A 71,397-nucleotide genomic window follows, 5' to 3' on the forward strand; every position below is an offset into this window, starting at 1 on the left:
AATGAGAACATACGAAGTGGTACTGCCTTGGCCTACCACAAGTGCACTTGAAATCTCGGAGAACTACCACATGTATCCTCGACTCTCAGATCTCACCGTCGGACATTGTACCGCCCCTATGCTCGACCTGATAAGTCCCTGAGCCGAGATCAAAACATTGCACCTCATGTGTGGAAGCCCTTTCATTTGCAATGATGAGATGTCTCTTTGGTTTTTCAGCCCATCTCTCCCCAGCAATCTGCAACGCTTCTGCTTTTGCGTGTCTTTCATTGAACCACGCAACAAGCCTATAGAAGGTGAATTCAACGATTGCGTTCACAGGCATACCACGTATCCCCAATAACAACTTATTGAATGACTCGGCCATGTTACTGCACTGAAACTCGTACCTCCAACCACCGGCGTCGTGAGATCTAGTCCACTTATCTAAATCTCTCATCAAACCAGCGAGCCATTGTCTACCTTCTGCATTTGTTGTGGTCCTTACCTGCTCCAATTTGCGCTGAAAGTAATAGTCCTCAAGCTAACATGCTGCAACTTGAAACAGATCAAAATTATCCTTCACACCATCCTTCCGAAGAAGGTTCTCCGCAAGGTGCCGAGTGCACCAACGATGATGCAAAGGTGCATAACCCTCTATCTGTTCTTGCACAGCATGAAGTATGCCCTGATGCCTATCGGATATGACGCCAACCTCCCTACCAGGACCAACCACATGTATCCGGACTAGTCTTAAGAACCACCCCCAACTGTCATTGTTCTCCCTCTCAACCAATGCAAATGCCAAAGGAACCAACATATTGTTCGCGTCACAAGATATGGCTATAAGAAGTGTGCCTCTATATTTGCCAATCAAAAACGTACCATCAATAGAGAAAACAGGACGACAGTGCCTAAAGGCTTCCACAGACTGAGGGAAGCACCAGAACGCACGCCCGAATATCTGCCTCCCGTCCTTCCAAGCATTTGGCTTTGGGATGTACTCATAATGCATGCCTGGATTCACCGCTTTAATTGCATTAAAAAGCACTGGCAGCTGCTCATACCCAGACTCCCAATCCCCATATATCATGCTCCACGCTCGCTGCTTAGCCCTCCAAGCTTTACCATAAGTTATCACATATCCTCCATAAATCTCCTCAACAGTTCTTATAATTGTTCTCACTTTCATGTTGGGTTGTTCCTTCAATATTCCCATCAACCGCTTCGCAATGAGGGTAGATGTTAGCTGCGGATGTCTCACTGTAAGCTCATGGTCAGCACAATTGTGTGGACCGACAACTTTTGTGATCTTCCACTTCCCGGTGATATTTTGCTTTCTTGCACAAACCCTCCATGGACACCGTTCCTTGTCACACACAACTGTGTAACGGCGCTCCGCATATGAATGCAACACTTTGTACGGTCTCTTCCGTATCATCGCAAAAGATTGCAACCATCTCTTCAATGCGGGAAGGTCCTTAAATACCCTACCCTCCTCAATAACCATACTAGGACCAGCTTCAAGAGCTTCTAGGAGCTCATCATCACGTCCTTCTGCAAACGCCTGATCGGAAAGAGTCAAGTCGCTAAACTCGTGAACTATCGGATCACGACGTCCAGGGAATATACGCCTGAACATCTCAATATCACTCTCTGTCATCTCTCCAACAGGACGATCATCATCAGAATCAAGATCCACTCCCATCTCGTATGCATCTTCATCATTCAAAATTTCAACACTATTAGAGCCACGCAATCCATCTCCACATTGCACTCGCGCATCAACTAGAGGCATATCCACATTTTCTAGAATATCTCCTGCGCCATCAAGTACAAATATGAGTAAAGAATAAGTGGATGGAACGAATGGATTATCTCTCATCAATAGAAACCGGTGAGACACTTACTCGGATCATTCTGAGTGAAAAGGAACTCATTAGGAGAGTCCGCCACATCATCAACAATCCGACAACCATGTCCAACTACTTCATTAGGGGCAGATTCAGCATCGGGAATAGTAGGTGCAACATCCACGTCCATAACAGGTTCTGGGACGAGAGGATCGAAATGTGCCCGTTGACCCATTGGTCGGGAAAACCGACGAGGATTTCGATCAACTCCCACCGGACGAACAACCACTTCAACACTTGGGGAATGACCATTCATAACCGTCCTCACATATTTCTCCCACTGACCTGCACACCGAATTGGGACCATCTTCCTTTGAATGTTGAGAGGGGAACCTAGGTGAAGTATGCCCTCGACTGTGATTTCATCATTTTCATGACAATGTAACTCCTCCCGAGCCCTTGCAACCAACTCACTAAACGATGGTTTCTCATCGAATATGACAACCTCGCACTGCATGCCAACAAACTTAACACATCCATATTCATCCCTTTCCACAGTGCCTCCGTAATATATGCTCACTACATTCTCCATCTAGTATATCAATATAACGACGCACAATTCATTTAGTCCATAATAAATGAAACATTCTAACTACAACATCTCCAGTACGAAATGAGATATTATCAATTGCCTACTAACTACCAAATACATCTAACTAACTATGTCAGACAACCAACTTACTATGCAACCTAATAGTTAGTTAGGTACGTACCTATACAACTGCTTAACTAAATAACTAGTTTACTATGTAACTAACTGTACATCTAACTACGTAAAGAAAATTGGACATGCATCTAGTTAAATAGTGTCACGAGTATCCTCTAATCTTTCTATCGTTACAATTCATAAAGATTAATTTTCATATCTAACAAATCTATCTACCTATTCTAATTTACGTATCTAACTATTTCATCTACCAATTCTACCTACCTATCTAAATTCTACCTAACAATATAATTCTAATTCATCTATCTAACTATTTTATCTAGTTAACTATAACTCTTCTTAGAGTTTTACCTCTCACTGGTGAACACTGGCGGCAAGGCGTGGAGGCGGGCACCGAGCGGGGGTCAGACGACCTCCGGTCGTGGATGACGCGGGCGACGGGCCGTGGGCCACCGGCAGGGGCAGCCGCGGGCAATGACGGGAGCGGCGCGGCCTTGAGAGCCCAGGCGGGGGACGCCGGGCCGGCTGGCTCCGGGCGCCGGCGGCCGCAGGCAAGGTCCCACCAGACGGGGGGGGGGGGGGGCCGCGGGGGTCCGCGCGGGGGGCGCCGGCCGGGGCGGCTCTGGCCGGCAGCGGGCGCAGGGCCTTCGGGAGCTGGCCGGGCGGGCAGCGGCCGGGCGCGGCCGCGGGGCCTTCGGGCGGGCAGCCACCAGACCGGGGGGCGCGGCTACGGGAAGCTTCGGGCTAGCCGGGCGCGGATGCGGGGAGCTTCGGGCGGACGGGCGCCAGCCGACGGGGCACGCGCCTTCGGGCGGCCGGGCGTTGGGCGGGGCCGGCCGGCCTCTGGGCGGCGGCGGCGGCAGTTTTCCTCGGGCGGCGGTGGCGCGACTCGAAACAATGGAAACGAACGCGCAAAAGGAAAGGGATCCGGGTATAGTATTAAGAGGCTTGGCGCCAGGGAGGCTGGCGCCAAGCCTCGGCGCCAAGATCTACGGCGCCAAGGCTTGGCGCCAGTGACGGTGGCGCCGAGCCTTGGTGCCACAGATCTTGGCGCCGAGCCTTGGCGCCACAGATCTGGGCGCCCCACGTCAGCGGGCCGGCGCCACGTCGGTGGCGCGGTGGGGGGACCTTGGCGCCAGGATGGCTGGCGCCAAGACATTATACCTTGGCGCCAGCCATCCTGGCGCCAAGCTAAGGTGTGGCGGATCCACTTCGGGTCTACTGGGTTAAACATGATTTAGCCGCCTGATATGCGACGTTCATGCCTAAGCCGAGTAAACACGAAGTGCCGTCGGATTCTCCTCCGATTTAACCACTTTGAACAGGACCGATTTAGCAGACTCACACGAAGGTGAGTGGTTCCAGAGAGTACAACGAGTCCACCAATGTTAACAAATTAACAACTGAATTAATTAGTTTCGAAAAGAACATCAGAGTTTTACAAGATTTCGGAAAACAACCGAAGATAAAACGCTAGCGGAAGCAATCGTCGGGGTCGGATGTCCTAGTGGGGCCAGCTGGGACATCACTGATCCCTCTCCTCACCGTCCGAGGAGGGATCCCACACGACCGTCCAGCCCGGCGGGAGCTGGGACGGCTAAGCGCCAGCCAGAGAAGGGTTGGAGCAGCAACTTCACCTGAAAAACAGGAGCCGCAACAAGGCTGAGCTACTAAGCTCAACAAAACTTAACCGATAGGAGTAAAACTACTCCTCCTTCTAAACATGCAGGGCTTTTTTAGCTGAGGGGTTTGTTTGCCAAAAGCACTAAGTGAACCCTATTTTCAAGTTTTAGCTTCAATTCTAAGTTCCTTAACCAATCTAGGTTTTGCTTCCTATTCTAAGCAATCATAGAACCAACCAAAGGTATATATATATCATCAACAAAACCATGTCATCATCAGATTCCTTATTTACTCAGGGTGACATAGCGATCAAGCAATCTCAAACTGTGAGAGGCAGACGAATCGATTCGAGTTCTTTAACCATGCATGGTGAACCTAGCCTCACGACATCCGCGCACTCGGAGGTCGCTTCCTGTGTCGGCCTTCCCCATCAATCCCCTAACCCGTGTCGGGCCCATTTCCTTTGGTGCAAGGTTCCACAGACCCAGCCTCTGCCGTCCTGTGACCACGCTTGCCACCACGTGCGACAACCAGCAGGGGAACTCCGTTCCAAGAACAATGGGGCGACCGCTCACGTCTAGGTTCAATCCGGTACTAGGCTTCCTTATCCCATACTAAGTATGAGGCTAGTACTTTCAAACACTTGATCACGAACACCACCACTGTCGGGCCTTAGCAAGTTTTCAGAGACAGACGGGGCAACCATCCGTCCACCAAAGAGTTACCAAAACCCTGCCCTGCCCATCGTCCTTATAGTTGTAACAGAAGGTAGACATCCAACTCCTATAACTCGCGAGTGACAGGGAATCACTCGACTTTTACTGCTTCCTTTTTAAGCAAGCAGCTACTCGGTCCAACAGTTAGTGTTCAGATCATGGGAACTAAGATATGCATCTAGGGTTCCAACAACTCCTATACGTAAATGCACAAGCATGTTACAGAAAGAATGCGCAAGTTTGGTAAAACACACAGGGTTTTCATGCAACCGGGGCTTGCCTTCGAGCAAGGAGGAAGAGAACTGCTCGACTTCTGGGGCGGCTTCGGCTTCGGAGGGCAGGAGCTCGGCTACACCGTCGTCTTCTGGCGCTGGGTGCAGCTCGTAGAAGCCGTCGGCGAGGCGCAGCTCTACACGAATGCAATGCAAGAGTTAGCATTTAGATGGTTATTTCAACAGCAACACTTGCAAGTCTGAGCCCAGAAACTTGCGACAAGTGACAAGAGGGTGGGGAGGTTCAAGGGAGTTTGATGGAGATCAAGAGGTAAGGGTCGGAGGAAGGAACTTAGGATCGGATCCTTAGACTAGAGAAACAGCTGTGCTAGGGGTCCTCAGACTCAACGCTGAAGGGTCCCCAAGATTTACAGATACACCCTCGGTTCAAAGAAAAGGATACGGCCGAATCCTCGGGCGAGGCGGAGAAGGGTCGGCGGAACAGACAGGGTCGGGCGAGACGGAACTGGGGTCGGGCGGATAAGAGGGGTCGGGCGAAGCGGACAAGGGTCGGACGAGGCGGAAAGGGGTCGGACCAACAAAAGGGTCGGACGAGGCGGAAAAGGGGGCGGCAGCTTACCTTCTTCTCACGAGGAAAGCTTGGGGTCGGCAAGGAGCAGGTTCGGGCGGAGGAACTGGAACACTAAGACTTGCGGCGGAGATGTCCGGCGGTGCTCCGGCGGCGGCGGTGCTTCTTGTGGATCACAAGTAAGCTCCTACGCAGCACGGAGGGGCAAGCGGCAGGGTGGATCAGGGAAAGCGGTGTGGAGCGGAGAGGAGAGTTCCTCAGGGACTTAGGCTGTAGCGCTTTGAGCACGAAGTAGAGGAGCAAGGGAGATGGCAGCTAGGGCAAGGGGAAACTCCGGCGGGGCTTGCGCATTCCCTTTTATAGCTGCTGGAATGGGGAAGGGAAGCGACGCGGGAGAGAGAAGGGGAGCGGCGCGAAGGCCGGGGAGAAGCAATGGAGTGCTCTGCCGGGGCGGCGATTGAGCGACGAGGGCGGTGGTGCAGGACTCGGGGATGACGCCAGTGGTCATTGGGTTCTGTCGGCAGGGCGGCGCAGGAGCGGGTATGCCGGTGGTTGAGATTTGGCGGAGGCGGGCGTCGCCGTGCGGAAGATTTGATAGAAGCGACCGGCTTAACGGCGCTAGAATCGAGGGCGCACACGTGAGAAGACAGGCGGGCTGCTGCTGCGCGGGCGAGCGCGAAACAACACTCTGTCGGGGCGGCTTCTGACGGGGCGGGAAAAGGAGCTGTCGCTGCCGTGGTCGGGGTTGGCGGAGGAGGAATCGTCTTGTAGCGAAGACCGGGAGGCGCTACTGTGGCGAGGTGACGGAAAAGACGGGCGACATTGGGCTCTGCGACCGGGATCTGGCGATGTGATGATGGGCGCGGGAGACGAGGCGCTGTAGAAAGGTTGCAGAGGGGCTTCCGCCGCCATTGAGGAAGGGGGCGCGAGGATCCATTCGGTCGCGAGCCAGAGACAAAACTGAGCAGCGGCGTCGGAGAAGATGAGCCACGCGGCGGGGAGACTCTGAAGCGGGCATGCAACTCGAGTGCACCTGTCGCGGAAGATCTGGGGGAAAAAGATCTCGCGGGTCCACCGGGCGGATAGAACGGGCGTTTGAGGAAGACTTAGAAGGATCCGACGGTGAGCTGAGCTTTGCCGGGGTCGGGATCGAAGCGAAGCGGGGAGGGGTCGGGTCTCAGGGGTCGGGACCGGTTGGAAGGTTGAACACTTAGGCCTGGAAAACTAAGACATGGGATCAGGGCTTCGATTAAGATTAACTTGGGAGATTAGGGGGCCGGTCATCACATAAGGGTCCATTTTCGGAATTGGTTTCGCCAGGAGCCTATTTGTGAGATTTTTTCACGAAAAGGGCTAAAATACAAAAAAGTCGGCCCCTATGTACTCCCTCTATCTCAGAATATAGCTACGTTTAGGTTTTTCCAAAGTTAAACCTTTTTAAGTTTGGCCAACAATATCTTTAAAAGTAAATTGTTTCAAATAGAAATGATTATATATTATGATAGTTTGTTTCACGATTAATCTAGTAACATCATTTTTATGTTATTAGTCTCCATCATTATTTCACTATTTTTAGTCAAAATTGAGAAGGTTTGACTTTGCAAAAGTCCAAACTTAGTTATATTCTTGGACAGAGGGAGTACGATGCAACAGACTGTAAACAACGTACCGCACAACAAAGCGACATCTTTCTGATGTTGCACCAGAAGACTGCACTGGCTGATTGAGAACTTCTGGTCTGATGAAAAATCTAACCATTGCTTCCCAGAGGAAAAAATATGACACCCTAAAATTTCCCTGGTGAGAACCGATAGAATGATTTCCATATGCTTGCAGGGCGGGTGAGCTCCCACGGGTCCTCCTCGATGGCTGCGTGCAGCCTAGTAGTAGAACCGGTGGCGTGGAACGGGTGAGCTGCCGCGGGTCATTGGTGGTGGCAGGGTCAGCCGCCCACCGCTCCAACGCGGCAAAAATAAGCCTTCACAGGCCGCTGGTACCCGTCAGCGAGAGGCGAGATGAGCGGGAGAGCATGGGAGAGAGAGTGATGTGAGCGAGCGAGAGACAATGAGATTTTATTTGAGTAAGACAACGAGAAAAGTCCCACTACCATGGGCACCTCGTGCGGCCATGGACGGCTACCTCCGGCCATCCATGTTATTGGTTGCCCCGTAGCTTTCAGCTCGAGCTGAATTGGCACCGATCCCGGGAGGACACGAGTGACTCCCCGCTGATCTCGTTTGCTCATGACATATGCACAAGATCAGTGCTGCTTCCTAATGCCTACCCTACCCAATACATGCCCGTGGTCCAAGGGAAGGATCGGAAGCGACAATGGATGCATGCCACAGCCAATGGCAGGGTCACACACAGTGTAGGCAAATGGTTGAACACCGATCCTTGGATACGGCAAGGGCAAAACAGGAATCTTTTATGGGCTGGAATAGAAAAAGGAAATAGAAAAGAAGAAATTGAAAAATTAGGTGGAAACACCTAAAATGAAGAATTTGCGTACTCGTCAAATTTTATAAAGCATATGAATTTGATGTCAAATTAAAGGTCTGCGAATTGAGATCCACGTACTGAAATTTCTCGCCAGCAGCGGTGCGTGGGAGAGATGCAGCAGAGGCGCTATGGGCAGGTGCGGACGGACTGGCAAGAACGAGTTGCTGGCGGAGCAGAAGTGCGGTGACTGGCAATGGTGAGCTGCAAGCCAGCTCAATGGCGAGGTCCGGCTACTTTCACTACTAGGGAAAGGACTTTTCGTCCAGCACCTTAGTATCGGTGGCAATTGGACCCGGTACTAATGTGAGCATTAGTATCGGACCTAACGGCTAGTGCCCCAGGGCGGACCCGTGACCCCCTTTAGTACCAGTTGGTGCCCTCAACCGGTACTAAATTTCCTCCTATAAATCTTTCTCTTTCTTCCTCCTGCCCGAGCCATTCACCACAGCTCGAGCTTCATCCTATCCATGGCACCATAGGGGAGGTGTTTTTGGATTGAAGACCATTTCGTGAGGATTTCACTCATTCAAGGGTTCTAAACTTCATCCTCCCTTGATCCATGGTTAGTGTACTAAGTTTTACGGTTTAGAGCTAGAGTAATTTGTGATTTTTAGAATAAGGTACAATGGAGAAATTTTTCATTAATATGCATGTGTTATTTAGAGCTCATATTTGTGATTTTTAGAATAAGCTACAAATTTTTGGATGCTATGTTTCGTATTAGTCAAAGAAATTGATATGAGGCTAGAGGAATAATTTCAAAGTTTAGTATTTTTCAAATATGACCTAAATAAATTATGGCAAATGTGAGCAAGATAAATTGTGGTACATAGAGATAATAAGATGAAATAGAGTTACATAATTAGTCATTTTTAGAATAAGCTACAATGGAGAAATTTTTCATTTATATGTTATATTTGAGCTAAGTAAATTGTGGGAAAAATATATAATTCGTTTATAGTTTAGTCATTTGCAAATATGAGCTAAATAAATTGTGGTACATAGAGATAGCTTCTAATGCTGGAGGTAGTGGCGATGGTGGGGACGATCGTCGTTTCTCTCGCGGCAAGGGGAAAACCATAGTTGGCCCTCATGATAAGCCGAAGAAAATGAGCACGTGGGAAAAAAAATAATGTTTCGTTATTTGCAAAGATGTCATGAAGATACATTTGTGGCGGGTCAGGAATCTCCTTTTGGTGGTCATTATGCTCCACCGTCAGTCCCGGGTATTTCATGACCACTTAGTACTACCATTGCAGGAGGCACAGATAAATCACAAGATGAGGCTGGGTCAATGATACCTTCATCTTCGCCGTCCAAGGATGGTTAAAGTTCTCCTAGATAGTACTCAGTGGATGGTTTGTCGTAGTGTATCATGTTATTTGGGTCTGAAATTTAAATTTGTGTATTTCTATCTAAACTTTCAGCAACATTTGAGTTTGTCGTAGTGTATCATGTTGTTTGGATCTGAAATTTAAATTTTTGTATTTCTATCTAAACTTTCAGCAACATGTGAGTTTAATGGTATTTGTATCATGTTTGTTATGTTTCATTTATAATTGTATGGATAATTAGAATATCTTTGGTTCGGTAATACTTTGTAGATGAATCGGCAATGGATGTATAACGTAGACAAACACTCCATGAAGTACATTAATGGCTTGTGTGGTTTTCTCAATTAGGAAGAATCCAAGAAACTGCTGTCCAATTTCATTTGTTGTCCATGCAGAAATTGCAAAAATGAGAAGGATTACTCATCTAGAAAGACTATTCACGCTCACATATACAATTCTAGATTCATGCCTAACTATTTTGTTTGGACTAAGCATGGGAAAAGAGGAGTTATGATGGAAGATGATAATGAAGAAGAAGATGACAACATTCCTGACTGAATTTAAGGAGGTGCCTTTGCAGATGCTCTAATGGGCGACGCCGAAGAAGAGATGGGCGAGGCTGAAGGTCCTATCAATGATCTAAGTTAGGTGTTGCGAGATGCAAAGGAAAACTACGAGAATGTGAAGAAGTCAAAAAAGCTCGAGCGTATGTTAAGGTGATCATAAGAAATTGTTGTACCCAGATTGCAAACAGGGGCGCAAAAAGTTAGGTATTACACTGGAAATGTTGCAATGGAAGGCAAAAAATGGAGTTTCTGACAAAGATTTTGATGAGTTAATGAAAATCATAAAGAACATGCTTCCCATGGGGAACGAATTGCCATCCTCAACATACGAAGCAAAAAAGGTTGTTTGCCCTCTAGATTTGGAGGTACAAAAGATACATGCATGTCCTAATGATTGTATTCTATATCACGGTGAGGATTACGAGAAATTGGAGGCTTGTCCTGTGTGTGAAGTGCTGCGTTATAAGATCAGTCAAGATGACCCCGGTGATGTTGAAGGGTAGCCCAGCAAGAAGAAAGTTCTTGCGAAGGTAATGTGGTATTCCGTGTAATACCATGGTTGAAGCATTTGTTCAGAAACAAGGCACATGCAAAGTTGATACGTTGGCATAAAGAAGAACGTAAGCAAGATGAAATGATCAAACACACCGCTGATTAGTCCCAGTGGAGAACAGTTGATAGAGAATTTCCCGAGTTTGAAAAGGATGCAAGGAACATACAGTTTGGTTTAAGTACGGATGGATTCGAGGAGGAACTTGATTTAAAGACTGAATTCCCGATATGTGTTGAATTTTCATATCTCGTGTACTTTCTTGAACACAAGAAATATGTGTTGAATTTTCATATCTCGTGATACTTTCTTGAACACAAGAAATATTTCATAACTTCTTTTGCTATATATATAGTGTTTGAGACAAGAGTCGGGGAATAATTTATGCGGATGCTACATATGTGAGTTCATCATGCCTTTGTAGGTCCGAAGCGTATGACCGACCACGACTTCAGCATAAGTATACAAAATTCTTAATAATAAATTAATTCTAATTGTGTAGACCCATTAATCTACTATGTAATAACCTTTGCCAATTACACGAAGGAAAGACTCTTCAACACGAAAAAAATTAGGATAATTTAAGAACAACTCTCTGGATTTTTTCTAGATGAGGTAGAAAATCCAGCGGGGGAGTTTCATAATAATGGATCAAATCTGCATCACCGTCAGAACTCAGGTTAGAATAGTTGATCTGAAATGTTGAACTTGAAAAGTTGATGCAATGTAATATTATTCATATATTTATATGCATAATATGTATATATATATAATAGTATCTCAAATGTAATATTATAGATAAATACAACTTGATATATATTAGCGTATTAGAACTACTAAAAGAAACAAATAGGAAATACTAGTATAGAATAAAGAAACAGAAAAGAAAATAAGAAAAGAAATAGAAAAAAATAAATTAGAACCAGTTGGGAAGACCAACCGGTACTAATTTGCCGCCACGGCCACGCGCGACGTTGCAGGCAAATTAGTACCGATTGCGGAGCGGTTGGTCTCCCCAACCAGTACTAAAGGAAGGTACTAAAGGATTTCCTTTAGTACCGGTTATTCAACCGTACTAAAGGCTAGCAATACCGGTACTTTCGTACCCTCAGCTCTACTCAAGTTAGCTTCGGCATATAATTCAGTCCAATGATTCTGCCAAAGAAGAAATTAGAAAAACTAGAAAACCTATAGGCTGACGCCAAAGATTCCATCCAAAAACCATATTTGGACTGTGCTTCAACTATATCAACTGTACTTGAACTGTTAGATAACATCACAGTTCCCACCGCTATTCCAAAACCGTACATGAAACCTTAGCTTCATACGGCTCCTCTATGATCAGAAAAAAAAAAGAAAAGATTGTTTCATTTCGGTATTATTCCCTGGCCTAGATAGAATTAGGTAAGAAAAAATTGATTGGAAAGCCCCAAATTAGACCAAAGCAATTATGTCTGCTAGGATAACAAAAAAAGCCAGAGGCAGAGATAGTCAGGAAAATTCCGGTGAAAAAACAGGAAATTCTCGATCAAACCGACAATACGGTTGGAAAAACGTCAACATCGATTTTGACCCCGTTTCCGACTGCCTTCGAACCGATCCCGTGTAAGCAACGAAAAATCGGGATATGCCGCGCGCTTTCATCCCTAAGTCTACACGTGCAATATATTACGAGTGTATCCAACTATTGATACATACATATGTGGCTGTAATAAGCCTTGTGGTTACAAGCACGGCGAAATCCAGGTATAAAGAAAGCCACACTGCCAACAAGCTAGAATGTGGATTTTTCAGAACGAACCTGTGGGACTGTGGGAAAGGTCGAAACGAAACGATGGAGGGGAACGGCGGCGCCGGCGCGACGAGATGGAATATCTCCCGGCCGTCCAAGGTGGTGGACGCCGGGTGCATTAGCATCCTCGCGGTGCTCCGCCGCGTCTACTCCTCGGTAGACGCCTCGGGCCCGCGGCCCGTGCTGACGCTCGGCACCGGTGACCCGACCGCCTGCGCCTCCTTCAGGCCTCCGCCCGAGGCTGAGGACGCCATAGTGGATGCGCTCCGATCCAGGAAGCACAATGGGTACTCTCCGACCGTGGGCATCCTCCCCGCGCGCTGGTGAGTGGCCATGCCTCGCACCCACCTCCACCTCTGACGGAAATTAACATCTTCATGTATTTGTTATTTTGTTAATCGACTAAATAATATAATCAAGCAATTCACTCAACTTAACCACTTCAAATAAAATTTGAGCACCATTGGCCAAAATCGCTTATCCACTGACCACTAGTTTTCTTATATATCCAAGAAAATCAACTACTTTTGTGAAAAGGCCAAAACTAAAGGCGGCTTTCAGATGCAGGGTTTTGAGGGAAGATGCAGAGTTTCTTATGGAACTACTTTGTTGTAGTTGCTATCCACATGCCATCTGCTAATTCACTTAAAGAGTTAAAGTCTTTATCAATCTGCATCTTTTACGCTTTGTTGTCTGTAACATTCAGTTTCTTATACCTCTATGCAACTTGCATGACCTTTTTCTTCCCCTAAAGTTTCTGTTCTTGAACCTGAATTCCTGACCAAATCTCATATACCTTTTCCTTGAACTGGCAGTGCTATTGCGGAGTACCTATCTCAGGATCTTCCTTACCAGCTTTTACCAAATGATATTTACCTCACTGCTGGATGCTGGCAAGCTATTGACGTCATGATGTCCATCCTCGCCAAGCCTGGGTCCAACATCTTGCTTCCCAAACCTGGGTTTCCGTTGTATGAGTCATGGACCATGTTCAGAAATCTAGAGACCCGGCATTTCAACCTTATTCCTGACCGAGGCTGGGAGGCTGACTTAGAGTCCGTGGAGGCTCTTGCTGATGAGAACACGGTTGCAATGGTCATTATAAATCCCGGTAACCCTTGTGGGAGTGTGTACTCACATGATCATTTGGCCAAAGTAAGTATATATATATATATTCTATGGCAAATATTTCCTAGGTTGTGTCGCGATGAGAATTTCTAGTAATGGAAATGAACAGATTGCAGAGACTGCAAGGAAACTTGGAATAATAATCATTGCTGACGAGGTGTATTATCATTTGGCTTTTGGGAATAAGCCTTTTATACCAATGGGTGTCTTTGCGGATATAGTTCCTGTGATCACCTTGGGATCTTTATCTAAAAGATGGCTTGTGCCTGGTTGGCGTCTTGGTTGGATCGCAACGTGCGACCCGAATGGCATCTTAAAGGAAGCCAAGGTAAACATTGATCTGTCTCCGTATGCATTTCCCTGTCAATTAATTCTGTCTATACAACACTTTGACTGTCGGAGATGCGCCATGCGCTCTGGGCAGAGGTGAATGGTAGACCCATTCTAAATAACACGTGAGCCCCTCTGTAGACAGAATAATGTGGATAGTTGATAGCGAATCAGTTTCTTCTGAAAGTTTTCTCGCTGGGAAAATTTCTGCAGACAAATAGTAGATGGATTCAGTGTTTCTTTCTGGTTATATTGATAATGTTTGGAAAATAGAGAAATGCGTATATGTGTTTTGACAGAACTAAGAAGTCAAAGGGGCATCTCCACCCATGGTTGAGTCCTTTTTGTAGATAAAACAAAGAAGCACTAATGTATCATGACACAGATGCTGAAGCAGTGAAGTAATTCTCTTAGTGACGTTTTTGGATTCAAGGACTTCTAAATAATGGAATAGGACCTCCAGTCTCCATTGTAGATATATGAGCATGAGCACTTCGATATTCAGCGGGTTTACCTACTCCCTCCATCATAAATTACAATTCATTTTGCCTTTTCTAGGCACGTAACTTTTGCTATGTATAGAGACATAACGCATATCTAACGCATATCTAGATACATAGCAAAGATTATGAATCTAAAAAAATCAAAACGAATAGTAATTTGGGACGTGGGGAGTACGATAGAAGCAACGTGATGTCTTGTTTTCTTTTTGAAAGTTGTCCTTAGTTTTTTTTAATCAGTACAAACGCAGACACTCACATACATGTACGCACACTCGCCCCTACGAACACACGCACGCAACCATGCTCGTATGAGCACCTCCGAAAGATTGAGCCGGCAAATCCTCGAGATTGACAAAGTCACCACTGGTGCCTTGTTGTCGACGGGCATGTCGCCTACCACTAAAAGGATAGCGCCGGTAAAATCCTAGAATAAATCTAGAAAAATATGAGCACCAGTGCTGAGTCAAGGACTCGAACCCTGATGGTCAGGTTTCACCACAAGGAACCTTACTAGCTGAGCTACACAAAATTCGCTTGTCCTTAGTTTTTTTTATCAGGGAATACAATAGCCACTAGGTGGTGTGATAAATTTGAGGTGATGCAACAAACCAAACTCTTTGATGAGCCTGACTGCTTGACGGTGACTTTCAGAAAACAAATGAGGTTTCTACGATGCCCTTTATCCAAAGTGCCATAAGGAGTAGTGGAAATTGGAAAATAAATATTATTCTGACATGTTAATTTTGTGAAGAAATCATATGTTAATAACAAAACACACTTTTTAATGGATCTAGAAAAATATGAAGCATCGTTGTGGATAGGATTATGTCAACAATCAAAACTCTCAAACCAAGCAAAAACTGTTGAAGTTAATTTTGCCATCTACAACTCTACGTTGTTTGCCAAATAATCAAATAATCACAAATGCTATGTCCTTGTAGTTTATTTGTCCTATTCATTATTGGCAAAATAGCTATTTCGGTCCTCAACTTTGTACCGAGGGTCAGGTTCATTCCTTAACTTCCAGAATGGCCAATCTAGTCCCTTAACTTTTATTTTTGGATCAAACATGTCCTTATGCTGATATAGGGCTCCATATAAGCATAAAACTAATGCGAAAATTTATTTTTGCCATTGGCTCCTCCTCCTCCTCCTCAATTTCCACTGAACATTGACAATATTATCCAAAATATATAAGTATGAACATAAATATGTTTACTGAGAGAGTATGAATACATACGTGGAGCATGTATACCGTACGACGAGTATATAAGCACATGTCAAGTTTAGAGTATGTGTACATACATTAAGTTGTGTATATCATGAAAGAATATGTGTACATATATATTTTGCATATTAAAATTTAATTCCTATAGCACATGCATGATTTTAAAGAGTACGAGTACATATATTTTTTAGAAATTATATTTTATGTTATTTATAAAAAAATATATTGTTGTGTGTATGTATCAAGGGAGTATGAGCATATACATGGCCCGATCTAAAAGTTGAGGGATGAACTTGACCCTTGGTGTAAAGTTCAGGGACCAAAATGCCTATTTTGCCTTTGTTATTCTAACATTAATTCAACTGTTGGAACCTGGAAGATGGAATTGCCAATGATGTGTAGGCTGGATATTTTTTGATCCGTATTTGCCAAATCATATTAATCAAACTCCTGTTTTTGAGCCTCCTATTTTATTGACTGGTTTTAAATTATGTACCATTGAATTCTCTTACAGGTTAACATATCGATTGAAAGCTATATTAATATCACAAATGATCCTGCAACATTTGTTCAGGTATATCTATATATAATATATCGAACAATATTTATTAGAACAGCAGTTTATATTTCAGAAGATGTCAAACTTTCTACTACTTATGTCATACAGGGTGCAGTCCCTCAAATAATAGCCAGCACCAAGCAAGATTACTTCAACAAAATACTTGATCTTTTGCGGAACTCGGCTGATTTATGCTATGGTAAAATAAAGGAGATTAGGGGCATTACATGCCCTCACAAGCCAGAGGGGTCGATGTTTGTCATGGTAGAGATTCAGTAACAAATATGCTTTAGATAAAAATTCTCAGTGTATCATAATTTCAATCATAACACAATATGGACTTTGTTGTACAGGTACAGTTGGACCTTTCTTGCTTGGATGGCATCCTGGACGATTTGGACTTTTGCTGCAGGTTGGCAAAAGAGGAGTCTGTAATAGTGTTACCAGGTACATTTAACATCCCGACAAGACTCCTCTGTGGTAGATGTAATTGCAGTTGAGTCACCGACATGTGGGCCCGGATCCACATGTGCACAGAATAGTATTGCAGTTTTTCGCAGTCTTCAAAACAAACGTTATCTACTTTAGTATAGGGCATCCATGCTTAAAACAAACGTTACAACTCAAAATATCAAATTATATCCATGATATATTTTTTCTCTTATATGTTGATATTCCTTTTATAGCGTTGTTACTTGTCGTCATGAGTGAAATTATCCTATAGACAGTAAAATATAAGTAGGTATAATATGCAGCGCAATAAATTATTGAAGAACTCAGTAAGGTAATTTCACCAGTCACCAGTACACGGAAGGTTGTGAGTAGGTATAATATAAGTTAAATATCCACATTTTCGATATTCATTTTCTAGTTGGCTGAGAACATGTAGAGGCTGGGATACTTGATTTATTCCATTATCTGGAAATTTATGCTGGGAATAACTATAATTTGGAAAAAGTAGTACGTACCGATTTATATAACTGTTCTGGTATCCTGTTACCAAAAAGCCAATGTTGAGGTTCATGACTATTGTTTCAGGAAGTGCATTAGGAATGAAAGACTGGCTTCGTATCACTTTTGCTTCGGATGTACCAACTCTTGAGAATGCCCTTGAAAGGATCAAGTCCTTCTGCCAGAGGCATGCTAAACTGGAAGCATAAGCACAGTGATGGTTGAGCTATTACTCCGTACATTGTTGTGCTGAATAACTTTTATCAGGGCTATTGCACCATTATGGTTAATGAGCAACTACACTCTGCATGACTAGAAGGTTGTCAATAAATAATTATCTTGTTGCAAATAAATGATGAAAATTATTTGCTTTGCCATACATTCACATTTGTGTACTATTATTCCTACTTGGCTCATATTATAGTGGAATATCAAATATGTGCAGAAAATATTGTAGTTTGCCAACTTATTTGCTTGGTTACAGTTGATTTGAATACAAAAGATGTTGGGAAAGGAGCATCTTTGTTGAGCCTCTGCCTTGATTTGTTCTTAGATTTGCCTGGCTATATTGAAGATTACCTATTTGGGTGTCATGCCCCCATTTTATAAATAAAATTGAAAGCACATCACATGTATACCAGGATTTGTTTATTCATACATGTGACAGTTACAAAAGTGAATCATAGCAATGTTATTACATAACAATAAAATTTATTACTGCAAAATGACCCAAGGTCTGAAACAAAAATACACAGATATATCGAAGGCTTCAGTAGAACGGGACTCCATCTCCACAAGTAGCCGACCGGAAGTACACCAGCCTAGAATGGAGCATCTCTCTATCAAAGCCACCGTCTTTATGGGCCATATCATCTCTAAGGTGATAGCAGGGGGGACAAATGAGGGGTGAGTATAACAAATTATACTCCACAAGTGTGAGGAAAAATTATGATACAAGGCTAAATAGGAGGATTTTCTATGTCGACACGCGCTTAAGCAACACATCCTAAGTTTTATCCTAAGTCCTTAGCACCTATTTACAGGACGTAAAACCACCAGCTCAACCAGAACCAAGCAATCAAAAATCCATCCGAGACCTCAGAAATCCATCCGAGCAAACCACCACCAAACCAACCATCCATCTTGAGCACCACTAATCACAAAGAAGTCCAGACTGCTCTTGATCATGGGCACAACTGATATATCAGTGTTACACTCTGAAGAGGTTGCACAGCGTTATCCACGAGTCGCGATTCTCATTACGCTTCACAGTACCAAGGTGATCAGTCAAGGTCACACTACAAGGCATTTACAAAGCTAGTGCTCGTGTCCCTTCAGCATGCACTAAGGTTTCACCGCTAATAGGGAGTCTATTTTCCTCCAATGCAGAAGCCCCATCTTGTGGCACTCAAACTACCATGCTTTAGGAATAGGCAGATAATTAAATGGCCAGGTCCAGAGCCATATAGACCTCGTGACTGCACGGTTAAGCCGGGTAAAACTAAATCAAAACCATCGAATCATCATACCACTCTTTTCGTCCTGCTCACATTCCCCACACCAACATGATCATGAGGTTTCCAACCTCCTCAACTTTAATCACCCGAACATAAGTTCAATTACTTTTAATTAATCCAAACCAACTCTAACAACAAGATTAAGCAAATTCTACTAACCAATCCAGGCTTCAAGGAAGATGTTGGAAATTTAAGTAAACCTTGAATTTCAAAATTTCAAGAACTCTCGTTGGCCACCTTAAATGTGTTACTTGTCTATTTTTAGTCTTCCATTTGGTGCTATGTTTGGCTGGATAATTATTAGATGGACATTGCCTTAAAGAAAAAACAAATTATTTTAGGGCAATTCTAAACCTAGAAACTAACGAATGAAGTTCATCACACGGGTGTCATAAATCATGGTCTATGATGCAAAAAAACGTGTTTGTGATGCATTTCGGTTCATCACTAATAAGCAAATCCAGTGTAGTGCCTTCTTTCTCTTGTTCTTCTTCTTTTTCCTTTTTCTCCTCATCTTCCTCCTTTGATTCTAATGGAGGTCTTGGGTAGTAGGGAGGCAACCTTGTAGATCTGCCCCTACTTGAAGGGGCTAGCTAGCAATGGTGGTGGTAGCCGGAGCATTGCGTATTTCATTGGAGGGTAAAATGGATATTTCCTACCCTATCTCTCTCTACAAATATGAGAAATTCTTATTTAAATGGTTGCGGTGTGAATGAGCATTTCATAATGGTACCAAGCATATTTGAGCATTTCCGGTGTGTAATGGCATATTCACTGTTACTGCGGTGTCTTGTAGCAAATTTTGCCAAAAAGTTATATCTAAAAATCTATACTTAAAAGTCGTATTGTGAACTTTGTGCATATAAGTTGTTTGAGAAGTCTTTCTGCTATAGCATTGACGCGGCGCCTTGCTCTGTGCGGCCTTGCCACGTCCCCGTCTGATGGGGAGAGCTAGCTGCTCCACCCTAGCCCCTGCAAAGATGGTTTTCCTCTACCCTTGCAAAGATGGTGGAGCGACGGTCGTCGTCCCTGCCTTGGCTCCGCACTACTGCGCATTGCACGGACCTGGCGCCATGTCTTTCATGCGAGAGAGAATAGTAAGAGCAGCAAACGGGAGGAAGTTATGAGGCCCCACGATCTATGTATGGGTGCAGGTACACGCTTCGTGGCTTCCTTTGTCAATCACTGAAAATACTTGCCTAGAGGGTGGGAGAGGGTGGGCGGGTAGTGAAAATTTCATGTGGAAATTGCTTGTTATACTTAACGGTGGGTATGATGGGCGGGCAATAAATTCCACGGTGAAAAAAGTTGGGAGAATAGTGTGGAATCACTTTAGAAAGAGTAAAATGCATGGGAGGCCCTTTAACTTGTAGGGCTGTGTCAAATAGGTCCACCAACTCTGAAAATGCATTTTTGGTCCCTAATCTTGTTTAGCCATGCGCTATAGGTCCAAAACACCACGGGATGGCCTTTTTGCCAATGTGGCATCGCTAACATGGAATCCACACAGCTGCAGCACACGTGAGGGGGTGGGCTAGTGTGGAAATATGCACGTTAGCCCCTGGCTTTCCATTTTCTTCACATAACTCAACCAATCCCCTCATTGAGTTCTTCGACTACTAGGGTGGAGGGGAGATGAAGGACAGCAGCGATGATTGGTGCGAGTCGGCGGGGAAGTAGGGAGGAAGAAGGGTCAAGGAGCATCCGCGGAGCCAGGGAACCACGGTGAACGTCGCCCGCGGTGAGAAATTTGTGATGGTGCAGCCAGGGAACAGCTGCAGCACACGTGAGGGGGTGGGCCAGTGTGGAAATATGCACGTTAGCCCCTGGCTTTCCATTTTCTTCACATAACTCAACCAATCCCCTCATTGAGCTCTTCAACTACTAGGGTGGAGGGGAGATGAAGGACAGCAGCGATGATTGGTGCGAGTCGGCGGGGAAGTAGGGAGGAAGAAGGGTCAAGGAGCATCCGCAGAGCCAGGGAACCACGGTGAACGTCGCCCGCGGTGAGAAATTTGTGATGGTGCCCTCCTTGCTTGCAAAGGAGAACCGCCGCCCATGTATGGTGAGTCGATCGGAGCCCTCTCAATCAGTGAAACTGGTTCATGTGTGGTTTGGTTGTGTGAATTTTGTTGTTAGGTAGAAGAAATCTTCGATTTTGGTTGAGCTAGAGTTTTGATTTTGCACTGGACAAGTACTATTTCTTAGAAATTGTGTGGCGGAACCGCCCAACTTAAGCTGGTTTAAGTGCGCCTAATCGCCGTTAGAACGGCAATTATCCGAAACGCACCTAAAACAGCGTAAGTCCGGTAGTCCGTCGAGTGTCCCTAGGACTCCTCGAAGGATCCACGGCGTGTCTCATAACCATACATCAGGATAAAATCCGCGATGGGATAATATCAACAAACATTACATTTTTACATACATAATTAAGAGGTACGAGTTATTACAAGACATAAGTTGAGGCAAACTTAGTAATGCAGTGTTAGACAAGCTCTAAGATTAAACATAAATAGTTCAGGAGAAGATGCGTCGATAAACTGTTTTCTAGGGTATTGTGAGACTCAGGTCAATACCCTAGGGCTTCGGGGTCTCCTCGGTAGCTTCCTGTGGAGCTTCTGAAAGATAACCACAAGGGGAAAACCCTGAGTACGGGGTACTCAGCAAGTCTTACCCGACTAACCAATATAATAGTTTTTCTTTGGAATGCATGTCAGCCTTTGGGTGTGCTTGGTTGACACAATTTTGCCGAAAAAGCTTACTACGAGTGAGCCTTAGTTTTATCTTTTATTTTAGTTAAGTCATTACCTAACCCTTCTAGATGATAACAGAAGTAAAACAATCATAGCTGTTAAATCATACAGTACTTGGCAACAGGAGATTTTATATCGCATGAGTTTATACTACGATGCTCAACAGTGATCAAGTGCATTCATAATCGAGAATTGCGGCGATCCGGATCTAATTACATCCTGCAGGAGAGTACCCCGATCACCAGCATTATACGACTGTACAGGTCGTACTAACAACCTCTCGATTAGCAAAGTCAATGATTAGGAATACCACTACCCGGACCCAGGGATGCACCCCCACATGGGACCCCACGTCTGGCCTGATCTCCATGTGAGTTTCAGGCTACACCCCTGCCAATCTCCAGCACGTCAAATGCGGGTACAAAGCATTCCTGGTCATAGAATTTACTAACCTACTGGGCTTTACTGGTCCCATACCTAGTAAGTGATCAGATGTTTATCACTTGATCAACGGTTAAGACACGAATCGGGCCTTAACCAGATTAATCTAGCAGACAGAACTACATCTCTAGCTTCTGTCCGTTTTCATATTCCAGACTATCCTTCATAAGCAACATGTATGACTTAAGAGTTTTCCTTAAGGTTGGTAAACCAATCATGTAAGCAAGTAAGCAATTCTAGACTTGGGTAGTTTCTAGGATTTGAACAAGTGGCAAAGATGTCCTTAAATCAAGGCATGATCATACACAAGAATAGGTTTCAATCAATTCCTAGACTTAGTGCATACAATAAGCAAATAACCTATGACTAGCCACATAAAATAACGACTCCAAAATAGATAGGTGTAAATGCACCGGGGCTTGCCTTGATCGTTAAAAAGATTAGTAGAAGCCGACGGATTTGCTTCACAGGGAACAAATTCAAACACTTCGTTGGACTCCAAGGGTCCTTCTGAAAATTCCCAGTAATCTTCTTCCGGTGCTTCTGGATCTACGGCAGATATACATGCAGGGGTTAGAATGCAAACTTTTTGAATAACAGACTATACAACTTTCCTTCATGATAAAGTTGCAAGTCAACAAGGACTATACGACTTATCATGATAAAGTTGTAAGCCAAACACATCAAAAATCTAAAAAGATTAACCTATATTTTTATTTTTCTTAATTAACCCTTCCTATAGCTTTTCTTTTAATTTTAGAAAAAGCGGTAAATATTTTCTAACTTGAAAATCTAATTTCCTATGGGTTAAGAATTATTTGTGATTGATAAAGTATTATTCATATTTTTATACATTTTATAAATAATAAGTATTTATTTAATTACCTTAAAAGGAAGGCATTAAATAAATACCCGAATTTTTATTATTTTCCTAGGGTGTAAAAATTTTAATGCATAAAGGAAAATAAAACAAGCCTAAGAAAATTGGTTTCACTAATTTTGGACACTCCTACAAATTTCTGTGATTAAAATGGTGTAAAACGAATTTAAACGGATTAAATTACTAAAGGAAATCTAATTTTTCCCGAAAATCGCCCGAAAAACTTTTCTTACTCACCCACGCTCTACCCTCTCTCACGCACGCTGGGCCCCACGGCGCGGACCCCACCTTCCTATTCATCTATACCCGCCGGCCCTATTCCTCCTTCCGACGGGCCTCGCGAGCCGTTTTTCTTTTATTTCTCCTTTGGCAGCCCAGCACCGGCCCACGGCCTCTTTTCCTTTTTCTTCCTTTACTTCGTGACGCCGGCCTGCGCTGCTCGCGCGCGTGACTCCCTGGGCCTCCGCGACGTCAGCCCAAGAACCGCGCCGGCCTCTTTTCTTTTTCCCAGCCGAACCGCGCGAGCGTGTTACTGGGCCTCTGCTGCGCCGGCCCATCAGCTGGCCGCACCGCTTCGGCCTGCTCCTTCTCCCTCTCTTCTCTCTGACGCGCGGGCCCGAGCGCCCAGCGCTTTCTTCTACCTCCCGCCAAAACGCGTCCGCGACAGGGGGCGGCGCGGCTCGCCGGCCGGCGCCCTCCCGGCGGCGGGACTAGGTCGCGACACCAACCCTAGACCTACACGACCTCGTGCGCGGCAACAGCTCCCCGGGAGATGGCCGGAGCCATCCCCTCCACGGCGACAGGCGGCGACTCCCTCGGCCGGCCGTGGCTCCTTGCGACAACAGCTTAACCGACTCAAACGACTGCTTCTACTCCATCCTCGGACCCTAAAGACTCGACTACGACTACTCAAGAAGGAAGAAAGGCAGCGCAAGGTGGTTCTCACCGTGAGCGGGCGGCGCGACGGCGGCGGACAGAAGCAGCGGCGAACACGGTTACTCTGGTATGGATGTGGGACAACAACTAGTCTGGGGTGTAGCTGGGGTGTTTGTGGGGGAGTGGGCGAGAGGAATCGACGGGAGATAAGTTGTGGCGGCGGAATTTTGCTTGGCGGTGAAGCTTGACAGAGGGGAGCGGGCGGCGGTAAAAAGGGGAGGCAGTGAAACGGTGGCGCGGGAACAGTAAACATTCAAGCGTTTAACCCCGCGCATGGACGACACCGTGGCCTACCCGTAGGCTTGCGTGGTGAGGAGGTGGCCTAGCTAGTTGCCCTGGCGGTCGACCGACGACGGCGGCGGCGACACGTCTGGAGCTCCGTCACCGCCCGTGATCTTCAGAGCCGCGTCGTGGTTGATCTTTGATCCAACGGCACACCGATGCTTAAAGAAAGTTACAGATAAACTCAAATTCTCCATCTTTTGTTTTGGCTCCATCTCGAGATAATCATCAAACCAGTGGAAATTTGGAGATGTTGCTCGAGTTGGTTCTGAAATCGACTGAATCAGAGATTCAGTTCGTCAGTTATCGACAGTGTCATGAAGCTCACTTGATGACTTGATTTCGTGGTCTAATTCTTCTGCCCTCAGTCCAACTTCTCCTCAAACATGTTCTATATTGTCCCAATGTTCCATTTTGCTCATGAACAAGTATCTCTTTTGATCTAAATAGCTCTGAATTCGAGCTCCAAGTCGTTGCCTTGCTGCTGTTCAGACTTAGGCAAAAATTCAGAGTTTTCAGACAACCGTGACATTGTGCTGACTTTGGGCTTGAGTTTGACTTCCTTCCCTTCACTGTTCCTGGCCAACAACACATGAATGTTGTAGTCCAAAGTTCATATTTCAATGTAGTGTAGTTGTCCTGGTGCACTTAGTTGCAAAATTCTCCAGAATTAAATTTTGAAAACAGACTCTGCTGCTGTTTAATGGACTTGCTATTTTCGGACGGTGAACAGTAGACATCATTCTTCTTTTCCCTTTTTCTGATTCTTTGAAATAATTAGCACTGATTTGGTTCCAACTTTTTGGTCCCTTAATTCTAAAGGCTCTTACACTTGTATCCCCTATGTTTGTCACATTTTTCTGAATTTCAAAATTGAAATTCAAATTTCGGTCAAAATTCGGCCGAATTTGGAATTTTTGTCAATTTCCTTCCTTTTTCTTTTGGATTTCTTTCTAAATTCTCATAGTTATTGTAATAACTCAGATGGCACTTCTTACAAATTGTTTCTGTGTTGATAATGCAGGTGCTGACAGTGATATGTTCACAATTGAGTTGCATCACGGGGTTTCTTTGTTAGTCATGGGTCGAATTGGGCTTATGTTGATGATAAAGTCTCCTACTTTGATCATTGTGAGGTAGATAGTTGGTCTACTCTATGGATAGATGATTTTCTTGAGTAGCTAAATTACCTCAAGAGTACAGCTTTGAAGGTGTATTGGTTGCTACCAGGGAAGGACCTTTTAGATGGGCTTAGAATTGTCTGTTCAGATGCTGACACACTGGTGATGATGTCTGTGGTTGACAAGGTGAAGCAATATGTGCTATATGTAGACCATGATGACAATATTGTAGAATTAAGTTGGGATGATACTATAGCAAACCTAGTGGCTTCTTTACCAAAAGTATTAAGCCCCAGGAAGGTTAAAATTATTGAGAAGAACCATGAAGAGAAGCTACCTGTGTTTTATTCCAACTTGAAGATTGTGGTATATGATGAAGCAACAGGATAAGGTCAAGCTAACTATGATAGTGGCACTGAAGGAAATGACAGTGAGGATGACCAAGAATTTCTTAATAGTGACTATGATATAGAAGATGATGATAATCTTTTTGTTGACAATGTTGATGAGGATGTGGTGGATGAAGGAATTGGCAGAGGGAAGAAAATAGGGATATGAAAGAAGGCTTTAAGCAAGAAGGGTAAAGGGTCAGTTCTTGTGGACCAAGATGGTGAGGAATTGTCAATAGATTAAGATGACTTGCAGGCACTAGACTCAGATAGTGAAGGTCAGATCAAATGGGGTTCAAGGCATTTAGATCAGGGGATTTGCACAATCATTCAAGGTGGGTATGTTATTTGAGTCAGTTCAGCTGCTGAGGAAGGCAATCACAAAATACAGATTGAAGGAGAGGGTGGAAATCAAGTTGTCAAGAAATGAGAAGAAAAGGCTAAGGGCACATTGTGCAAATGGATGTCCTTGGGGCCTTTATGCTTCACATGATGGCAGGGCTAAAGGGTTGGTGGTGAATACATATTGTGGTAAGCATAACTATCAAAAGCACCGGGTGTTGAAGAGGTGTACATCAAAATGGCTTGCTGATAAGTATCTGGAATCCTTTAGAGCAGACTAAATGATGTCTCTCAGTAACTTTGCTAGAATTGTTCAAAAGGAGTGGAACATGACACCATCAAGATCCAAACTTGCAAGAGCTAGAAGACTTGCCATGAAAGAAGTACTAGGTGACGAGGTAGACCAATACAAATTGCTTTGGGACTATGGCCATGAGTTGAGGAGAAGCAACCATGGCAGTACTTTCTTTCTCAATCTGAATGGTAATAGGTTCAGCACTATGTACATGTCACTTGATGCTTGCAAAAGAGGTTTCTTGAGTGCTTGTAGGCCTATTATTTGTTTGGATGGATGGCATATTAAGACAAAATTTGGAGGACAGATTCTGACTGCAGTTGGTATAGATCCAAATGATTGTATCTACCCAATAGCAATAGGCATTGTTGAGGTGGAGTCACTAGCCTCATGAAATGCTTTCTCCAGGCCTTGAAAGACAACCTTGGCATTGATAACACTTATCCATGGACAATTATGACATATAAACAGAAGGTAAGATCATTTTACTGTCATGTGATGATTTTTCTGCAAACTGAATCATGTGATACTTTTTCTGATGCTTTTTGTGTTGCTGTTGTACTGCAGGGGCTAATTCCAGCTATCCAACAACTTTTCCCTGATTCAGAACATAGATTCTATGCTAGGTATCTCTACTCCAACTTCCAGATGCACTTCAAAGGGGAGAACTTGAAAAATCAACTTTGGGCATGTGCTAGGTCTAGTAATATAGTTCAATGGAACCAGGATATGGATATGATGAGAGAACTGAATCCTGATGCTCATAAGTGGTTAGAGGAGATGCCACCACAAACATGGGTTAGAACTTTCTTTAGTACTTATCCCAAGTGTGATATGCTATTGAACAACACATGTGAGGTCTTCAATAATCTAGACGCTAGAGAAGTGCATGTGCTTAGCATGTTACAATAGATCAAGACTCAACTGATTACAAGGCATTACAACAAGGAGAAAGAGGTGGGAGATGTATGGCAAGGTCCAATCTGTTCAAAGATTAGAAAGAAGTTGCAAAAGAACATAGAGCTAGCTAACATATGTTATGCTCTACCTGCTAGCAAGGGGGTTTTTGAGGTGCGGGGCAAAACCAACAAATACATTGTGGACATTAGCTTGAAAAACTGTGACTGCAGAAGGTGGGATCTCACTGGAATCCCTTGCTCTCATGCTATCTCATGCTTGAGGCATGAAAGAATCCCTCAAGAGTTAGTTCTCCCTTATTGCTACTCCACAATAAGTTTCCTGCTTGCTTATGGTAACAGCATTTAGCCATGCAAAGATAAGAGTTCGTGGGAGAAGATTCTTGCATAAGAAGTGTTTCCACATGTTTATGAGAAGAAGGTTGGTAGGCCACCCAAATCAAGGAGGAGGCAGCCATATGAAATTGAAGGCCCAAATGGTCTAAAATTGACAAAGCATGGGGTCATCATCAACTGTAGGTATTGTGGATCATCAAGTCACAACAGAGCTGGATGCCCATTGAGAAAGCAGGGTCAAGCTCCAACACAAGTGCCTACACAAGTGCCTGTAGAAGAATATCAAGCTTCGGCACAATCAGAATCGACACATCAAGTTGGAGAAACAATGGATGATGACCCATTCACTTCTCAGGTATGTAGACTACATCCTTTACAATCTAAATTATTATCTGAACTAGACATTGATGCATTTGTTGCCTGTAGGTGACCATGTTTTATGATAAAGATAGTGTGCCACTAATGTCACAGCTAAATTCTACAATGCTTTCTAAAATGGTGGTTGAGGTACTAAAGTTTGCTAGCTGTCTTCTTGCCATCTAACTCAATATGCCAATCTCTTCCTGCCATCTAACTGCAAAATTATCTTTGCTAGTCATCACAAAGTAGAACAATTGAGAAGCAACATTTGCTAGATTCAACTTTTATTATTTACAATCTCTTAGCAGCGAGACTAGTTCCACCTACAGCAGCAACAAAGGTCGGAAGATCCAAAGCAACTAAGCGTGAGGAAGCTCCTGTAGCAGCTCCAAAGAAAGAAAAAGCTCCAAAGAGGCTAAACCAACAAAGAATGGTGCCCCAGGGCACACTTGATGGTTGCCTGGTGATTTGGTACAGCAGCAACACTAAACAATATGGGACTTGTCTATGGTGCTTTTGTGTAGCACAAACACTTATTACTCTTTTGATGTCTTCGACCTGGTTTAGGGAAGATAAATGTATAGTTCAAGGAAGATTAGCTATAGTTCAAAACTTATCTATTACTCTTTTGGTTTGATAGAATTATATGTACTCATCCCATGCAAACATGCCATGACTAGATGGTTTATGCAATGCAGTAGACAGTTACTACTTTGATGATAACATGTGCTTTCATTCCAGAATATGTGCTTCATTACATAGATGATACACATTGTTTCACTTGATGAGATGAGCACAAATATCCAGCACCATCAGGATTACCATACAGACACAAAGAAAGCATATTGCCTTCAATATACTAATACCTTCTTTACAGATAGCTAATAGTTCTTCTTTCCTCGAAGATACAACACCACTGAAACCAACTTCTTCCTTCATCTTCGATTAAATCCCCTGCAGACTTGATTCAACTACCATCACCACCCCAGCTCCGTTGTATTCACCTACAGATGCACCACATACACTTATGTTGCTAAGAATCTGGATGTACTCATTTTTTCAGTACCAAAATGGATAGTCATTGCCGTCGCGCTACAAAAGATGCAGAATGCAGCATGGATTTGATAGATCTATCGAATCCATGCTTCCCCGCCTCGAAGCAAGACTCTATCCAGATCTCAAAGAATAATGAGCTAGGTGACCGGCGGGGAAAGAAAGGGGGCGGGTCGGCCGGTCGGGGCCTTGGCGATACGTTCTTCTTTCGAAGAATTTTGCCAATAGAGTGAGGGCGTCCTTCTAGGGTCAGGCATTTACTTGAAAATGACAACCACCTGTTCCATCAGCAAGGGCCTTGCACGAAAGCAAACCATCCGATTAAGTAGCAGTTGCTTCACTGATGGGCCTAATGAGGTATATTATCTTGTATAATAGTGTGCACGAACTCTACTTGTCTACAGATTAAGAGCCATAACAACTATATTGGGCCTAGTAATCCAGTATTTCATCAACCATATATGTTAATTCTCATGTGGGTAGCGCCTCCTTCCCATGGAACTCGAATTGGCTGAAGCAATGGAACAACTTCAAAACAAGAAAAACAAACTCGATTTGGATTGGATCCTCACCTTGTGTAGCAGACAATAGTAGAAGATTTGACCTAGGCTCCATGATGGCTGAGATGTGCACCTCACCACCCTCCTTAATCTGCATTTAGTGCACATAATGAGCGGGAGCCCATCAGCATTGAGTGGATCTGAGGGTGACGGGTTCGATCCTCAAACCATGGCGCGGATCTAAGCCGAGGCGGCAGGAGGAAGAAGAGAGCCGTAGGGGAATGACAGAGAGAGAAAGAAAGAGATTAGAGAGAACAAGGAGAAGATGCAGATTTGTGATGCTCTCAGGGGACAAATCGCAAAGTTATATCTCCAGTTTGGGCACTACAGCTGCATCGATTCCACATCAGCGACGCCACATCGGCAAAAAGGCCATCCCGTGGCATTTTGGACCTACAGCACATGGCTAAACAAGATTAGGGATCCAAAATGCATCTTCAGAGTTGTTGGGCCTATTTAACGCAACGCTACAAGTTAAAGGGCCTCCCATGCATTTTACTCTTTTAGAAATTCTGTTTTTGGGCTAGGACATTGAAACTTTTGTCATCCCAAGTTGGCAAGTGGATCCAATGTGAATGGAGGGATTTATCCGAGTCAATTGTTTTCCATCTTTACGGGGAAAGAGTATCGACTTGGAAAGGGTGTTTTTTTATCAAGACATTCTAACTTTTGCCACCCCGAGCTAGCAAGTGGGTCCAATGTGAAGGATAGAGTAATTAATCTAGGTAAAAAGTGTTTCCGCTTGTTTCCATTATAATATGGAATTATTATAAGGGATTGTTTTATTTTTATGAGAAAAGGAATTTTAGCTATGCACTTAGACAACATGTTCAGAGCACCATGAGAACACCTTAAATTTTAGGATGGAGATATTGCCTACCAACAAAAATAAATTGTCTCCATAGCCAAATCATATATTTCTATCAAAAAAGCAATGAAACTTTAGGTGCAGCTCGGGAGAGATTGTATGGTTTTACATGGATAAGATCTTAAAATCTGACTGCCCACGTAGAGGTGTCCAAAGAATTGAGTGTATGTACGTGTAAATGAGTATTATATTTATATTATTTTCAACGAAATATGAGTGAACAGTTTTGGCCAAAGGTAGTGGCGGCATGGCCCATGATGCTAGAAGTTTTCTTTGGTAAGCATTAAATTTTAGTTTGCACTATATGCTAATGCTAGTAATTAGGCTCCCGTTTGGAACACAGTTTTTTCATAGCAATTTCAAAGGAAGATCGATCCTATAGTTTGCTTAAGTCATGTGGCGTTTGGAATGAAGGAACACTTTTGCCTGTTCTAGAGGAAAGGAATCGTTTCCTTCACAAAACAGGGGAAATAAAACATCCACTCCGATCTAAAGTTTTTGCAGATGCTTGAGGAAAAGGCATGCTCGCATGTGAGTGGTGAGACCGCGCAATAGAGGGGAAGAGCACAGACGGTTGAATCAACCAGCAGGTGTCAGAGAAGCCTCAACACCATCATCCGCTGAGTACTTGCATCTTCCCTTTCAGCCCCGACCAAGCCCCGAGGTGCTAAGCCTATAGCTTGCCCTCGTGGCCTCATCATCTTCCGCATGCTCCTAAGGCCTTGTTCGGTTAATCCCCTGATATGGAAGGAGTTGATCCTGATTTTTCGATGAGAGGATGTGGTAACTTTGATTTGAGGAAGGATTCGATGTTGGTTGTCCGACTACAACATCCAGAAGGGTTGTTGCGCCTTAGCAATAGGTGCACCCACTCCGATTTGTTGTTGTTCTTACCGTGCCAAGAACAACCTTGAACCTGCAAGAAATCGAGAACAAGCAAGAATAAGATAAATAAGGCACAACTCACAGATCTGAATCAGAACACGAATTTGGGGTTCTGAATCAAGTAAATTGGATGGTCTAGCCGACACACGCGTTTGCAAGGAAGTAGCTGAAGCTAAACTTGCATTTGAACAAAACCCACCCTCAAATGGTGGCTGCTACAGGTCTTTTATAGTGGGAAATAGCCAGGAGGGATGGGAGGGTGGAAACCCTAATTTAGAATGGGCCCCTAGTGGGCTTAACTTGATAAGAGGTCCTCAGCCCGTGACTGGAGGTCCGAAAGTCCTTTTGTTGATTCTGCTTGTCTCCGGTGGCGTTTGGCCATAAGGTTGGAACCATCTGAAAATAGACATCGAGATCTTTCCAATGAGTACTCATGGGCCTTCAACAACATCCGGAGTCAAGAGTTATGATCAAATTATTCTGGTGCTGCCACGATGTCCAAACGTGCACTCTAAACGTTTGGTATGATCTTTTTGTTGTTTACACCAGCATCCACTTGATGGTTATCTTGATGACCTTGCACCTAGCTGGTGCCTTCCATCTTCCTAAGCATAAGAAAATCATCATAAGGATTTAGTAGTACCCCATCTGGAGAAGAAATTGTTTGGACAGTGAGGAACGACTTTACCTGATAATTAAGTTCTCATGATTTAGCTCGAGTCATTAGTCCTTGCTGTGCAATAGGCGTGGTTGTATCCAAGGAAGAGATATCCTCATCATCCTCCCCTTGTTGCATTTGAGTCATCCTCGACTCAAATTCATTCTCTTCTCCCAAGTACAGCTTCAAATCTGCAATGTTAAAGGTGGGGCTAACCCCGAAATCTATAGGTAGCTCAAGTTTGTATGCATTATCATTAACTGTTCTAACACTTTGAAAGGACCATCTGCTCTAGGCAGCAACTTAGACTTCCTCAAATTAGGGAACCTATCTTTTCTCAAATGTAACCAACTAGATCACCAGGTTCAAAAGTGACTTGTTTCTTTCCTTTATTTCCAGCAAGTTTATACTTTGCATTCATGCACTCTATATTCTCCTTAGTGGTCTCATGCAGTTTTAAAATTAGTTCAGCATGTTTATTTGCATCAACATTGACCCTCTTCGAGGTTGGAAGAGGTAAAATATCAATAGGAGCACGAGGCACAAACCCATAAACAATCTCAAAAGGGCATTTCTTAGTAGTAGAATGTTGTGAACAATTATAAGCAAACTCAACATGAGGTAAGCACTCTTCCCACAATTTTATGTTCTTCAAAACAGCCCTAAGCATGGTAGATAAAATTCTATTTACAACCTCGGTTTGCCCATCCGTTTGGGGATGACAAGTAGTGGAAAATAAAAGCTTAGTCCCTAACTTAGCCCACAAAGTCCTCCAAAAATGGCTAAGAAACTTTGCATCATGATAAAAAACAATGGTATTTGGTACACCATGCAAGCGAACGATCTCATGAAAGAACAAGTCAGCAACATGTGTAGCATCATCACTCTTATGGCATGGTATGAAATGAGCCATCTTAGAAAATCTATCCACCACAAGAAAGACACTATCTCTCCCCTTCTTTGTTCTAGGTAGCCCTAAAACAAAGTCCATAGAAATATCCTCCCAAGGCGCACTAGGAACAGGTAGAGGCATATACAAACCATGAGGATTAAGGCATGACTTAGCTTTTTGGCATGTTGTGCAGCGAGCAATGAACCATTCCACGTCTCTCCTCATTTTGGGCCAAAAGAAATGATCAGCAAGGATGTCCTCCATTTTCTTCACACCAATACCCCATCAGCCCACCTCCATGTGCTTCCTGCAATAATAACAAACGCACAGAGCTAGCTGGAATGCATAGCTTGTTAGCTCTAAAGACAAACCCATCGGTGAGGACGAATTTACTCCATGTTTTCCCCTCTTGGCAATTCAGCAAAACATCTTTGAAATCATTATCATGTGCATATTGTTCCTTAATAGTTTCCAAACCAAAGATTTTAAAGTCAAGTTGTGAAAGTGTGGTGTAACGTTTAGACAAAGCATCAGCAATTATATTTTCCTTCCCCTTTTTGTGTTTGATGACATAAGGGAAGGACTCGATGAATTTAACCCACTTGGCATGTCTATGGTTTAGTTTTGCTTGACTACGGATGTGTTTCAAAGATTCATGATCTGAATGTATGACAAACTCTTTGGGCCATAAATAATGCTACCATGTTTCCAAAGTTTGAACTAAAGCAAGTAATTCCTTATCATAAGTAGAATAGTTCAAACTAGGGCCACTCAACTAATCATTGAAATATGCCACAGGTTTTCCCTCTAGTAACAGCACACCACCCAATCCAATCTCACTAGCATTACATTCAAGCTCAAAGGTTTTATTGAAATTAGGAAGTTGGAGTAAACGTGCGTGTGTTAACTTATCTTTTAGCGTGTCGAATGCATTCCTGTGTGCTGCAGCCCAAGTGAATGCCACACCCTTCTTGGTGAGCTCATGTAGCGGGGCTGCAATGGTGCTAAAGCCCCTCACAAAGCGACGATAGAACCCAGCAAGTTCTAAAAAACTTCTTATTTGTGTGATCATAGTGGGAACCGGCCAGCTGTGAATTGCCTCGACCTTGGCTTGATCAACTTCAATACCCTGCAGGGTCACAACATAGCCAAGGAAAAGAGCCTCGATCTGTGCAAAAGGTGCACTTCTCAAGATTACCAAATAATTGAGCATTACATAAAGCATCAAAAAACAACACGTAAATGATCAAGATGTTCCTCTAATGTTTTGCTATATATTAGAATGTCATCAAAGTATACCACCACAAATATGCCAATGAAAGCACGTAAAACTTCATTCATTAATCTCATGAAAGTGCTGGGTGCATTAGTGAGGCCAAAAGGCATGACTAACCACTCATATGGACTGAACTTGATTTTAAATGTTGTTTTCCATTCATCTCCTAACTTTATGTGAATCTAGTGGTAACCACTACGCAAATCAATTTAGAGAACATAATTGAGCTGCTCAATTCATCAAGCATATCATCTAGTCTAGGAATTGGATGACGATATCTAATTGTAATATTATTAATCGCTCTACAATCCACACACATGCGCCAGGATCCATCTTTCTTAGGAACTAAAAGCACGGGAACAGCGCAAGGGCTAAGAGACTCACGCACATAACCTTTGTCAAGCAGTTCTTGTACTTGGCGCTGTATCTCTTCAGTTTCCTCCGGATTGGTCCTATAAGGAGCACAGTTTGGCAGGGAGTCCCTAGGAATAAGGTCAATCTGGTGCTCAATTTCTCGAATTGGTGGCAGTCCCAGTGGCACCTCCCTTAGAAAAATATCAGCGTACTCCTGCAAAAGGTTAGTGATAGCAGGAGGCAAAGAAATAGGAGTATCCTCATGTGAAAACAAAGTTTCTTTGCAAACCAAAGCATAGCAAATTGTAGTGCAAGTATCAATCTCTTCCAAATCAGATTTGTTAGCAACAAAACAAGAACCTTTCAACTTAATCTCATTTTGCTTATCATGAACAGATTTAGTGTTTCTCTTTTTGTGTTGCTCAAGTTCCTTAGCCACAATCTGATTTCACTCTTAACATGCTCCTTAGTGTTCAACTTCCTAGCTCTAGCAATTGCATCTTTCATAATATCCTGAGGAGACATAGGATGTAACACAAGCTTCTTTCCATTATGCACAAAAGAATATTGATTGGTTCTACCATGATGCATAGAGTCTTTATCAAACTGCCATGGTCTACCTAACAACATAGAATATGCTTGCATAGGTACAACATCGCAGTTAATGGAATCATGATAGAGCTGATTGCAAAATTGACTCATACCGACCGTGTTACCTTCACATTGCCGTTGTTGTTGAACCACTAAATGTTGTAAGGTTAGGGGTACGGTCGGGTGTCCAAAGCGAACTTTTCCACTATCTCTAAGCTTGCCAAGTTGTTGCAGCCCCCTCCATCAATAATCACACGACATGAACGCTCCTATATCACACACTTTGTTTGGAACAAGGTGTGGCGCTGATTTTGTTCAGCCTTCTCCATTTGTGCACTCAACACTCGTCGCACAATGAGGCACTCATAACGATCTACATGTTCAGCTCCAATGTGTTCTTCAACTGGATCCTCATCTCCACCTGCATGGTCAGCGGCAAGCAAAGCATATGTTTCTTCATCCATATCACTAGCAGAGGAATATTCACCATCATGTCACACGATCAGAACGCGCTTGCTTGGGCAGTCCCGCCTCATATGTCCATAACCCTTGCATTGCAAGCACTGAATATCTCTTGTTCTTCTCGTAGATGTAATGGAAGAAGAACTCTTGGCTGTTGGAGCTGCCGTTCCATTTGTTGGTTCAGCCGGGCACGCTGATGAATTTGATGGAGAAGGGTGCAGTTTGTTGTTTGAAGAAGATGGAGCAACTACTCGTGTCGACGGTGCAATAGCGGGTTTTGGTGTCCAAGAGTTAGCACGACCTGTAGAAAAGTTACTCCTCATGCTAGCTCGACGTCCCTGCACTTCCCGTTCAGCCTTACAAGCAAGATGAAATAAGCGATCGATTGAATTATATTCCTTGTAAGCTAAAATATTCTAAATTTCTCGGTTCAAACCACCCACAAATCTAGCCATTGTTGCATCCTCAGTTTCTACCAAACCACAATGAAGCATATCAGTTTGCAATTCCTGATAATATTCCTTTACAGATTTATTCCCTTGCCTAAATTGCTGCAACCTATGTAACAAATCACGTGCATAATATGAAGGAACAAATCTTGCTCTCATGACCCTTTTCAAAGCATCCTAGGTCTATGGAGTATTGTTTGGATTAGTGCAGCAATACTCACTCCACTAAATAGAAGCAAAATCAGTAAACTCACTAGTTGTAGCCCTAACCCGTTTATTTCCAAGGAAATCATGACAAGCAAACTTCTGATCAACAGCTAGTTCCCATGTAAGGTATGCATCAGGATCATATTTCCCATCAAAAGATGGCATGACGAACTTAATTTTACATAAAGAATCATCAATGTCACGTACCTCTCAGCGTGGTGGCCTAGCGCCCATTCCACGGTGATTACGATGTAGTTGACGATGGGGTTGAGCATCCACCTCATCATCAAGCTCGGTGTCTCCTGCATAGACATCATCATTCTCGGCTACAGCACTGCCCACACTACCACCATTGAGGTGGTGTTGATGTGCACGGTTACGTCCTCCATCTTGCATTCTCTCAAGTCTGGCCAAAATAGCAGCAAGAGAAGTATTCACTTCTCCAATGGAAACCTCCATCACTGCAAGCCTTTGGTTGGTGCCAATTTGAGTTGCCTCCAATTGCCCAAAGCGCTCATTGGTAACACGAACATCCTCTTCGAGGCCTCCAGCGCGTAACCTCATACGGCGCTTGAAGTCATGTATGATGCCCCTTGTGTGTGGTGAGTGTGTATGCCGCTCCTGCTCATCCTCACTGTCTCCTGACATGGTTAGTGAACAGTAGCAATAACACAAGAAAGTGCTCGTATAACAAAAGAAAACTAAGTAATGGCTGATTCCATTCCTCTCAAACCTTCTTAACCAAGCTCTTACTTGTTCTTACCACACTTGCAGGAGGTGTTGTCAGCCAAAAAGAACAACAACAATTGTGGCAGCGAGTGTAAACCTGTGATGTTGTAGATACATTTGTGGGGCTATAGGTGGCTGGAAACAAATTCAAGGGATAGCTGGAACCACGTTAGCCAAAACAAATTGATTAATCATTCAACGATGATATTGTGCTGGTCCTAGGTTAAAATGTTCTAGAGACGCGAGCCTAGACACAAACGTAGCCACCAGACACCAACAACACAACACAAGCAAAGTGGAAAATAACAGCTGCCGAAACCCTTTCTTCTATCTTTCTTGCTTCTTTTCTTTTTCTGATTCTTTTACCCCCTTTTTTGTTTTTTCTCTTTTTTTTCACCTGCAGTACAACTCTCAAGTTTTGCAACAAGAAATTAAGACCAAACAATTCACAGCATATATTTTATTTTTTGACCAGGGGTACAGAAATTGAACTTGCACAAGAGAACAAGCACAAACACTTTTTTTTCTTTGAATCGAGAAACTCAGATATGCTAATCAAAGCACAATGCATGGAAACCTTTGGGGAGCTCCACGTCTGAACAAGGGGATATTTGGAATGCAACATAGATGGTATGAAGGTGATGGTGGTGGAGGATCTGGTGGTTGTTGTGGAGGAAAAATGGTGGGACTGGTGGTGATAGCAGCGGTGGATCTGGTGGTGACAAAAATGTGAATATAACTCAAAACTCTAATGGATTAAACACTAGAACCAGCAACTCAACCAATTGATGCAACGGAAAACTCAACAAGTAAGGACTATGCAGAACAGCAAGGCACAAATTTGTTTTAGGGATTTCAGTTCTATCCTTTTTCTTGGGGGGAGGAGGGTTTGGACTGTAGGTAGATAAAAGGGATGGGTAGATACTCTCACCAATTAACCTTGCTCTGATTACTACATGATATGGTAGGAGCTGATCCCGATCTTTCAATGAGAGGATGGGGTAACTTCGATTTGGGGAAGGATTTGACGTTGGCTGTCCAACTACAACATCCAGCAGGGTTGCTGCGCCTTAGCAACAGGTACACCGACTCCGATTTGTTGCTGTTCTTGCTGTGCCAAGAACAACCTTGAACCTACAAGCAATCAAGAACAATCAAAAACAAGATAAACAAGGCACAACTCACGGATCTGAATCAGGACACGAACTTGAGGTTCTGAATCAAGTAAATTGAATGGTCTAGCCGACACACGCGTTTACAAGGAAGTAGCTGAAGCTAAACTTGCATCTGAACAAAACCCACCCTCAAATCGTGGCTGCTACAGGTCTTTTATAGTGGGAAACAACCAGGAGGCGTGGGAGGGTGGAAACCCTAATTTAGAATGGGCCCCTAGTGGGCTTAACTTGATAAGAGGTCCTAAGCCCATGACTGGATGTCTGAATATCTATTTGTTGATTCTGCTCATCTCCGGTGGAGTTTGGCCATGAGGTTGGATCAATCTGAGAATAGACATCGAGATCTTTCCAATGAGTACTCATGGGCCTTCAACAACATCCGGAGTCAAGAGTTATGATCAAATTAATCTGATGCTTCCACGATGTCCAAACGTGCACTGTGAACATTTGGTATGATCTTTTTGTTGTTTACACCAGCATCCGCTTGATGGTTATCTTGATGACCTTGCACCCAGCCAGTTCCTTCCATCTTTCTAAGCATAAGAAAATCATCACAATGATTTAGTAGTACCCCATCCGGAGAAAGAAATGGTTTGGACAGTGAGGAACAACTTTACCTGATAATTAAGCTCTCGTGCTTTAGCTCGAGTCATTGGTCCTTGCTGTGCAATAGGCGTGGTTGTATCCAAGGAAGAGATGTCCTCATCATCCCCTTCCCAAGGGGATTGAGGGGGATTTTGACTTGTAGGGGATTTAATCCCTCCCAATCCCCTCCAACCATCTCTAATTCCCTTCAAACCGAACAAAACCTAATGGGGATTACATATGAAGAGAAATCAAATCAATTGATTGGTTTGGCGAGAGGTGAGGAAGGGAGTAAAGCACCTGGAGAAGAATGAAGGAGAAGAGACAGAAGGATGAGCGGATAAGGCCAACGGAGAAGGATAAATAACCTTGGGTGATATGGGTCACTTGATTTGGTTTCATGAGTGAGCATACTTTTATCTAAACAAATAGTTAAAGGGAAAAAATCATGCATAATTTATATTCCCTCATTCCAATTCCTCCATTCCAAACACTCTCTTATACAAATTTTCTATGTTTTTTCAATCCTCTGTTTTGTCCATACCTTCATATCCTATTCCTATGTTTTTCCTCATTCCTCTATTATCAATTCCTTCATTCCAAACAAGCCATTAGGCCCCGTTTGGAATGTTGGCTTTTCAAGGAGGAATCCAATTCCTCCATTCTAATGATGTCACGAGGTGTTTGGAATGGAGGGTTGCAACTTCCCTTTCTGTGGAAAGGTTTGCCTTCCTTCACAAAATGTGGGAAAAGAAACATCCCGTTCGAGCCAAAGTTTCCCAATGAAACCCGATGCAAGTGAGAGAAAACCCAAAGTTTTCCACCAAAGCTCAATGCAAGTGAGAGAAATTAGAGAGAATGGAGTCGTAGCCATGATCCCAGAAGCAGGACCAAGCTGAAGAAATGGATTGATGAGGTTGGTCGCACCGGCCGGTGGTCGCCAATGTTGCCTCGCCCAGGCCCTGCTCTAACAACGTTGCCGCTGCCTTCCAACTCTCCAGCAGCCTACAACACTCCCTAACTCCCTGCGCCTGCTTGGATGAGAGAAACAAAGGGCAATGGATGCATGGAGATTGGAAAGTGGAGACTTGGAGATGATCAGGCATTGGACGAAGAAGCCACAGGACGAGGACGAATCGTAGGACAGGATAAGGATGTAGCGCTGGTTGACTGGATTGAGCCTATGGACCATGATGGGTCTCATATGTAATAGTGCTATGGATATCTGTTAAGTTGTTTAAACAGTGACACTATATCCTATTAAAATTTTCATATATTTATGCCATGTTTTATGGATTCCAGTGTTCCAAACACCACTTCCCATATAAATCCTGTGTTTTTCTCCAATCCTCTATTTTTCCTATCCATCATAATCCCCTTCCTGCGTTTTGAGCCTTTCCTATGTTTTCAGGTCCTTTGTTCCAAACAAGTCCTTACTAGACGAAATCTCTGAGCTTGCCCGTGGAATTGCATCCAAAGCTCGACTATTGCTAATGCCATCTGTTCAAATCCCCTCCTCACCAGCCCAATTATGGAATCTTTAGACTTTATTAGGGCACCAGCAATGTGTGCCAAAAGTGGCCTTTATAGCCTACGTGGCTTTGCTATGGGCCGCCCATACCATTGCCTAAGCGGTCCTTATGAAAAAGATTCCTTGAGCCACCCATAACGCTATTGCCCACCCATAAGCAATAAACAAATATTTTATTGTGGCTTTCTCTGTCGTTGTACAACATGCACTCCAACACCAGCATGTGGAGCCCATCTTGTAGACCGCACATTGTGATAGACGAAATAGCTAAGGACCACTCTTGTGGGACCCGCATGTAAAGATCCCTTTGGCAATATACATTACCCCTCGTTTCAGAACAAAAAGGAGAAAGTCCAATTTTCACCCTCCAACTATATTAGAAGTCTGATTTTTAATCCACAACTATAAAACCGGATAGAGAGGGCTATCCAACTGTCACAACCGGGCATTCGGCCCTTTGAGTGGTTTCGAGGGTGGTTTTGCATTTTTTATAAATTTAAAACTTTAGATTTAATTTAAAAAATTCATAACTAATTCATTTTAAATCAATAAAATATCAAATTGGTGCCAAAAAAATTTCTGAAAATGTTACCTATCTGTTGGTGTTCTATTTGGCATTATTTGAATCTTAGTTGTTCATGTTCCTTGTGTTTTAATAAGAGCAATATAATACTAGGAATGGTAACAAATATGATGTAAATAACTCAAAATAGAGTACCAACAAATAGCCTACATTTTTTTAAAAAAACTTTTGGTACTAACTTCATGTTTTTTGAATTTGAAATGAATTAGTTATGAATATTTTTTATTAAACCAAAACTTTTTAAATTTTTAGAAAATGTAAAACCACCCAAAAGGTCAAATTTGCCTGGTTTCGACAGTTGTATGGTTCTACTTATCCGGTTTTATAGTCGTGGGATGAAAATTATAGTTGGAGGTTGAATATCGAACTTTTCCAGGGAAAAAAGGGAACTTAACTGCCTGCACCTCCAGTCCTCCAACAGAATTCAAATTTCCATCCCGCTGACACCCCGACCCCGCATCACTGCCTCACTGGGTCAAGTCGATATGCCGCCACCACGAACTCGAAAAGCCACCACGTTCTCGCTCGCAACGGCTATATTCCGTACGCGCACCAACTGACGTGTGGGCCTCGAAATCGGCACCCTCCCGCTCGCGCTTTCCCATCTCCAAAACAAAGCGAAGCATATCCCAAACGGCAGGCAGACCCAAACCCACCCCGCCGACCAAATCGAGCGAAGCAAATCGTCGAGCACATGGAGGTCATGGCCGCGGACCCCTCCTCGCCGGCGCCCCCGGCAGCGGCGACTGCGCTCCCGGAGCCCCCGTACCACCACCCTCCTGCGGATCACCCGGCGACGCCGCCGCCTAAGCCGGCAGCGGCGGCGGGTGCGGGGCTGAGGACCCCGTCGCCGTCGCCGTCGGTGCAGGTGTCCGGGTACTCGCTGCACGACCTACTCCTGCTGTCCCCGCCGCCGCCGAGCTCGCGCCGGCACCGGTCGCGGACGCGCGGGGCCGCCGGGACGGGCGTGGACGAGAGCATGGAGATGGTCGCGGTGGCGGGGACGCCAACGCCGCCCAGGCGGAGGCGGCGCGGGGCCGCGGAGCAGTGCGCGGCGCCCGCGCTGGCGTCTCCCAGGAACACGCGCCGGGCGAGGCGGAGGCTCGAGAAGGACGTTGAGGCCGAGGAGGACGCCGCTAGGAGGGCCCGCAGGAGGAAATCCACCAGGGCGGCGCCGAAAGCTGCAGTGGCTGTGGACAAGGCGGCGGCGGTGAACGAGGAGGATACAAGCTTGGCTTTGGTCCCGGCTTGCCCAGATGCTACTCGCGGTGAGCGAAAAGATCTCTCAACCCCTTCGCTTCTCATACAGGATTGCTGCTCTAGGCGAAATTATTGCTCTGAATTTTCGCTAGTGTTTACTGTTCTGAATATTCTCCTGCTCTTGATGATTATAGGGTGTCTATTTCAAATTGCTGAGAATCCCACAGTAAATGTTCCTCTTTTGACACACAGGAACTGACTTCGTGGAGCAATCAGGGTGGGAAGGTCTCTGTGAAAGGATTGCTGAGCTGGTGATGTGGAGGAACGTGGCTAAATCGGCACTGTGGTTCGGGTTTGGATCTATGTTCTTTTTCTCATGCTCATTTTCGAGAGAGATCACCTTCAGGCATGTGAAATTTTCATACTCTTTTAACTGAAATTCCTGGCATTATGTATGTTTCATTGCTGTAATCTCGTAATGAACTTTGGGTGATGATTTGCAGCCCAATCTCGGCTCTCTGTCACCTCGGCGTTATGATCTTGGGCTTGGCATTCTTCAAAGATTCTGTTCCTCAGAGGTATGATTGATCAGTGATTTGATATTGGTTTTGCCCATCTTGATGATTGAAACAGACAATTTTATGAGGTTGCAACTGGGAAACAGGCCGCAGGTGGAGAGGGGGAGAAGCTTCCAGTTGACTGAAGAAGATGTGCTTCGTGCTTCACGAGCTGTGCTTCCCATTGCAAACTCCATGATATCTACGGCACAAGTGATCTTCTCTGGTGAACCCTCAATGACTCTCAAAGTAAGCCTCAAATTTTGTTCAAGATCTGGCAGTACTGCAAAATATATTGTTTTCCCTGAATAATTTAGGACTCTGTTGGCTGGAATGTTAGGTGCTGCCTGTACTTCTGTTTGGTGCTAAATATGGGAGTCTGGTTACAGTGTGGAGGCTTCTAGCTGCAGGTACAAACAAATCCACAAGGAAATAGACAGCAACCAATTTGGCATGACTGCACTGTAATATAATGTTCTGTTTGATGAAAACTGCAGGATTTTTCACTAGTTTTACAGTCCCAAAGTTATATAGCAGCTATTCAAGTCAAATTCATAGAAGAGGTGTGTTTCAGCTGCCCCTAGTGAACCTTATCTATTTTCTGTGAATATCCTTGATGGCATATGACTGAATTTCTCCTTGTTTGATTTCAGTTGAGATTTTGAGAGATCGGGCTCAAGAATCATGGAAGTCTTGTCCACGCAAGAAACTTGTCGCAGCCACGGCAGTGACGATGTGCTGGAACTTGTTTAGTGTGAAGACACGTGTCATGGCAGGTATATATAACTGAAATGGATGGGGCAGCTGAGATAAACCTCTTTCGTCAATTTCATTAACTGAAAAATCATAAGATTTATTTATTACGAGTAGTTTGTTAAGAAAAATTTTAAACTGCACAATAATTAAGCTGTATTATTGAAAATATCAAAGTTTCCAAGTTCACACAGAACCAGTTTCTGCTTACTTCAGGCTAAACTGGTGGATTCAGATATTGATGCATGAAACATTTAAAATTCAGATAATTTAGCCTGTTTCAAAAGGCAGCTCACTACCCTTTAGTGAGTGATTGATGTTGATTGTCTCTTTTGACTAATGGTTTATTGCAGAAATTCACACATGGTACTAAGTGGAAATAGGGAATGGAGTGCCATTCTGGTATTTAGGGAACATGATATGAAAGTCATACAATTCAATTGTGATGGAAAATGAATATTCTTGTCGAAGTTAATAATCTAACAGTAGGCACTTTTGCATCATTAGGTCATTTGCTAATTATTTATTCCAAAATCTCTGACTGAAATGTTATTAGTGGCTTTACTGTTCTGTGAATAAAGATTATGACATTATCAGCACACCAATGATTATTGAACCGGCAGAGTTTGTAACAAAAATATATTCTTAATTCCTAAAATATGGTTGCTTCTACTTGTATCCATTCTGTTTTCTTACATTTCCCACACTCGAGGGATAAAAAATCAGGAGGGGTGACTTCAAAATTCAAGTTTAACTGATGCAAAGGTTGCTTTTCAATGGCAATAATTTAACATGGAGATACATACTTCTCTTTTGCAGCTTTTGTTTCACTTGTAATACTGCGTTACAATCAGAAGTACCGCAAGGTGGACATCAACACTGATGTTGAAATTTGTCAAGACAATGAAGGGCAGCAAATGGAGACGGACGAGTAGATTTTGCAGCACACTTGTACCAATCTCAGGCACAGCTCATGGCTCATCAGAGGGACGGCAGCAGTGTCTTCTTAACCTGCTACGATTACTACTACTTCTGTACAATAATATTCAGTTCCACGCCTAGTGGTTCTGTTAGCTGCTATGTATTTATGAACGCATCAGGGGAGCTTCTACTATGCCGTAATTATGAGCACTCGTAGAGTGCGTTCTGCATGCTGATAAATAAAATAGAAAAGCGTGTCGTGTGTATTCTCGAGTTTGCAGATCCCTCTGGTTAGCATTTAAATATTTGTGTGATAATTAAAATATGACTCGCTCAATGTTCATACACCAATTAAACTTGTGTCATCTTTTTACGTCTATGGTTGAAACCACCACGTGAAACCGTGCTTGCCCATATTTGGGAAGAAATCTGCTCTTATATTTGCAAGGTCCCACGAATTTCTTTACGTTCTTCTCCTATATTTGTTTGATAATTAACTATTCTAGTTTAATCTTACAGACTACAATGCACTTAAGTGGAACGCAACTGCGAGCTATAGAAATCTTCAGATGCGAAGTGTGGATGGAAAGGAATAGTGGCTGTACCTACTATACCGAAATCAGAGTGAGATTATTCGCAAAAAAAAAAAAGAAATCAGAGTGAGATGACGTGTGAAGCTTTTGTTTGACTTGGTCTGAGCCTAACTTATTGGACAGGATTAGAGCTGTCTGTCTGTACCGGGTCCAGTTCGTCGTCGTTGGCCGGCTGCAGTGTCATGCGTGGTGTGCGGCTTCCTGCTTGTACCATGCAAAGATGAGAGAGACACAACTCGTGCCACTGGCATGCTGAAGACGCTTGATTCCGTGTCTGTATCTGTGGATCAACCTGGTCAGCGACTTCGTGCTTGACCTTGTTGGCATGGACAATTAATTGGTCATGTGTGGCGCCTGCCGCCGTGCCAATACGGCCAGGACCCTTGACTTTGTTCTTCACGGGCATCTGCATTCTAGCTAACATAGCACAGGAATATGGTCTACGTCAATCTATATAAAGTGCTCCCCGCATCTCATCTTCCAACACAAGAAGCCCAAACCATTTTACACACACCACTTTGGCACTCCCGCAAATCAAACACTGTAGCTTGTGGGAAACCATAGTCCAATGGCATCGCAAATTGAGAGCCACCGCGCCGGCGCAGAGGTCGTCAATGGAGACGCCATCTGCAGGAAGAAGTCCATCGAGCTCCTCGAGGAGCTTGGCCTCCCAAAGGGCCTGCTGCCCCTTGAGGACATCGAGGAGTTCGGGTACAACCGTGAGGATGGGTTCATGTGGCTGGTGCAGAGGAAGAAGAAGGTGGAGCACACCTTCAAGAAGATCAAGCAGATCGTGTCGTACGCCGGCGAGGTCACGGCCTTTGTCGAGAAGGGGAAGCTGAAGAATATCTCCGGGGTCAAGACCAAAGAGTTGTTCCTATGGCTCAGCGTGGTGGAGGTGTATGTTCCAGAATCCTCGCCGGAGAAGGTCACCTTCAAGACCGGCACTGGACTCTCCGATACCTTTGATGCCACTGCCTTCGCACTCGGAGAGTGATGGATTCAATTCTCAACTGCCCATTCGACGTGGATGAGTGCATAACTAGAATATGTGGCCACATCTATATCCATCTTTCGCATTATAAACATGTACTTGTCTTTGCTCATTTGGTTCTCTTCATCATATTTGCTAGCATAAACTCAGCACATAAGTAAGCTTACCCGCCTATAAGATGTCATGTACAAATTTCATGTACTCGTACTATATGATAGGAATAAAAAAAAAGAAGGAACTGTGTTCTTTTTCCCATTTCCAACTCTAAATGTGAACTAGTGATTGGCGCGCGCACGTATTGCTGCACGGTTGTATGTTTATTTGTTACAGTAGAAATGAAAGGAATTGATGAAAGCATTCTAGATAAGCACAATGAGCCAGACAATGACACAGTACACATAACATTGTTTCAGATAACTTGGGACTAATAAGTTTGACAGTAATTAAGTACGAACAAGCACATATATTTTACAAGATTACTGAGTCCGACAGTGGTTGAGTCCGAACATGCATTTAATAAGATCATTAAGTTTGACAGAAGTTGTATCTGAACAAGCGCACTTAAATAAAAGGTAGTCTTCAGGTTTATGGAGGAAATCAGCATTGCCATCAGAGTGCTTGTCGATGTGGTGTTGGTTTCATCACTCCAGAAAGGTGGAAGGTACTTCTAAGATGATTTGTTAGTAGATGTGATGAAATAAGAAAAGTGAGTATGTAAATAGAAGAGATGTCAAGGAGAGAAGCAACATTGTGTGTACCTTGATACTGCCTTGAATTGTTTAGTTGTTGAATGATAATATGGGTGAATTCACCATCACTTTAACATAGTGATGGAAACAGTTATTCTGAAGTATATAAAATATGCTATGCTACAAGAAGGAACAGTGCTGGGAATCTGATTAAATTCATAATAAAAGGCTTACCTGCTAAACGTCGGTTCTTTGTTTGAGACTCCATGGTAGCACGCATAATGAAGGTATGAGTTTATATTCATATAATTACTTCAAAGTAACATCTTTGCAAAATCGTATTCTCAGTCCACAAAATTGGTATTTCTTAAAATATTTTAGTATACACCTTTTAGTTGTAGCTGATCTATTTTTCAGAAACGAATTGGAGGAACATATAGGTACATCAAAGTAATCATGATATGCGCAAAAAAGGGGATCCTAATTCATCATATCACTGGCTGGGAATGAGTGAATGGGGAATAAAAGGCTTACCTGCCAGAGGTCAGTTCTTGTATCCTAGTTCATCATATCGCTACGATCAATAATGAGCATTCCATAGTTGTGGACCGCAGTAGTGTCTCATTAGACTTTTCCGAAGTCACACCGTCATTATTTTTTTTTAGCAAAGAATGGTCCAGAAAACAGAATATCATGTGAGAAGCATCATATAATTGAAATATACCTGAAGCTAATGGTATCTTTCTCCATCAGGGTGCACCTGCAACTACAGGTTTCTCTTCGTAATGCTTATTGACAAACATGCTCTGCATATAACCACACTTAGATTAGTTCCTGACCAATTCTGTAATGGAAAAGATAGACACATGTGTGCAAAATGGAAAAAAGATTTGCTTGAATAGAGCGTCTTATAAATTAATTTTTGATCCAAATTTAAATTGTTGGCATGATAAGCATTGGCAAGCCATGCTGTGCATTTTTATTTTTCAAATTAAAGTACTGTATACATTTATGACTTCAGGGGGAAAATATCAATATTTTGTATTAGAAGCAAAACTTTAAAATTCAATATATGCAGGCTTAGTAGGATCTCGAAGCTGGACCAGTTCAATAAACAGATAAAAAATTGGAAAGAAACAATTTCACGCCTCAACTTGAACTCAGAGGTAAATTGATTCTATACCTTGCAGTCTAGTCGAATTGTGTGTGCATCATGGAAGAAACCTGCAAATGTATAATGATTATTGAAATATGGGAGACAATTCAGTCAAAGATATGATTTTCTCTATAAGTTAGAAATTGAAAACAGAGCAAGATGAACAGAGCAAAGTCATGGGATATCTTCTGAGAACCACAAAAATTATTCTTGCTGAAAAATAAGGCACAGTGAAAACAGAGAAAAATCGAGAAGAAAGATCAATAGCTAACATGAGCTTGAATTCAACCAAAGATGAACACAATGAGATTTAAGAAATATGACAAAGTCAGGAGATATCTTCTCCCGATCTCTCAATGGTCAAGTCTTTATTTAAGAAATTTGATATCATGGATTACAAAAAAATCACATATGGTTCCGAGAACTCAGGAGGTGTTATATTAAAAGTATGCAAGCTTTTTACAAATATGCAGAGGGAATGGTAAAAGTATTCGGAAGTAAAAGCCTGTTCCAACTTATAAAGGCAGCATGTGATCCTGTGTTCATAAGTTTAGTTTTTACTTGATGACGCTTCTATTTTTTGAAGTATGAAAGTTGCGAACCTGATTTGCACGCGCCCATGCGCGCGGCTGAATCTATAGTTGCATGAGATAAGTTAATGTCTAAGTGGTTATATGATAATGAAGCTTGATATATTTATTACAGATATAGATGTACATATATTACAGAGTAACGTTTGGCATGCGCCCTTGTGCAAGTAATGCTGCATGGTTACATGTTGTGCTGTGTGGAATAGTAAAAACAGATAGAAAATTGATAGAAAGCTATATTAGATAAGCACAGGATGACATATAATACATATAACTTTGTTTTAGATAATTTCATATTAGTTGAATACGGACTGGCACAAATAATTTACAACATAGGGCGGGTAGGGAGAGAGAGTACACAACTTAATTAATTGAGACAGTATGGAAGTTTATTACTTTAAGGGTAGAGTTGATAGCATGGATGAAATAAGTGTTGGCATCAGAGTGACTGTAGATGTAGTGTTTGTTGCTTCAGTGCAAAAAGGTTGGAACATGTTCGTAAGATGATTTGTCAGTACACTACATAAAATAAGAAAAGTGTGCATGAAAATATATCACAGTCTTTTGTTTCATGCTAGGCACCGAGACTGTGGCTGAAAATATGATGTACAAAAAATGGCTGCGAATATAGGAAGTACATTGTTGAGGATATCATATCACATATAATATATTTTTTCACATACTATCTTTTAAGCAACTAAATTAAAATCCAAGATAGGTAAATATCATCCTAAAAAATGCTAGGTTATGGTCGTATTGTGTACCTGAGGATAGAAAATCTTGAAGGCAGGATGTCAAGACCAACAAAACTTGTCAAGATATTGCATCATCATAACTGAAATCAAACCATTGGTATTAATGAGCAGACCTGCGGTTTAAAAAAAGATGATATGCAATCTATACTTTGATTCAATGCATGCATCCATCTTATTATCATATAGTGAGCGAAATATGATAACACAGATATTGCGATAAGGTAGTGTAAATTTTTGAAGTGAAACGGTTCAAAAGAGCTGCATGCAGCACCATCATCAGCCGACTAACCTTAAGCAGCCCCAAATGATTTAAGGCAAGTTGCAATCTAATAGTTTTGTAACAGACCATTTTAGAAACTAAGATTATCGACAAATTGCAGCCATGATAAGCACCAGCATGCCATGCTGTGCATAGCCATTTGTCAAATAAAATATCTTTAGACAAAAAAGAACCCATATTTGGCATTAGAAGCTCTTAAATTCAATATGTAAAGGTACAGTAGAGCCTCAAAGCAGACCCAATTCGTCAAGCTGATAGAAACAAGAAAGTAAGGGTTTCGCGTACCCTAACCTGAACTTAATGGTAATCTGATCCTCTACCTCACAAGCGTCCATGATTTTGTTGGTGTGGACGCAGCCATAGTAGGAACCTGCAAATGTACAAAGATGAAAGTAAATGTGGGGACCAATTACAGTAAATGGTGGACCTTTCTCTGCAAATAAAAAAGAACAAACATATCATGCACTTTATGTTTATAGCAAAGTTAATTAGATAACTCAGTATGATGCCCTCCAAAAAAAGATTAACGTAGTCTGATCTTAGTTAAGCATTTGACAGTACATGACAGTATGCTAATGTATAAACTTTCAGGCAATATAAGGTTTATTCTTGAGGGGAATGGCGTAATGAGTATAGGGTATGATCAAAAGAAAAAAAAGAGAAAAGACCAATAGTCAACATGAATTCAAGCAAAGAATGCATTAAAATTTAAGCAGTATGTCCAAGCCCTCTCCACGGTTAAGTTTGTATTTAGGGAGGATGGCCTTATGCTCTGATGGTCTATCTATCATAGTATGCATATGGCGAAAAAAAATTTGGTGTGTGACATTTTCAGCTAGTTTTGCATAACCGAAGAAAATAAAAGAGTAAAGAAATTTGTGCCAATGATAGACAAGCAATCTAACACTCTTAAATATTCTACCTTTGTTGACTTCAGTTTCATTTATATTTGAGGAATTAAGTAGCTAATATGAATTAAGGGAAAAGCACTCTTAATGACCACTGAACTGATCTTGTTATCAAATAATGGTTCAGTGATTCTGAGTCTTGACATGTAAAGATGATAAACAAGGCTCTTTTTATAATCTCTGCGGTCAAACTATTTGGAAAGACAGGGATAACGATTCAGATTTGATGAAAACGTGAAAGGTTTCATATCTTCTTGCAGTTGGAGAGTTAATGTAATTAGTTCAGATTGTAAGTTGGTCCTTTCTTATTTCAGTGTTAATTAAGATTAGCTAAAAGTAAAGGCACATTCAGAAATAAGCAATAAAAGTTGCACTTATCATCATGGATTCATGGGGTCCATTTACAATTACAAACACATGTAATGGTTACTGACTGAGATAGAATTCTCAATGCATATGCTCTGTACATAATTACAAATCATTCCTCACCTTGAGGATTACTATTGAGTAAACTTATCCCCTCACAGAGCTGCTTATTGTAAAATGCTAAAGCACCAGGAATTCTGCTCCTGACCAAAACAGGGATGATTCACTATTTCTAAATGGAAGTCAGATACCTAAAATAACTTTTGCTTGCAGTAATACTAACATCCTATGAATAGGGTACTCATCCATAGGATGAAGTCTGACATATTAAGATTATAACATAAAAGCTACTAAAACTGACACGAGCATAATTACTAACAGCGATACTGAAAATCAAGGGCATGTTTGGATGTTGGCCCCAAGTGGCCAAGTCAAAGCATCAGCCGAGGCCAAAATTTGGCGGCTGATTTGGCTGTCCCGATTTGGCCAGCCTTCGTGGCAAAAATAAACTACAGAAGTCTGATCAAGCCAAATCGGTGCTATCATGCAAACATCGCTGATGCCCATGGCCAATAGCCAAATTTTGGCCAGGCCACTTAGGGTTGGCATCCAAACATGCTCCAAATAATGCACATCCATGAAGGCCACTTGACTAGCAATCAGAGGTTAAACAGTAGACTGTAACCTTTTGCTACTGGACAAAAACCAATATTTCATAACAGGAATTTAGGAATACCAATATTGGCACTGCTCTGCATCAAATTAGGCAGCATATAACAAATAATAATCTGTAAATGCTTACAACACAAGAAGGTGATGGCGGAAATTGACATTTAATTTGTGATTGGGGGGTAAAAGGAGAAAGATACATCTACTTCACCATGCTCTGGTTGGTGTAGCTACATTCAAGGAGTTCATATCTAAGAAAAATCAGTTGTTAACCCACATTATAGAAACGGATGAATCAACAGATATTTTTGCCTGTACCCGGGGAAAAAGGATCAGACATACACAGATCATTGAACTAATATCTACAGTTTTTTATACACAATGAAGAGCTACTCTGGTAAGGTCTTGCCGAAAGATGTGCAATAAGCATTTACTTACCAACATTCGGGCAGTCTTAAAATCATATATCTTAGCCCGTGAGGCACATGTTGATCTTTCCAAAACCAGTGAAATGAGTATCACTGAACTGAATTTGAAGTACCTGTCAGTTGGTACCATGATGATCCCTTTCGTTCGTGCTGCATCATTCATTGGATACTTATTTTAATATAGAGCCAATTATTTTGAGAAAGATGAGAAAAAAATCAAAAAGCCTAAAGCATCAAGAAAACATCGATGGAGGTGGGCACCTATATTTCAGGGAACAAAATTTGCAGAGCTATGGTGAGAACCACAACAGTACTAACTCAAATGTTGTTTGTTTACAGTGTCCCTTTCTGATATCCAACATAAGCATGCTAAGTGAGCTTTGTTCTGAGATGGACACTGAATACACTACATATGTGGAACAGGGGCACCTTCACGCTACGGAAGCCCTGTCCCTGTGATAGCCTTCGAAATTTAGCTTGTGATGGCGAGCTGCATCACGAAAATCCCTACACAGGAAAAGAAACCAATGTGAAAGGAATCCCCAATCTGAATTAGCTATATGTATTTTAAGTGGCATTGATAGCACAAATACCGAATAGGTGCAGCAAGCGGGACTAATAAAAATTGAAATTTGCAAAATGCACAACTTTCATGGGCCAACATGGCAGCCAATGCTTATTTGTGTTTCAAGCTATAGGGAAATGTTATCCAACTGGTTTACTTATGGTGCATTACCTGAGCGCAATACAGGGAAAATGTCCAGCCTGCTCTCACAGCACTCCAGTGGCACACATTGAAGTTGATAATATCGGCAGGAATACACAATCAACCCCCTCTGGAAATCTGTGATATGCAGAAATGGATAGCATGATCCTTTTAATTTCAACTCTTCAAATTGACTGGCACTCTTCAAATGGACCAGCAAGAAGGGTGGGGAAACTTGCCAAAATCTCGTCCCTAAAATCAATTGAGTCGCAGTCCTCTTGACACCAATCAGTGAGCTTGAATCCTGAAGGGAAACAAGGAACAAGACCAATGCACAGTTAGTCAGGAGCAATGCAGCACGGACTTGAATCTACGAAACTGCAGAAGTAACAGCAGCAGTGAGCAAATATGCTAACCTAGCTTCAATTTTGCCAAAGCAATGGAGTTCCTCTCGCCAGCCAGTAAGAAGATGGCATCAAAGCTAATCAGATGGAAAATCAACAATGTAACAAGCAAAAAGGAAGAACGCACAGGAGCATCTCCTCCACGATTTTGAGCTGGTTCCATCATAATCATGTTGTCCCATTGATTCAGCATCCAAATACTTACTTCTGCTCCAGGAAAAAGAACATGAATTATATGAAATCATGTGTTTTTGTCATCTCCCTGGTACTTCGTCACACAAGCAATATGCTATGCATATATGTATAAATCTGTGACGTACTAACATTGTTAAAAATTGCAAGACGTCTATTAAGAAGCAGTCAGCCAAATGCACGGAACACAAAAAGATAGATGCAAATTCTCTCACAGTTCATGGACTGTAGGAAGATGACGGAACCTCTAGTGGAGGAAGCAGGAAGCACGGGCTGGGCTCTCCTTGTCGCCGCGGCGCCAGATGCCCGTCGAACACTTCTTCGATCGTCCAGACCCGGGCATGCCCCGCTACAGCCTCCTGGCCGTGCCACGCGCTGCGTATGGTGCCGGCGGCTGCGCGTCGGGCGCTAGCGTCTAGGCACGCATCTGCAGCGCGCCATCGGCGCCGCTCGCCGCGGGGCCGCGCCGGTCGGCGGCGATGCCACGGTGCCCAGGCTAGCCGCACTTGTCTTCCTGGTGGCCGCAGGCGTGCTGAGCGCCGGCGCGGGGCACCCGTTGCGCCCAGCCCCTATCGGTCCAGCACCCTGACGGGCACAAGAAGGAATCCCGGCGGGCACGCCCGCAGGCTCTCGAGCTCGGGGCGGCCGCGGCGCACCCCGACACCGCTCGCCGCTCCTCATCCCGGTAGCGCGCCGCGGGGATGCCGAGGGCGATCAGCAGTGCCACGGCGCGCCACCCTTGCCGCGGGGCAGAGGGTTCCCGCCGCTCCTCGCCGTGGGACGACGGCCGGGGCGCGTCCTGCCGCCCCTGTCCGCCGCCGGTGCTCGCCATGGAGCCGACGGCTAGGCCGGCCGCAGCGGCGCGCGGGCAGGACGGGCGGCCGCCGGCCCCCATCGGCGCGGCGCGAGGGGCAGGCCAGCCGCGGGCGCCGTCATCGGCGCGGGGGTGCCCCCATCGGCACGCGGGCCCATCGGCGCGGCGCAGCCGTGAGCGGTCCACCGGCGCGCGCTGAGCAGCGACGGGGATGAGGTGGGCATGCTGCAGGCGGGGGGCAGAGGAAACGCAGAGGAGAAAAACGCAGGCACGGTAAAATCGCCGTTGGGTAAACCTTAGCCGTAAAGCTGCGATCTGACGGTGAAATTTTTTTTGCTACCGTGGATAGCCTCGGTGCGCACCGACACCGCCACATTTCATAAGGGTAGATTGCCTCTCTTTTTCAACTTTGCGATTTTACCACATGTTTTCAAACTGATCAAAGATTGAGCCTGTCCCTATTCGATCTTTAGCTGTGGAAAGACAAGTATGCCCATGTAAATTTGTCCTTGCTTCCGGGCGTGTTTGATCCTCGAACTAAAGTTTAGCCCATATCACATCGGATGCTAATCAAAAGGGCTAAATATAAGCTAATTATAAACTAATTGCAGAAGCTCTGGGCTAATTCACGAGACGAATCTATTAAACCTAATTAATCCATCGTTAGTAAATGGTTACTGTAGCACCACATTGTCAAATCATATACTAATTAGATTTAATAGATTCGTCTTGTGAATTATCCTTCATCTATGCAATTAATTTTATAATTAGGTTATATTTAATAGTACCAAACATGCAGGACCTCACTGAGAACATTTTGATTTTACTCCTCTTCGATTTAATGTTTTGACAGAATTTCGACAGAGCCTGAGCTAGTTAAGAGATGCTCACGTGGCAGTTTAGGCCCACTCGTGACTCCCTTGACTTGCTCGCCCCTTGTCACTTCTTTCTAGATCTCTCAAATCGAAGAGCAGAACACAAAAAAGGAAACAATCAAAACAATTAAAAGAAAACACTAATTTTTCTTCTTTGATCCACCGCCTCCAAGCTGATGGGCAAGGACTGAGTAGAACGAGCAATATGAAGCTCCGTCCTAGATCAACTTGTCTCCTTGCAATATTACTAATTTTCTTGAGAAAAGTAATGTGAAAAAATTTGCACTCGTTCCAAAACTGTCGACTCGTTTTTAACACCGGTAGGAATACGAGCATAGATACATTAATCACTACTACGTAACTAGTAACTAGCTGTCCTAGACGGTCTATCACTGCCGGTTTTATGTAAATAAGCGGTGATATAGCGATTCTACAATAAATGGAGCTGTGGGACATCAAACCGGCGGTGAAAAATATCATCACCGCCGGTTTATATTACGAGCCGGCAGTGATGGAAAGGTAGACCCGAATTTTTTATTCAATCTAGTTGAGTCCCCCCTCTCGTGTGCGTCCGCCGTCCTCTGTGGCGGAACCGCTCAACTTAAACTGGTTTAAATGCGCCTAATCACTGCCGATACAGCAATTATTCGAAACGCACTTAAAACAGTATAAGTCCGGTCGTCCGTTGAGTGTCCCTAGGACTCCTCGAATGATCCACGTCACGTCTCATAGCCATACACCAGGATTGTTTCCGCGATAGGAAAGCATCAACAAATATTACATTTTTACATACATATACGAGGTATGAGTTATTACAAGACATAGTTTGAAATAAACTTAACAGTGCAGGTTAGACAGAGGTTCTAGGAATTAAACGTAAACGGGTTCAGGTGGGAGATGAGCATTCAAGATTTCTTCTAAGGGTATTGCGAGACTCGTAACAATACCCTAGTTTTTCGGGGCTTTCTCCTCGGTGGATTCCTGCGGTGCCTCTGAAAACAACCACAAGGGATAACCCTGAGTACGGGGTACTTAGCAAGGCTTACCCGACTAACCAATATAATAGTTTTTCCTGAACTATATGATAGCTTTTTCGGTGTACTGGCTGACACACTTTTGCCCAAAGAGCTTACTAAAAGTGAGACCTTAGCTTTATCTTTTATTTCGATTAAGTTATTACCTAACCATTCTAAATGATGATAAAAAGATTATTTGCAAACAACAAGGTATTAAGTCATACACCAAAATATTAGTGGAAAGATATAGCATTCATGAATTCATACTACGATGCTCAACAGTGATCAAGTGCATTCATAACCGAGAATTGCGGCGATCCGGATCAAATTACATCCTGCAGGAGAGTACCCTGACCACCAGTTACATACGGCTGTCTAGGTCGTATGTAACGACCTTTCGATTAGCAAATCCAATGATTGGGAATAAGACTACCCGGACCCAGGGACGCACCCCCACATGGGACCCCACGTCTGGCCTGATCACCATGTGAGTTTTCAGGCTACGCCCTTGCCAATCTCCAGCACGTCAAGCACGGGTACGAAGTATTCCCTATCAGAGGGTTTACTAACCTACTGGGCTTTATTGGTCCCATACCCAGTAAGTGATCAGATGTCTTTCACTTGATCAAAGGTTAAGACAACGAATCGGGCCTTAACCAAATTAATCTAGCAGACAGAACTATATCCTTAGCTTCTGTCCGCTTCTTAATTTTCAAGCTATCTTTCCATACTTAGCATGTATGACCCAACATTCACCTTAATGGTTCAGTCAACAAATTACTAGGCAACTAAGCATTTCTGGATTTGGGTTACTTACTAAATGTTTGAACAAGTGGCAAAGATGTCCTTAAAACAAGGTATGATAATGCACAAGAATGGGTTTCAATCAACTCCTAGACTTAGTGCATTCATATAGCAAATAACTGATAATTGGACACATGAAATGATGACTCCAAAATAAATAGGTATAATGCACCAGGGCTTGCCTTGCTCTATAAAAAGTTAGCACTGTCTGAAGGATTGGCCTCACAGGGGACCAACTCAACGATCTCTTCGAACTCCGGAGATCCTTCTGAAAATTCCGAGAAATCCTCTTCCGGTGCTTCGGTGTCTATGATAAAGCATATGCAGGGGTTAGTAATGCAACTTTTGAATACAAGACTATACAACTTTCCTTCATGATAAAGTTGCAAGCCAACAAGGGACTATACAATTTATCATGATAAAGTTGCAAGCCAACACACAAAAACCCAAAAAGATTAACCCACCATTTTTATTTCCTTTACTAACCTTACCTAAGGCTTTTTCTTTTATTTTTAGAAAATGTTATAATTATTTTCTAGTCTTGAAACCTAATCTCCTATGAGTTAACAATAATTTATGATTATGAAAATGTTATTCCATATTTTATGCATTTAATAAAGATTAAGTATTTATTTAAAGACCTTAAAAGAAAAGGCATTAAATAAATACTTAAATTTTTATTATTTTTCCTAGGGTATAAAAATTTTAATGCATAAAGGAAAATAAAATAAGCCTAACAAAATTGGTTTCACTAATTTTGGATACCCCTAGAAATTTCTGTGATTTAAATGGTGATAACCAGATTTAATCTATTATTCTACAAAAGGAAATCTAAATTTTCCCGGAAAACCCCCAGCCTACTTTTCTCACGCGCCCTCACTCTACCCCCTCTCTCTTACACTAGGCCCGCGGCTCGGACCCACCTCCTTCTCCTATTCATCCAACCCGTCGGCCTACTTCTTCCTCTGCTGGGCTCACTGGGCCGTTTTCTTTTTCTTTTTCCTTTCTCAATCCGGTACCGGCCCAATGGCCCACCCTACCTTTTCTTTTCTTTTCGCGACACCGGCTTGCCTCACCGGCCCACCGGCTTGCTGGATCTCACGGGCCTCCGGCTGTTGGAGGTATGCCCTAGAGGCAATCATAGAGATGATGATATTCCATTTGTATCCATGATTTGTATATTGTGTTCATTGAATATCCATTAAAGGCTACTTGAATTGATTTGCAATTATGTGAATTGTATGTGAAACTCTTTACTTGTATGGTTATTCTAAAGTTGTCCCTAGTCGGAGTTCATGTGAGGACACACATGAATATTAGACTAGCACATGTATTAGTTGATGACTATGTTTCACAAGTCATGGACATGAAGATGTTGAACTAATAATGTGGACACATGTGGAGACATGTGTTAGGACTGACCCAACACGAGAAGTAGTTCTCTCTTTAAAACAACATATACGCTTTGTCCTTAGACCTGAGATTGTCGCATGTATTCTAGATGTGGATCGACCTACTTAGGGGCTATCAAACGCTACACCGTAACAGGGTAGTTATAAAGGTAGCTTTCGGGTTTGTCAAGAAGCATGCTATGAGACATGGTCAGTCAAGATGGGATTTGCCCCTCTCTGATTGAGAGTGATATCTCTGGGCCCCTCGAGTGATCGGATCCGAAAATGCATGGCCATACTACGTACGGTTAAGAGTTAACCTACAAAGGGATTCCGAATCACAGGATCGAGAAAGAGCGGTCGGCTTGAAGCTAGACCAAATATCGTGAGGCAAAGGGAATAGCATGTATATTATGTTGTGATGGTTCGTCTGATATGATCTTCGTGTGCGTATAGGAGTTGGCACGTCTTGCTAGAGGCCGCTACCGACTATTGGGCCGAGTAGGAGTACTCGGGCCATGTCTATACGTATCCGAACCCATAGGGTCACACACTTAAGGGGCTGGAAGCCCAATTCGGATCTGATCCGAGTTGGATTAGGTTTAGGAGTACTAATGGGCCTCGGATCCAGAGGCCCATCAGGAACCTCTATAAATAGAGGGGTGGGAGCGCCCTAGGGTTTACACCTTTTTGGCGAAACACACCTGCCGCGCCTCCCACGCCCTCGCCTGTTGCAACTCGCGGATCTAGCAGTCCGACTTGCGACGCTTCCTCCCTGCACGTGTGGATACCTTGGAGGTGTTGCGCCTGCAGCACTTGGACGAGCCGTCGACGAGCCGCCGACGAGCCACGACGAGCTGACGACGAGCCGCGGTACCGGAGGCGATCTTGCTGCACGTGGACGAGCTGCTGAGGAGCTGCTGGACGTGATCGACTACGTACGACTACGTTGATCGACTACGTACGACTACGTGATCGTCTTCACTGCATCGACGCATATCTACATCTTCCGCACCAGTAGTGCGTCGAGTGGTACTCCCGTGATCCTTATACGGTAGTTCTTCCTGGTTATACGCGGTAGAATTTTTTGAATTGCGCTAGTGTAGCCTACCTCGTATACCAACAGTGGTATCAGAGCCTAACTGCTTAGTTTTGGATTCGGGATGTGTGCATATGGAGATATGCTAGTTTTCTGTTTGATCTATGTCCTGGTTTCATGCCCTTGCTGCAATGGTGTGTAACGACATACTCCTACCGGTCGGTTTCCGCCATCGGAGTTAAGTGATACACGTAAATCCAGTTGCAGTGAGGGAAGATCAATATGATTGGTCAAATCGAGATCCAGGGTCATACGCCAGGCGCATTAGATGTGCAATAGTAGATGGGATCTACTGCCGGGGTCGGGATTTTGCCGTATGCGTATGCTTCGGTAAATCAGCCGTAACTTTTCGGTACAATCTCGGATCGGGGCGATTTTTATACGAAAATTGATCTACAGAAAAAGTTACACAAGAAATTTCAACGGCTTTGCCGTTTTCGGCGAAATTAGATTTCCCAAATTCGGCTTGGAAGATGGAGTTTCGGGCCTCCGAAGTTTGGAACGTTAGGACGCCTAACTCTCTTTTGCAGGATGTATGTATGTATCTTGTGATCAGTATGGCCCCCTTGTGTATGTGATGCATGTGTTCAACTCATTCGTGACCTGCGTGTCGCGCGTACGGCAACACGGCAGGAGCCATATGTGTTGTCACTTTATTGTATTTAATGGTCTGCGTACCAATCTGTGATGATCCAAGCAACTATGTAATCTTCATTACTAGATTCTTTACTAGCTATTAGGCGTAATAGCATGTTCTAGTTCTTGGAGGACTTATCACCAGGAGGATGGCACACATGGAACATGGAGATGGAGATCACCATGGTGAACAGGTTCTATGGAGATGGAGATCACCATATGAAAACGGGCCATACTGTGTCACAACTGTGTGAATGCTATTCTGTTTATGTTTTACTTTCTGCATGCTGTGATGTTAGAAGTAGAACGATCCCTCACAAAGTTTAAGTTAGTATACCCTCCCAACTAAAACTTGCACCGTCCCATGTCTTGTACAATTAGTGGTGGGTCTATGAAATTAGGGTGCCACTAGTTTTCCTTGACTAGACGGGTTTGTGTCGGACACTTACACGCATAAGGGTTGGTTTGCTTAACAAGGTTATCTTAACGGTTAAGGACCTTGGGGCATAAAGGTTGGGCGCCGAGACATAGAGATGTCACCGAACAACAGGAGTCATATGTGATATGATTAGCAAAAGTTGCTTACCGATCTACCTCGTTTGCTAGCGGTGATGCTAAAGCTCACTAGTAGACTTGTTAGTTGTGGATCCTGAATCACTAAGTTTCAATAGAGGGATATTGATTTTAGTGGGAGTAGATTCTATTAAAATAGTTTAATATAATTTGCTCTATCATGGATACGTTTGTCTTAGTGTATTTTGCATTACTTTTGTTGTAGATTAAATGGCACCTAGCAACACCACCACATCGTTTGCTTTGCGTTCGGTCCTTGAGAAGGACAAGTTGAATGGAACAAACTACTCGGATTGGATCCGTAACCTGAGAATTGTTCTCAGGGCTGAGAAAAAGGAAGATGTTCTAGACAACCCACTACCAGAAGAACCTGCTGATGATGCACCCGCTGCTGCTAAGAATGCTTACAAGAAAGCATGTGATGCTAACCTCGAAGTAAGCTGCCTTATGCTTGCTTGCATGGAACCCGATCTGCAGATGCAGTTCGAAACAAACCATGAGGCGCACGATATGATCGTGGCACTTAGAGACATGTTCCAAACACAGGCCAGGACTGAAAGGTTCAATGTGTCTAAGGCTCGTCCGGTACTCCTGCTTCTCCGGCGCCGATGGCGTTTGGATCTCCGTCCACTCTGCAAGAAAGTCGGCGAGCACTTGGGACTTGATGACCATGCGGGGGGCGTAGGTGATGCCCTGGTCCATGAGCTCGAGCGCCCACTTCGCGATCCATCCCGTGGCGTCTTGATTCCGGATCACTTCGCCGAGAGGAAATGTTGAGACAACCGTCACGGGATGAGAGGTGAAGTAGTGGCGCAGCATCTTCTTCGTGATGAGGACGGCGTAGATGAGCTTCTAGATCTGCGGGTAGCGCGCCTTGGACTCGAACAAGACCTCACTGACAAAGTACACCGGGCGCTGCACCTTGAGGGCGTGTCCCTCCTCCTCTTGCTCCACCACCAGAGCCACGCTAACCACCTGGGTGGTTGCTGCGATGTAGAGCAGGAGGGGCTCCCCGTCGGTGGGCGGGACCAGGATTGGGGCCTTCGTCAGGAGGTTCTTGAGCTGATCAAGCGCTTCCTGGGCCTCGGCGGTCCACATGAAGCAGTCGGTCTTCTTCAGGAGTCAGTAGAGAGAGATCCCCCGTTCGCCAAGGCGCGAAATGAAGCGGCTCAGGGCCGCCAGGCATCCCGTGATGCGTTGAACTCCCTTTATGTTCCGAATCAGCCCCATGTCGCTGATGGCCGCTATTTTCTCTGGGTTGGCTTCGATGCCGCGCATGAAGACAATGAAACCCAGCAGCATGCCCCTCGGAACCCCGAAAACGCACTTTTCAGGGTTGAACTTGATGCGCTTGTCTCTTAGCCTTTCGAAGGCTAGTTCGAGGTCGGGGATGAGTCGGTCTCCCTTCTTGGACTTGACTACGATATCATCTACGTAGGCCTCAACGGTTTGCCCGATGAGGTCCCCGAAACACTTAAGCATGCATCGCTGGAACGTAGTCCCCACGTTTTTGAGGCCAAACGACATCTTAACGTAGCAATAGGGGCCGAAGGGGGTGATGAAAGAGGTCGCAAGCCTTGCTTCACCGGTTTGGAGCCGGCCTTGATGTTCAAGGAGTGCTCAGCGACTTCCCTCGGAATGCCGGGCATGTCCGAGGGTTTCCATGTGAAAACATTGCTGTTTGCGTGGAGGAAGTAGACGAGCGCGCTTTCCTATTTGGGATATAGGGTAGTGCCTATCCGTACGGTCCGGCCGTCGAAGCTGCTGGGGTCGAGGGGGACCTCCTTGACGCCTTCGGTGGCTTCGAAGGAGCTGGCAAACTGCTTGGAGTCGGGCTGGTTCTCGGCGCTCTCCGCGAGTTGGACCGCAGGATCTTCCGTGCAGGTGATGGCTGCAGCGTACTCGCAGCACTCTATGTCACACTCGTACGCCTTTTGGAAAGACGTGCCGACAGTGATGACCCCGTTGGGCCCCGACAGCTTGAGCTTGAGGTTGGTGTAGTTGGGGATGGCCATGAACTTGGTGTATCACGGCCGCCCCAAGATGGCGTGGTAGGTTCCACGGAAACCTACCACCTCGAAGGTGAGGATCTCCTTCCTGTAGTTGGAAGGAGTCCCGAAAGTGATGGGCAGATCGATCTGCCTGAGAGGCATTGCCCATTGGCGCTGCGCTGGGGCGGAGGTAGGAGCGGTCGATCCCCATGGCGTCGAGGGTCTCGGCGTAGAGGATGTTGAGGCCGCTGCCTCCGTCCATGAGCACCTTGGTGAGGCACGTCGTGCCGATGACGGGGTCGACAACGAGCGGGTAGCGTCTTGGCTGCAGGACGCGCCCCAGGTGGTCGGACTGGTCGAAGGTGATGGCGGATCCCGACCAATCGAGGAAGGCTGTTGTAGCAGGCTCGGCCGCGTAAACCTCGCGGCGCTCCAGCTTCCGGCGGCGCTTGGAGTCGTAAGTCGCGGGCTCGCAGATGATCATGAAGCAGCCATCCACCTTGAGAAAGCCATCTTCCTTCTCCTCTCCATCCTTCTTCTCCTCGTCGGGCTTCCATCTCCGGTCGCCCTTCACTGGGTTGCCTACAAAATACCTCTTCATGAGGTTGCAGTCTTTGTAGGCGTGCTTCACAGGGAACTCGTGGTTCGGACACGGTCCCTCGAGCAACTTGTCGAAGAAACCGGGGGTGCCCTCTGGGGACGGCTGTCCCCGCTTGCATTCAGCAACGGCCATGAGGGGAGCCTCGCGCCGCTGCTTATTCTTCTTCTTTTGTTGACAGTTGTAGGTGCCCTCATCGGCGTCCTCCTCCCGCTTCGCCTTGCCCTTGGAACGGTCGAAGATCGCCCCGATGGCTTCCTCCCCTAAGGCGAAGCTGGTGGCGATGTTGAGGAGCTCCTCCATGGTCCGTGGGCCCCTGCATCCTAGCTCATGGATAAGGGGCCGGCAGGAAGTTCCCGCCAGGAAAGCACCTATGACGTCAGCGTCCGCGATGTTGGAGAGCTCAGTGCGCTTCCTGGAGAAACGCTGGATGTAATCCCGGAGGGACTCGTCCGACCCCTGGCGGCAGCTCTGGAGGTCCCAAGAATTGCTAGGGTGCATGTAGGTGCCCTAGAAGTTCCCAATGAAGATCTCCTTCAGGTCATTCCAGTTATGGATCTGACTCCAGGGGATGTGTTCCAGCCAGGCTCGTGCTGAGTCAGCTAGAAAGAGCGGGAGATTGTGGATGATGAACAGGTGATCGTCCGTCCCACTGGCCTGACATGCAAGTCAGTAGTCGCTGAGCCACAGCCCGGGGTTCGTCTCTACGGAGTACTTGGCCACATTTGTGGGCTGTCTGAAGCGTGCCGGGAATAGCGCGTTCAAGATGCGCGCGGAGAAGGCCCTGGGGCCCGCTAGGTCGGGGCTCGGGCTGCGATCTTCTTCGCTGTCGTAGCGGCCACCATGGTGGACGTGATAGCCGCGGTCCGCGCCCTCCTCCCTGTCCACGCAGGAGCGCCTCCATGCATCCAGAGTGTCGCGGGCGTCACAGACGGGGCCGACGCGCTGGTGAACGGACTGACACTGCCTCCTGCGGGCGGCGGTGTCCTGTCGAGCGGGCGCGGCCTGGTTTGCCCTGGGGGGAGGTTGGTGGACAGACTCCCCCCCCTCTCGGGAGGCGCGGTGGGCGTTGCCCTGCTAGCGTTGTGCCCGCATCGCCGGGACACGGAGCTCTTCGCCTGTTGGACGGCGGCGCACTCGAGCAGGTTGCGCACCTCCTGGTGCGCCTGACGCTCCTCGGGCGTCGCTGGCTCAGGGAGTCGTCGGAGCAGGGCCGCCGCTGCGGTGATATTCTGGCTGGCGTGGGCGAAGAGCTGAGGGCGATCTTCGTCTGCGCAAATACGTTGCTGGATGTTGCGCGCTCGTTGTCGTGCCCCGCCTTTGTTGCGGGGGCGCTCGACCTCCTGGTGGGGCTGCGCACACCTCCGGCTGTCATGGCCGCACCGGGGCTCTGGCAAGGGCCCTAGTCGTAGCTACGGCGCGCGGTGGGAGAGTGCGCTGCCTCCCTTCCGCACGCTCATCGTTGGATCCCTTGGAGTGCGCGTCGGCCATGAAGCACTCGCGCGAGGGGTGGTGGCTCCCGTTGTTGGAGCCGGCGTCGGAAGTTGTCCTCGCCACGCCCATGAGCTCATTGCTCGTGGGCGGCACGGTCATGGACTGCGCCAGGAGACGACCATAGGTCGCCGTGGCATTGCGCAGCCTAAAGGGCCGCTCCTCCGAAGGAGGCCCCGCGGCGCGCGCCTGGCTGCTCGCCACTATCCCGATCATTGTCAAGATTTGCGGATCAAGACTACGGCTAGTAAATTTCTTTTATGCGCGTAAGGCTTCGGATGGTGGCATGGGAAGATACGGGGTTAGACTGGTTCGGGCAAGAAAATCCCTACGTCCAGTATTAGGAGCTGCTCGTGTTGCCCACGCGGGGTCTGTAGTAGGGGGTACAAACGGGCGACAGAGGGAGCCGGTCCCAAGTCTCTTGGGTGTGCACTGATGCTCTAGAGGTGAGTGTGTGGGTTCTGTTGGCTTCAGAGTCCTCCCGGTATTGGGTCCCCTGGTTCTCCTTTTATAGCGTAAGGAGGGCTCAGGGTTACAGGTGAACCGGGACTGTGGAGAAGTAAAAGAGATAAGCTAAGTAAGGCAAAAACAAGGAGAAGGACCAAGTCCCCGGGTCGCCGCCTCCTGCTCCGGCCTTCAGCTCCTGTCGGCGCGTCCATCGGAGAAGGGCGGCTGTCTTCGGATCCTGTTGACGATCTTCCTGGCGACCGCTACCGTCAAGCATGATGATGGTGTTCGGTCGTGGCAACTGCACACGTTGGGGGAGGGACGCCTGACCCTTGTTGTCCTGCTTATGGCCCGCAGGACACGGATGCCGCGTCCCTGTCGCCGGATACGTGGGTCGCGAGAACGGGCGGAGCTCCCTCCTGTGCTAGGCGGAGCATGCCATGAGTGCCCTATGACGAATCAGGGGGAGCCGCGGCCACTGTAGCCTGTGCGGTCATGGCTACAGTGTTCCACCCGAGTACTTATGGCGGTCACATCAAGGGGCGCGGGCGCCTTTCTGCGTGCCAGAGCCGCGGTGCATTTATGGCAAGATCAGTGAGGGGCCCACGAGATCCGCGCCCTCGTCTACCAGTCTGCGCCTAAGGCGGAGCCTTGTCTTGTAGGCCTAGATGAGTCCGACCCCCTACGCCCGGGGTCGGGCGAGGCGGAACCCCGCGGCGAGGGGTCGGGCGCATCCGACCCTGGGACCGTCGGTCGGACGAGGCGGAGTTTTGCCATCGAGGGGTCGGGAGTGTCCGACCCCAGGGTCCTGGGTTGGGCGAGATGGAGCGGGATGTTCCCTACCCATGCTGGGCCGGCGGCAATCGTCATTACCGCAGGTGGGCCTGAGCCTTCATGAGCGTTGTTTTAAGGGGCATTAGGAGGTCGTTAATATTTCCCCCCAACACCAGCCTCTTCAGCAATCCAGGCTAAGTCTAGAAATCAGCCTGACCTAGCACCTTAGTGTGGGCTTGTCTCTTAAGAGTTGAACAGAAGATCAGAAAGTTTCTTTATAAGAGTTTGAGAACTAAGTTTCTACTACAACTTTGTTGATTGGACCTTGGTCCAATTCGCCTGCGAAGCTTCTCAAAACTGCAGCTCAAGCTAGACAAGAACCCTGAAAACCAGTCAAAACCACCGTTTTTCTCTAAGTCCTAGAACCCGGCGTTCCTCCAAACTTTGGAGTTTTGAATCTCCGATTCCACCACGATTTTGAACTCGATTCAAATACAAAAGTTGGACTTTGGTCTATGGACTACAACTTTTGTAAAGGGAGTTAATGTGGTGCGGTTCGAGAATCGGAATTTCTAGGCGCTTGAAGACAGGCCTGGTGAAAGATCCCGCAAATCCGTCGGCTTAGGGCGCGCCAGTTGCCGGCCGCAACAAGATGGGTCGATGCGCCTATTCCCCAGTCGCAAGCGACGTCGCCCTGCCGCTTCTCTGGCCTGTCTGGTCTCGCCCGAGGCCTCGCTGGCCGCACCTGGCGCTCTGCCCGCAGCCCTGCCGCCGCCCCGACCACTCCGCGGCCGAAACCGGCTGCTGCCGCGCCGGTGCTGCCTCGCCTCCCGCGCGCTATCCGCCCCACCCGGATATCCGGCCGCGCGACCAACGCCTCCCGGCCCTCCCGTCAAGACCCCCCAGTCGCGCTGTCCGCCCACGCCCCGCAACGCTGTCGCCACTGCCAATCGTCGCACAGGCCGCGACAAATCCTCCCCTGCCTCGCCAGTAGCGTGCCCCCAACAAAGCCGCTCGTCCCGCGCACGCTTGCGTTGCTTTGCTCACCCTGTCGCCTCGCCTATCGCGCCTCTCCTTCCCCTTTGTCCGCTAATGGCATCGTCACCATTAATGGCCGCAACAGCATGCACCCGCTCTCCTCCGTCCCACCGGCCAGCCGTGAGTCCCCGGCGCCTATAAACCCCCTCCCCCCCCCCCGCGCTACTGCGCTCCCCTTCGCCTCCCTCTCCGCTCTAGCTAACCCCGTCCAGACCCTCATCGCTTGCCCAAGCTCCGCCGCCGCAAGCTCCTCTACTCCGCGCTCGCATGCCGCCGCCCAAGCTCACTATGGAGCTCCCCCTTCCCCTCAACCCCGCGCCTTGCCGACACCACCAGCCGCTTCGCCACCCTCTCGCGCAGCCCTAGAGCTTGCTTGTTGCCCGCGAAAAGCGCCACCGCCGCCGGAACACCGCCGGACTTCGCCGCCACCCGAAGCTTCCCGCCCTTCCACCGTTCCGCCCCGACCAAGCCTTCCCGTCGCCCCCAATCACTTCAAACCAGCCCAAGGTGAGCCCGTGAACCCTCCAAGCCACTCAGCTTCCCTAGACCGCCAGCGTATCGCCGGGATTTTGCCCATCCGCCGCCGTGCGCCGCTGAGGACCCAATTGCAATTAGGAAAGTTGAATCAGGGGCCTTAGTGTTAAAACCTAGGACCTTTGCACGATTAAACCCTAGACTTAGGGGCTAGTCCGAAAGTTTGCCGTGGTTTATCTTTTTAAATTGGTAGAATATACGTTTAACTTTGGAAATTCACTAAAATTTGTAGAAAATTCAGAAAAATATCAAACCACTTTTGCTAGGTTCAGAATAAAGAGTAGTTTTTAATAAAAATACTTTTGGCATATGTCACTGCAGGAATTAATGTGATATGTTTAAATTCTTGGTTATGCCATTTAAAGCATCATAAATCATACAAAAATGATAAAAAGATAAATCCAACTCTCATATGTCTGTTTCAAACAGTAGAAGCTTGGAAAAATGTTTTAGAGCCTGGCTCAGGTGTTAAATCTCCGTTTTAGTTTTACCATGAGAATCTAAGCTTGTTTTTGCCTATTTACCTAACAATTAAACTAGAACTAGAAAAATATGAAACCTTTTGGTTTAAGTCAGTGGTGTAATGTAAATTGTGGGAAATATATGAAAACCATCAGAAATAAAAAGGTGAACCACTTTCCGGTTTAGAGAAGAATAAATAGGGTAAATGCATAGAAAAAGATACCCTTTGCAAAAAATTGTTAAATACAAGCTACCTTAAGGTAATAAAGGTAATATTGGAAGAGATACAAAAGAACATTCAGAAATAGGATAACTTTCTGATCTAAAGCTTAATAAAGTGGAGATGCATATATGTACACAATCGCCATCAAACAAACCCCCGGCTTGAACCACACCCCACCTTCCTCATGTAAATAAAGAAGGTTCAGAATATTTTTTAGGTGAGTGTGGCCTAAAATAACTTCTTCTTCAGCACTAACTCATGTGTACCTCCTATGAAAAGTTGAGAATTTAACTTAATGCATTGCATTCGTGTAGAGCTGAACCTCGCAGACGGTACTTACGAGCTTCACCCGGCGCCAGAAGAAGGAGCCGTAGCTGAGCCGCAGCCCGCTGGAGCCGAGCCCGAGCACGCCGAAGACCAGTTCGCTACCTCCCCACGTGAAGGCAAGCCCCGGAGCATAAATTCCTATCTTTAACTACTTGCAATATATTGGTTGCTTGATTGTGCATTTACGTTTTTAGGAATTGATTGAAACCGTAGAGCATGAATTAGTGCCCCTGATCTGAACACTAGTATGATAAGCCGAGTAGTTGCAATACTTAATAGAACTCGGTAAAAGTTGAGTGATTGACTGTCACTTGCGAGTTATAAGAGTTGTTTGCTTTCCTTTAGTTACAACTATAAGGGCGATGGACGGGGCAGGGCTCTGTGAACTAATTTGGTGGTTGGTGGATTGCCCCGTCTATCTACATGAAATTGGACTAAGGTCGAGGTGTGATAGTGTTCATGATCAAGTGTTTGAAAGTACTAATCTCATACCTAGTATGGGATGGGGAAGCCTAGTACCTGATTGAACCAGGACATGAGCGGTTCGTTCCATTATCTCTGGAACGGAGTTCCCTTGCGGCCGCATGTGGTGACAAGTGCGGTCATAGGATGGCAGAGGCCGGGTCTATGGAGCCTTGTACCAAGGGAAGTGGGCTCGACATGGGTCTGGCAATTGATGGGGACGACAGACAAGTGAAGCGACCCTTCATGGTGCGCGGATGTCATGAGATTAGGTTCGTCATGCATGGTTAAGAAATTCGAATCGATTCATCTGCCTCTCACAGATTGGGACTACTTGATCGCTATGCTACACTGAGTAAGAATGGATTAAGGAGGATACTAATATTGATGCTTGTCATAAATTTTGCTTAGAAACTACGCTTGATTAGTATAGTTGCTAACTTGTATGGGTAAATGAACTTAGAACTGGTGTCTAAAATATTGAAAGTAAGGATCTACTATAGTCGCTTTTGGCAAAAGCAAACCCCAAAGCTAAAAAGCTTGCATGTCTAGGTGTTGGTGGATTAGTACCACCAGTCGGTTAAGTCTTATTGAGCGTAGTCGCTAAGCCTTGTTGTGACATATCTCTTTCAGGTGATGTTGACGCCTCTGAGCTTGCTGCAAGTGGCACTTGGCCTCCCCAGCTTCCTCCTGGGTGGACGGTTGAGTGGGATCCCTCCTCGGACGACGAGGACCGGGATCATTGATGTCATGATCGGCTTCGTCATGATGTCCGACAATGGCGTTAGCTTCCGTTGGTTTATTTCTGCTATTTAAACTCTGCAACTACGTTTGAATTTCAAACTCAATGTTGTAATAATCTTGCTGCACTTGTTTAATTTGGACAATCTATTGTAATCTCTGGAACCACTCACCTTCGTGTGAGCTATGCTTTCTCGGTCCTGTGAAGTGGTTTATCGGATGAAATCCGACGGACTGCCGAGTTAACTTGATTAAAGTATATGATCACGTGTTAGGCGACTTAATTGTGCTTTAGCTAAGTTAATTTGGACGGTTCTGCCACAGGCGGAGCCTCCCAGGTGCGCCTCTCTCTCTCCTCGTCCCCCTCCTCTCCTCTTATCCCCATCTCTCTCTGCCTCCCCGCTGCCTCCTTTCTACGTCTGGCCGGTGAGGATCCGCCATGGCGGCCGGATCCGGCGGTGGGGGAGCGGAGTGGTGGCGGCGGTGGGGGAGCGTGGTGGCGGTGGCGGGGCAGCGGGGTGGGGCAATTTTTTTTGTTTTTTAATTAGGCTTCACCGTTGAATTTCATACGACGGAACCGAAACCGGTGGTGAAGATCAATTTGGGGCCGGCGGTGATATTGATCTGTGGAGTAGTGAATATCTCCCCCTACCTCCAGTTTAGCACCAATAGGGATATAATATTATTCGTGCCGTCAATTATTATGGTGCTAACGGCAGTAATAGCTAGCTATTCATATATGCTCCAATACTGGCACGGCACGGATAATCGAACCACACCTGTGTCCCCTTAGGAGTATCGGTCCGATAACTGCAGGCACAGATAAGGGTTAGGAGCCAGTTGGGTGAGATATTATGTAGAAGTGCTACCTTAAGGCTAAATTGTTTGTTATATTTGCTAAATGTTTATAGCAGAAGTGCAGAACCAATATTATTCTAAATGTTAAATGGTAAATTGTTGTGATACGAGATTTGATTTCAGAAGTGCTACCACAAGGGGAAGCGATTCGATTTTAGATCGACGGAGGTGGGGGACTGGAGAGAGCAACGACCACACTGGAGATACGAGATTTGGTAACGAAGTTCGGCTGAAGCCTACATCTCCGGAGCATGCTTACGGGCGCTCCTCCCTGACCACAGCGACACCGGCCACCTCGGACGCCGGTCAAGCCGTCCAGCGCCCCTTGCGAACCTGTCTCTTCGTGCTTTCTTGCTTGTGGTTCTCCTCGTTACAAGGGTGGCCCTCTCCTTTTGTAGAGGGGCTGGGTACAAGTCTACTACCAAGTCTACCCTCTACCACTAATTACAACATCAAGTCCATGTAACCCCTTTAGTACAAATAAATATTCTACACATTTACAACATAAATTGTGGGCCATTCTTTATTTAGTCTTTAGACCGTTTAAACGAAATGAAACAATTTTTTGTACTATATCACCCAAATATAAATATCCATGTCTTAAAAGAAAACAAGTAATCTTGCAATTATACATATTTTTGCATGTAAGAAAATATCGTGTTTGTGTGTATATACGTAAAAAATTAAGTATACATATGTGTGCATGTAGGAATTCAAGTGGATTTGCCTGTGTCCGCTGTGTTAAACAACCATTTATGTCATCTAATAACATTTAGTTCTATTCTGTTTAGACCATTTCCCCCGTTTTTGACCATTTGGACTGTCAACCGTTTGATGGAACGTTTCCAGCCTAAATAACACACAATAACAAGCCAACACTGAGCAGAACAATACATGAGACACTGAGACCAAAAAGGAGTACACATCTAGAGTATAGAAGTTGATAGTTGTGAAATTACCTTACAGATTTTTCAGTGTTGCAACGGGGAGAGAGGTAACTGCACGGTAATACTCAGTCCCCTAGTGCTTTGAATTGGTTCTTGAATGCCGTAAGCTATGTCAGTCCTAAAGGAGGAGAGAATGTAATACTCCGCTGTTAATATTTTGCTTTTGACCCGTTATAGTCAGTGTTCTATTCTGATGGAATTAATTACACCTTGGTAGAATTTGTAGATTGGGCAACTTATATAATCCTTATCCCTCCAAACATAGCGTGTCTGGGTGAGCCATGTCTGGATGAAGTGGCGGAACCAGGAATTTTGAGTAGCAGGGGCCAGCTAAACACAATCGACACCTCATACTACATGTGATAAAAAGATACTAAAATCAATTATATACTTGTCACCAATTTTTTAATGCTTATAATTGCACTTATTATTCATAACCCATATAGATCAAAATGGGGGAAACGTTAGTGGAATTGGAAGTTTCATTGATCATATTTTAGAAAGGGGAAATGCTTCGTAGTATATGACCCGTTTGCATTGTATAAGACTTTGTAACGTATTAGTAT

At 44.9% G+C, this 71,397-nt stretch overlaps 4 protein-coding genes, 1 long non-coding RNA gene and 2 pseudogenes across 16 annotated transcripts; 4 read left to right on the top strand and 3 right to left on the bottom strand.

Annotated features, from left to right (window-relative positions):
* Positions 1–508: 508 nt before the first annotated feature.
* Positions 509–1,744, bottom strand: LOC140221380 (uncharacterized). The gene has a single exon (XM_072290933.1). It carries the CDS (start codon positions 1,685–1,687, stop codon positions 524–526), a length of 1,164 nt encoding a protein of 387 aa, XP_072147034.1. The 5' UTR covers positions 1,688–1,744; the 3' UTR covers positions 509–523.
* A 10,684-nt stretch (positions 1,745–12,428) lies between these two features.
* Positions 12,429–17,671, top strand: LOC117845643 (nicotianamine aminotransferase 1). The gene is made up of 7 exons (XM_034726738.2): positions 12,429–12,766; positions 13,259–13,598; positions 13,681–13,899; positions 16,147–16,206; positions 16,300–16,455; positions 16,545–16,638; positions 17,230–17,671. Exons 1-7 carry the CDS (start codon positions 12,486–12,488, stop codon positions 17,349–17,351), a joined length of 1,272 nt encoding a protein of 423 aa, XP_034582629.1. The 5' UTR covers positions 12,429–12,485; the 3' UTR covers positions 17,352–17,671.
* Positions 17,672–25,237: 7,566 nt separating this feature from the next.
* On the top strand, positions 25,238–28,473 carry LOC140221605 (uncharacterized; annotated as a pseudogene).
* A 5,612-nt stretch (positions 28,474–34,085) lies between these two features.
* LOC140221383 (uncharacterized) lies at positions 34,086–36,614 on the bottom strand (annotated as a pseudogene).
* Positions 36,615–41,175: 4,561 nt separating this feature from the next.
* LOC117846658 (reticulon-like protein B18) lies at positions 41,176–44,266 on the top strand. Its single transcript, XM_034727881.2, has 8 exons — positions 41,176–41,837; positions 42,022–42,175; positions 42,273–42,347; positions 42,434–42,575; positions 42,667–42,736; positions 42,824–42,889; positions 42,980–43,102; positions 43,899–44,266. The coding sequence occupies exons 1-8, from the start codon at positions 41,264–41,266 to the stop codon at positions 44,012–44,014; spliced, it is 1,320 nt and encodes a 439-aa protein (XP_034583772.1). The 5' UTR covers positions 41,176–41,263; the 3' UTR covers positions 44,015–44,266.
* Positions 44,267–45,053: 787 nt separating this feature from the next.
* LOC117846674 (uncharacterized) lies at positions 45,054–45,842 on the top strand. Its single transcript, XM_034727882.2, has one exon. The coding sequence runs from the start codon at positions 45,162–45,164 to the stop codon at positions 45,588–45,590; it is 429 nt and encodes a 142-aa protein (XP_034583773.1). The 5' UTR covers positions 45,054–45,161; the 3' UTR covers positions 45,591–45,842.
* Positions 45,843–46,030: 188 nt separating this feature from the next.
* Positions 46,031–53,804, bottom strand: LOC117846690 (uncharacterized). Of its 12 annotated transcripts, none has more exons than XR_011897782.1 (10): positions 52,551–53,800; positions 52,374–52,438; positions 52,165–52,272; positions 51,690–51,935; positions 51,439–51,578; positions 50,455–50,534; positions 49,349–49,427; positions 48,787–48,857; positions 47,460–47,500; positions 46,031–47,082 (listed from the first exon to the last, which is right to left on the bottom strand). It is a non-coding gene; the product is annotated as an uncharacterized lncRNA (long non-coding RNA). The 12 variants fall into 12 exon arrangements; XR_011897780.1 differs by having other exon boundaries at positions 50,455–50,528; positions 52,551–53,799; XR_011897781.1 differs by having other exon boundaries at positions 49,349–51,578; positions 51,690–51,776; positions 51,858–51,935; positions 52,551–53,803.
* Between the last annotated feature and the right edge of the window lie 17,593 nt (positions 53,805–71,397).

Source organism: Setaria viridis, chromosome 1 (assembly GCF_005286985.2).
Source record: "Setaria viridis chromosome 1, Setaria_viridis_v4.0, whole genome shotgun sequence".
In the NCBI taxonomy this organism is placed as follows: domain Eukaryota; kingdom Viridiplantae; phylum Streptophyta; class Magnoliopsida; order Poales; family Poaceae; genus Setaria; species Setaria viridis.

Bases quoted from the DNA above. Each gene is read 5' to 3' on its own strand.
- LOC140221380 (XM_072290933.1), bottom strand. From the start codon at position 1,687: ATGGGAGTGGATCTTGATTCTGATGATGATCGTCCTGTTGGAGAGATG.
- LOC117845643 (XM_034726738.2), top strand. From the start codon at position 12,486: ATGGAGGGGAACGGCGGCGCCGGCGCGACGAGATGGAATATCTCCCGG. The intron at 13,599-13,680 runs GTAAGTATATAT...GGAAATGAACAG, and splicing joins CACATGATCATTTGGCCAAA to ATTGCAGAGACTGCAAGGAA. The intron at 16,639-17,229 runs GTACATTTAACA...CTATTGTTTCAG, and splicing joins GTCTGTAATAGTGTTACCAG to GAAGTGCATTAGGAATGAAA.
- LOC117846658 (XM_034727881.2), top strand. From the start codon at position 41,264: ATGGAGGTCATGGCCGCGGACCCCTCCTCGCCGGCGCCCCCGGCAGCG. The intron at 42,176-42,272 runs GCATGTGAAATT...GATGATTTGCAG, and splicing joins TCGAGAGAGATCACCTTCAG to CCCAATCTCGGCTCTCTGTC. The intron at 42,576-42,666 runs GTAAGCCTCAAA...CTGGAATGTTAG, and splicing joins AACCCTCAATGACTCTCAAA to GTGCTGCCTGTACTTCTGTT.
- LOC117846674 (XM_034727882.2), top strand. From the start codon at position 45,162: ATGGCATCGCAAATTGAGAGCCACCGCGCCGGCGCAGAGGTCGTCAAT.